General features: G+C 46.5%; 1 protein-coding gene across 2 annotated transcripts; it reads right to left on the bottom strand.

The window, feature by feature from the left end:
* Positions 1 to 43,801: 43,801 nt before the first annotated feature.
* On the bottom strand, positions 43,802 to 50,257 carry LOC119323741 (alkaline phosphatase D-like). Of its 2 annotated transcripts, XM_037597446.1 has the most exons (9): positions 50,038 to 50,250; positions 49,708 to 49,935; positions 48,996 to 49,117; positions 48,705 to 48,765; positions 47,949 to 48,089; positions 45,207 to 45,314; positions 44,692 to 44,920; positions 44,268 to 44,516; positions 43,802 to 44,157 (listed from the first exon to the last, which is right to left on the bottom strand). In XM_037597446.1, exons 1-9 carry the CDS (start codon positions 50,167 to 50,169, stop codon positions 44,075 to 44,077), a joined length of 1,353 nt encoding a protein of 450 aa, XP_037453343.1. In that variant the 5' UTR covers positions 50,170 to 50,250; the 3' UTR covers positions 43,802 to 44,074. The 2 variants fall into 2 exon arrangements, with proteins under 2 accessions (XP_037453343.1, XP_037453344.1); XM_037597447.1 differs by lacking the exons at positions 43,802 to 44,157; positions 44,268 to 44,516 and having other exon boundaries at positions 44,761 to 44,920; positions 45,212 to 45,314; positions 50,038 to 50,257.
* Between the last annotated feature and the right edge of the window lie 21,832 nt (positions 50,258 to 72,089).

Below are 72,089 nucleotides of genomic sequence, written 5' to 3'. Positions count from 1 at the left end.
AGAACAAAAATATTTTGAGTAAATAAAGGTGGCGCAAGACTAACGTGCCGTTGGACATAACAACTGTCAGGAGAAGCACCAGATCGAACAAGTACGATGGCTTCAAGATCAACCAGGCCACAGACATCAAACAAGCCAAATCTAAGGTGAGAGCTCGTGTTGTGCCTTCTGTTATGGCAGTCTCTACTACTGCTGCTCCTGCTCAGGTCTCCTCTACAAGCCCACCTTCGACTTCAATTGAAGAAATCCAACTGGTGGGTAGCCGCTGTGGAATTGCTCCTGAGGATCTTTCTGTGGAGAAACTGCTCGATGGACAGCAGCTGGCGCCTTCTTCTGAAGACTGAGATCCCCCTGTCGCCATGAATAAATCCTGGAATGTGTTGTCTTGGAATGTCAGAGGAATAAACTCTGACAGTAAACTTTTGGCTCTTCGTAATGCGATAGACTCTAGTGGCTGTTCGGTGTTATGCATTTAGGAAACTAAGCGTGAATCTTTTGATCTTGATTTTATTAAAACTTTCTGTCCTAAAAGATTTGATAAGTTTGTGTTTGCCCCCTCGGTGGGTGCTTCGGGTGGTATTCTTACAGTGTGGAATAGCTCCCTCTTTGTGGGCTCACCATGGTTGGTTGAGTCATATGATGTGGGTATCTCCTTTGTTTCCTCACAATCGAATGAGACCTGGAATTTAGTTAATGTTTATGGTCCCTGTTCTGGTTAGCGCCGGGTGGATTTCAGCTCATGGTTATTTGATCTCAATATACCTAGTAATGAAAATTGGTTGATTCTGGGGGACTTTAACTTCATTCGCTCACCGGCTAATAGAAATAAACCGGGTGGAGATGCTGCTGATATGCTCCTGTGTAATGAAATTATCCGTGCACAATCTCTTATGGAGTTACCTGTTAAGGGTCGATCGTTTACTTGGAGTAATATGCAAGATGATCCCTTGCTTGAGCAGCTTGATTGGTTTTTCTCGTCGTCAAACTGGACCACTGTTTTCCCTAACACGATGGTGTTGCCACTTGGTAAACCAGTCTTTGATCACGTCCCGTGTGTTGTAGCCATTGAGTCAAAAATCCCCAAGTACAAATTATTTCGGTTTGAAAACTATTGGGTCCAACATGAGGGTTTCTATGATGTGGTCGCTCGCTCCTGGTCCAAACCTTGTCACGCTCCAAATGCGGCTGCTCTTATCTGCAAAAAACTGAAAAACCTCCGTTATGAGCTTAAGAGATGGAGCCGTGGTATCTCCAAACTCAAACTCATGATCCAGAACAGTAATGAAGCTCTTGTGCATCTGGACAGTATAGAAGATAAAAGAGTTCTTTTCATCCAGGAAAAAAATTTCAGATGCATACTGAAATCACATCTTAACAGGTTTTTGAAGTATCAGAATGAATATTGGAGGAAACGATGCACGGTACGATATTTCAGGTTTGCTGATGAAAACACTAAACTTTTCCAATCCCTGGCAACTGAGAGGTTTAGGCATAACTCTATCGCTAACCTACGGGATGGAGATGTTGTGGTTAGTGATCATGTTGGCAAAGAGGAAATTTTGTACAAAACCTACAAGAAGCGTCTGGGATCCTCCAAGCCTACTACCATGCGTTTCAATCTACCCCGGATAATCAAACGAATCCCTGGCCTGGATGTGCTGTCACAGCCTTTCTCTAAAGAGGAGATTGACGCAGTAGTGAAAGATATGCCAACCAACTGTGCCCCAGGCCCTGATGGCTTTAATGGGTGTTTCATCAAGAGCTGCTGGCCGATCATTAAAGAGGATTTTTATAAAATGTGCCAGGATTTCCATGAAGGCAACCTGGATATTGGCAGCATCAATGAAGGATGTATTACATTGATTCCTAAATCTTCTTCTCCTGAAACTGCCAATGACTATAGACCAATAACTTTGCTGAACTGTTGTCTCAAAATTATCATCAAGATCATGGCTAACCGTCTGCAGAAAGTCATTTTGAAGATCGTCCATAGAAACCAATATGGCTTCATTAAGGGGAGGACCATACAAGACTGCCTTGCTTGGTCGTTTGAATATATCCACCAGTGTCAGAGATCGTCGCGTGAGATAATACTGCTCAAATTGGACTTTGCCAAAGCTTTTGACACCATCGAACATGCCCCGATGATGGAGATCATGAAACATATGGGTTTTGATGACAAGTGGCTGGGGTGGATGAACTCTATCTTTGGTTCTGGTGTGTCTCCAGTCTTGCTCAATGGGGTTCCGGGCAGAAAATTTCAATGCAATTGCGGGGTGCGCCAGGGCGACCCCCTCTCTCCGCTGATTTTTGTTCTTGCTACAGACCTTCTCCAGGCTGTTGTCAATGACGCTTTTGCTCAGGGTTTGATCGATCTACCCATCCCATGCAGTCGGGATGGTGACTATCCGGTGGTACAATACGCACATGACACCATCCTGGTGATGCATGCGTGCCCTGTCCAAGCAACCCGTATGAAATCAATTTTGGAAGATTATGCAGCTTCTGTGGGTCTGAAAATTAACTTTCATAAGTCCACGCTTATACCCATTAACCTTGATCAGCAACAGGCGGTTGACTTGGCTCACATCTTCGGCTGCTCCGTTGGATCTATGCCCTTTACTTACCTTGGCCTCCCCATGGGCACAACAAGGCCCACGCTGCTTGATCTCATGCCGTTGGTGCATGGGGTGGAAAGGAAAATGTCAACGGCCCTTGCGTTGATGTCCTCGGGGGCCAAGCTAACCCTGGTCAACTCTGCAGTCACCTCCATGCTGATCTACGCCATGTGTATGCTCAAACTGCACCCAAAGGTTATTGAACACCTTGATAAGCTGTGCAGGTACTGCCTTTGGGCGAAAAATTCTGATGACGGTGTCAAAAACAATTCCCTCGTTGCTTGGGAGTTGGTCTGTTGACCCAAAAATAAAGGGGGGCTCAGTGTCATTGATATCAAAACCCAGAATGCCGCCCTCCTCCTTAAACATCTGTTTAAATTCTATAACCACCATGATGTTCCCTGGGTGACGTTGTCTGGGACTCGTACTATTCTGATAGGGTTCCGCATGCTGTGGAACAACTGGGCTCTTTTTGGTGGCGTGACGTTATGCAGTTCAGTGATGTGTTTCACGGGATCACCAAGGTTGTTCTGGGAAATGGATCATCCTCCCTGTTCTGGAAAGATGCATGGTTCGACGATCGTGACACATCTCTCATGGAGCTCTACCCTAGAGCCTTCTCTTTCTGCCTGAACGAAGATGAGCCCATTGTTAAAATTCTGACTGCCTCTGATCCCAGCCTGATCTTCCACCTACCTCTCTCCACGCAAGCAAGACAGGAAATCAGAGATATTCAGCAGGGATCCATGCATGTTGTGCTTGACAGGGCCTGCAATGATTCTTCGGTTTGCAACCTTGGCGGGTCTTTCTCCTCCAAGAGATACTATGATCACTGTTTCAGAGACACGGTTGCTGACGAGGCCTTCGGGTGGTTATGGAAAGCCAAGAGTCCAATCAAATTCAAAATGTTTGGCTGGCTGTTGATGGTTGATCGACTGAACACTAGAAACATGCTGAAGCGTCACCATTTTACTGTGGCTGGGAACATATACACGTGCATGCTCTGTCCAAGCCCTCCTGAGGAGACTGTTGAGCATCTCTTCTTCAACTGCCCGTTCAGTCGATGTTGTTGGGACAAAGCTGGCATGCTCTGGCCAAGCTCTGGTAATAGACTAACACTGATACATGCTGGCAAAGAGAGTTGCCGCCGGCCGCTGTTCATGGACATTTTCTTGCTGGCGGCTTGGAGCTTATGGAAGGAGTGAAATAACCTCCATTTCAGGGGGATCCCGCATTCTTTTTCATTCGTGGCTTGCTAGGTTTAAAGAGCTCTTGGCTTTGTTAGTTCACAACTGTAAGGAGGCCCTACGTCCCTCCCTGGAAACCTACATACAAAGCTTGTAACTGCTGCCTAGGTAGAATCCTAACTCATGGCTGGGGGGCCTCACACCCCACTTGTAACAATGTTGTAATTGATCCCTTGTGAGTAATACAAAAGTTAGTGGGGGCCTCTCCCACTGTCGTGTTGTTTCAAAAAAAAAGGTGGCGCGATCTCTGATTATTAGTAAACAGGCCAGCTATATCATCTAACTTACGAAGATGTGCCACAATAGTTTCAGATTCATAGCCATAAAAAGGATCAGATTCAACCAAAGTAATTATATCTGGATCGACAGAAAAATCATAATAATCCTGATCAGGAACACGGATAGGTGAAGTAGCAAAAGCAGGGTCGGGTCTCATCCTACCTCTAAAAGATTCTTTACTCCACTTAATTAGCAACCTCTTACGTTCAAGACTATCCTGGCAAGCAAGAACAGTTTCAATAGATTCAACATTAAAAAGATAACCCTCGGGAATAGCAGGCATAGGTTCATCATCACTCACATCATCGTGTTCAGATTCAATAATTTCTCTTTCTCTAGACCTAGCAATTTTCTCATCAAGATATTCACCAAGTGGCACAGTAGTATCAAGCATAGAAGTAGTTTCATCATAAGTATCATGCATAGCAGAAGTGGCATCATCAATAACATGCGACATATCATAATCAATAGCAGTAGTAGGTTTAGGTGTCGCAAACTTACTCATAACAGAAGGAGAATCTAGTGCAAGGCTAGATGGCAATCCCTTACCTCCCCTCGTAGTTGAGGGCAAAATAGTAGTTCGGTCATCTTTCAAATTCTTCATAGTGTCCAGCAGATATAAATCCCAAGTGACTCAAAGAATAGAGCTATGCTCCCTGGCAACAGCGCTAGAAAAAGGTCTTGATAACCCACAAGTATAGGGGATCGCAACAGTTTTCGAGGGTAGAGTATTCAACCCAAATTTGTTGATTCGACACAAGGGGATCCAAAGAATATTCTCAAGTATTAGCAGCTGAGTTGTTAATTCAACCACACCTGGAAACTTAATATCTGCAGCAAGGTGTTTAGTAGCAAAGTAATATGATAGTGGTGGTAATGGTAACAAAGGTAAAGCCAGCAAAAGTAATGTTTTTGGTATTTTTGTAGTGATTGTAACAGTAGCAACAGAAAAGTAAATAAGCGTAAACCAGTATATGGAAAACTCGTAGGCACCGGATTAGCGATGGATAATTATGCCGGATGTGGTTCATCATGTAACAGTCATAACATAGGGTGACATAGAACTAGCTCCAGTTCATCAATGTAATGTAGGCATGTATTCCGTATATAGTCATACGTGCCTATGGAAAAGAACTTGCATGACATCTTTTGTCCTACCCTCCCGTGGCAGCGGGGTCCTAATGGAAACTAAGGGATATTAAGGCCTCCTTTTAATAGAGAACTGGAACAAAGCATTAGCACATAGTGAATACATGAACTCCTCAAACTATGGTCATCACCGGGAGTGGTCCCGATTATTGTCACTTCGGGGTTGCCGGATCATAACACATAGTAGGTGACTATAGACTTGCAAGATAGGATCTAGAACACACATATATTCATGAAAACATAATAGGTTCATATCTGAAATCATGGCACTCAGGCCCTAGTGACAAGCATTAAGCATAGCAAAGTCATAGCAACATTAATCTCAGAACATAATGGATACTAGGGATCAAACCCTAACAAAACTAACTCAATTACATGATAAATCTCATCCAACCCATCACCGTCCAGCCAGCCTACGATGCAATTACTCGCGCACAGCGGTGAGCATCAAGAAATTGGTGATGGAGGATGGTTGATGATGACGACGGCGACAAATCCCCCTCTCCAGAGCCCCGAACAGACTCCACATCAGCCCTCCCGAGAGAGATTAGGGCTTGGCGGCGGCTCCGTATCGTAAAACGCGATGAAACTTTCTCTCTGATTTTTTTCTCCCCGAAAGCCAATATATGGAGTTGGAGTGGTCATCGGAGGGCCACCAGGGGGCGCGAGGTAGGGGGCGCGCCCAGGGGGGAGGGGCGTGCCCCCCACCCTCGTGGAAAGGGTGTGGGCCCCCTGGTGTTCATCTTTGGCGAGGATTTTTTATTATTTATTCTAAGATATTCCGTGGATTTTCAGGTCATTCCGAGAACTTTTGTTTTCTGCACATAAAACAACACCATGGCAATTCTGCTGAAAACAGCGTCAGTCCGGGTTAGTTCCATTCAAATCATACAAGTAAGAGTCCAAAACAAGGGCAAAAGTGTTTGGAAAAGTAGATACGACGGAGATGTATCAATGGGCTATCGAGCTCCTTCCGTTTGACATAATATACAAACCACGGCGGGCCATCAAGTCGCAAGTACTGGCTGACTTTGTCGCCGAATGGACAGAAGCCGAACTCCCTAAAGAGTACGGCGCGTACTCCAACTGGATCATGCACTTCGACGGCTCTAAAATGCTGGCCGGATTGGGAGCAGGTGTAGTCCTGACGTCTCCCACCGGAGACACGGTCCAGTACGTCCTCCAAATATTATACACAGACTCCAACAATGCAGCCGAATATGAGGCTCTGTTGCACGGTCTTTGGATGGCAGTCTCTATGGGCATCCAACGCCTAGAAGTGCGCGGGGATTCGAACCTCGCAATATCACAAATAAACAAAGACTTTGATGCCAAGGATCCGAAAATGGCGGCCTACCGTAATGCCGTCCTCAAAATGTCAGCTCGGTTCGAGGGGCTCGAATTCCACCATGTGGCTCGAGAAAACAATCAAGCGGCGGACGTCCTCACCCGCATCGGCGCTAAACGCAACCCTGTCCCACCTAACATATTCCTGGAAAGGTTGTTCAAGCCATCCGTAGTATGGGAAGGGGAGTCCGGCAATACTAGCACGGATCTGAACACACCCCCAGATTCCGAACCATCAGACATAATCGGAGGCTCTGCCACCGAAATAACATCTTCGGCCCACGAAATCATGGCTGTAATCGCCCCGTGGACCGAGCCTTTCTTGGCCTACCTAAATAGGCAGGAGCTCCTCGAAGACCAAATGAAGCACGCTGCATCGTCCGGCATTCTAAAGCTTACAAAGTCCATGAAGGGGAACTCTATAAGAAAAGCGCGACCGGAGTGCTCCAAAGGTGCATCACCGAACAGGAAGGGCGGCAACTCTTGGCTGAAATCCATGCCGGACTGGGCGGGCACCATGTCGCGGCTCGAGCACTAGTCAGTAAGGCCTTCCGTACAGGCTTCTATTGGCCGACGGCCCGAGCAGACACACATGACCTTGTCCAACATTGCGTCGGTTGCCAGCTCTTCGCTAATCAGAGTTATATGCCCCTACCGCTCTCCAAACAACCCCCATAACTTGGCCCTTCGCGGTCTGGGGGGTGGATATGGTCGGACCTCTTAAAGGGGGAAGCCATAAGAAAAAATACTTATTGGTCATGGTGGACAAGTTCACCAAATGGATAGAAGCCAAACCAGTCAAAACGGCCGAATCCGGACCAGTAATAGACTTCATATCCGGGGTCGTACACCGATACAGCGGCCCCCACAGCATCATCACTGATAATGGCTCCAATTTCACAGCCGATGAAGTGAAAACTTGGTGCGGCAAAATGGGCATTAAGCTCGACTACTCTTCCGTCTACCATCCCCAAACAAACGACCAGGTCGAACGGGCAAACGGTCTCATCATGAGCGGCATCAAACCCAGGCTAGTGCGATCCTTGATAGAGTCGGACACGCACTGGGTCGAAGAGCTCGACTCCGTACTCTGGGGGCTGTGGACCACGCCGAATCGTACCACCGGATACACACCATTTTTATGGTGTACGGCGCGGAAGCAGTACTACCCTGCGACATAATACATGATTCGCCACGCGTACGCATGTACGAAGAGAAGGAATCCAAGTTAGATCGGCAGGATAACTTGGGTGCCCTGGAGGAGGAGCGCGACGTCGCAAAAGCCCGCTCCACATTCTATCAGCAGCAGGCCTGACGATACCAAAGCAGAGAAGTGCGGGCCAAAACCTATAATATTGGCGAGCTTGTTCTACGCCTACCGGAGAAGAAGAAGGACAAGCTCAAACCCAAGTGGGAAGGCCCCTTCGTCATTGACAAAGTTCTCACCAGAGGAGTGTACCGCTTACGTAATGCATCCGATAACAGACTCGAGCCGAACCCATGGAACATGGCCAGACTCCGGAGATTCTATGCCTAACACCGAACTCAGTGTTCGTCTCCTTACCCCTCCTTTTTAATTATGCTCCACCCCTTTTCCTTTCTCGACCTTTTTCTTCTTCACACAAAGTATTTAATACAGTGCTGACTCCCGGATCACTCCGGCCACACTATGTGTGTAAGCAATACCTGGGGGCTTCCTATACGGAAGCTAAAAATAATTACTCAAATGGCTTTTTGCCCATCACATATGCGTTTCCTTTTTCATATGTGCCTTTTCTTCACCATTATATGCATCGATATGACTTAAGATGTGGCCAAGCTGGGTTGCCTGGCTCTTGTGTTTATGCCCTACGTTCCCGTTAATTCGGCTAGGGCATAAGGGGAGCACCTCTGCGATTGTTACTGCCGGTTCAGCCGGATGTGTACCTCAGACTGGGTGAAGCCGAAAGGTAGCTTCCTTAAGAGAATATTCGGTGGGTGAACAAAAGATGTATTCGTTTATTACAACGTAAATCCCCAGAAGTCTTGTATCCTGCGCCATCATTCGCAGTCCGGACATGTGCATTGTCGCATGCGTACCCAGGGAAAGGAACCCCTAATGGAACTATTCTCCCTGGAAGATGTTTCTTACTATCCATGTAATATAACATAACTAGTTGGGTACTTGTCTGTTCAAGCACTTATGACCCCTACGCCTGGTTTCCACGCATACCCCGGTTTTGTATAACTGAGTGGGTATTCGGACACACCCCGGACTGTAGGATCCAGGGGCTGAAGCGAAAAGGTCCGCCATGACAAATGATTTTAATCCGGCTAGGGACTAATTATGTCCATTGAATTACACAGTCACTTGGACTAACTATATTCCTCCTCTATACCATCCAACAGGCTATCTAGCTTACAATCCTGTTGAGAATACTTGGCGGCTAACGCTACCTGATCATATACCAGACTCACGAGAATTTCTTGCTAATCGGGCCCCGCCGGTCCTACTTCGGCCATATGGTTCGGGTCCAGCTTGGTGTAGCGTGTCTTCACCATAGCCCAGGCTTCTCTTGCACCTTGCCGGCAAGCTGACATCTTCCACAATCGGAAGCGCCGCCGTGCTCCTTGAAGCATATTCACAAGCTCCCCCATGCCATTCGGTAGTAAGCTTGATGGCTACAAGGCCTGAGCAACACCCTGCATCACTTGCCGAGCTCGCTCGTGCAGTTGCGAGAGGTCTTGCAGTAAATCACTTGCAGATGAGGGCATCTCCTCCTCAGGGCGACCCGTTAACATTCCTGCAAGCAAAATTCTTTCAATATACTTCCTCACCGAACTATCATACAGATCGTCTAGGCACTCACCATAAATGCCGCGTCGAAGCCTTTTGTTCTCCTTCACGGAGTCCGCCAGCTGGGCGCGGACGTCTTTTAATTCTATGTCCAGCCGGACATTGGCATCTTGAAGATTGTTCTTCTCTTGCCTAACTTGTGTAAGAATGCGCTGGCCAGCCTTTAGCTGCCTTTTGAGATGCGAGTCATCATCTCTTACGCCCTCTGGATTCACCCCGGGATTGTCTGCAAAATTCTCTGTTAGACTTGTTATACCAACCATTTACTAACTGGTGCATCTTCGTACAATCGAGACAAATGTTACCAGATGAGGCCTTCTGGGATTCCTCTAACTTGGCAACCATGTCCCTCAGCTGGGCCTTGCATTCCTCCAGCTCCCGAGCCAATTGTTCATTCTAATCTACAAGGACCTATGCATAAATTGATCCTTAAAACAGTTGTTCCAACCATTTCAAGTCTCAGGGGCTACTGCTATACATGCTTACCAAAATTTCTTACCCGTATATCTTTGGTATACTGGTCCATCGCTCGGGCAAGCCCGCCTTGAGCAGCTCGGATGTATGCGTCTCCCAAATTGAAGGCATTAAATGCCTCTTCGGAAAAGATGTTGTTCCGAAGCACGGCCCATCGGCGCCGGTGATTCATGGCGCTCTCTCCTTCGGAGTTCATGACCGAGAGCATATCCGCGTCCTCTATCGGAGAACTATGTGGCATCGGCCCCGTGTCCGCCTCCGCTCTCAAAGCCGGTTCTGGAATCCGGCTAGTGGAGGCGCGATTGGCGGGATCCCCGGATATAGTCCGGCTACTCCTCTTCCTGCCAGGACACAAAGGGCGCTGTTATACTTCAAATACCATAATCGCAAGACAGGTTTTTGCCTTACCTCTGCAGCGGCGTGTCAACCCTTACCGCCTTCCTCTTGAGCCTGCCCAATCCGGACGCCCGTGGTCGACGAGTCCCTAGGGGCTCGGCCCCGCGCTCCGACCGTCGTCTCTGCAAAAAACACGACACTTCAAGGGTAAGGCATGACATCTGAAGGGAGTCCTCTTCGGAGGATAGGGTTTTTTAGTTTGTCCTACACACGATGTAGGTAGCAGTCCGGGATAGTCAGCAATAATGGCCACTGAGGCGTCATCACGGCTCGCTTGATAAAATATCCCGTTGACAAGCTCCACGATAATATCCGGATCTTCTTCGAGTCCTAGACCGAGGGCCCTTCCGGAGTCCTCTGGCTGCGGGGAGGGGCTGGAGATTCCTTCTACGGCCCTCCTCAGTTCCTGCTCAGAAATATTGAAGTAGATAATCTTAGCAAAGAACGCCATGATAGGTGAAGCAGGGAAAGGAATAATGACTTACCCAGTTTGGGGGGTTGTACATGGAGAATCCATCCCGCGGTTTAATGTGAAGGAATTCTTGCTCTTCTCCTTTGTATAAATCAGAAAATATCCTTGCCAGAGTAGTGGCGGAGTCCGGACCCTTACGGCCACAGCGGGTGGCATCATCTTCCCCGTTGAAGTGCCACATGGGCTTCCCCCGATATTGAAGCGGTTGCACCCCCCGTATTATGCATATTGCCATAACCTCGACTATCGTCAGTCCGGACTTGGCCAGGAACTTTATCCTGCTCATCAAGAAGTGTATTTCCCTGGTATCCTCCTCTTGGGGGCTTCGGGGGTGCCAGCTTAGACGTGCCCTCGGTGGGGCGTCACTGAACTTGGGGACCTGTCCGGACTAGATCTGGAAGGGGAACGTCATCAATGTAAAACCACTCCGAAGGCCAGTTCTCTGGTGCCTTCTTGGGAGTGCCGGATAGGTATCCGGTCTCGGCAATGTGCCATACTTCGGCCCCGCCCACTTGACATAGGGATTCCCCCTGGTTGCGGGGGACAAGGAAGAACAGCTTCTTCCATAACCCGAAGTGAGGCTCGCAGCCTAGAAATAGCTCGCAAAGGGCAACGTACCCTGCTATGTGTAGTACGGAGGCAGGGGTAAGGTTGTGCAACTGGAAACCATAGAACTCCATGAGCCCGTGAAGGAATGGGTGGATGGGAAACCCGACGCCCCTTAGCAGATGCGGGATGAGGCATATTCGCTCCTCTAGAGATGGATTAGGAGATCCCTCCGCTTGTTCCCCTCCGTTATAAGTGGCTATTCCGGCTCGGACGGGGACCATGAACGCCGGTGGGAGAAACCCTTAGGTTTGTAACTCTTTCAAACGGCTATGAGGAACTGAACACTCTTCCCAATCCCCCGTATTAGAGCGAGGAGAGCGAGCAGAAGAGCTACGACGACCGGCCATGCTGGAATGGTTTTCTCCAGAGCGCTCTGTTGGATGCTTGCTCGAGGGGGAGAGTGAGGTTTGGATCTGAGAATCCCCGTCTCTTCAAATAGGCGGTTAGCCCGAAGGATTGAGGGTGGCAAGTGCAAAAATGCCTCGGCTCCTCACATTCGCTCGACACGTGGAGATGGTCATTATTGAGGCACTGAAGCCGAGGAGTACAACATTAATGGGAAGCCGCACAGTATTCATCATAACAGGTACTTTGGAGTATTCGGAGATGGAACCCGCCCTGCAATGCCAAAGACAAGACTCCGCGCCGGACTCATCGTCATTGAAGCCTGGTTCAGGGGCTACTGAGGAAGTCCTGGATTAGGGGGTATCCGGACAGCCAGACTATATACATCGTCCGGACTATTGAAGCGTGACGATACAAGACTCAAGACTCCATCCCGTGTCCGGATGGGACTCTCCTTTGCGTGGAAGACAAGCTTGGCGATCCGGATATTGTGTTTCCTTCCTTGTAACCGACTCCATGTAAACCCTATCCCTCTCCGGTGTCTATATAAACCAGAGAGGTTGGTCCTTAGAAGGCCGATCACAATTACAATCATAATCATCATAGGCTAGCTTCTAGAGTTTAGCCTCTACGATCTCGTGGTAGATCTACTCTTGTACTACTCATATCGTCAACATTAATCAAGCAAGAAGTAGGGTTTTACCTCCATCGAGAGGGCCCGAACCTGGGTAAACATTGTGTCCCTTGCTTCCTGTTACCATCAGCCTAAGATGCACAGATCGGGACCCCCTACCAGAGATCCGCCGGTTTTGACACCGACACCTGGTCTTGAGTTTCGGGGTGAAATCCTAGGTCTGACACATGTTGGTGGTCCTGGCAATGATGATGTTCTTATGTTGTTACCTTGTTGAAGGCATTGCTCGGATATGCTCAGACCGGTTCTTTAGGGTGAAAATCTAGATTATGGCCATGGGTGGTTAGATCCGGTGACGACGATGCTTGAGCGTCACTCCCTTCCTGAAGGCGTTGTTGTTGAAGAACCTCGTTGTCTGTGTGGTGTCATGAGATGATTGATGTGGATATGGTCATTGTTACAGTTTGTCGATCGCTGATATGTTTACTTTGGATTTTTCTTTTATCGCCTACATTTAGCTTTGGTCTTACATGACTTCGCTATTAGTCGGCGTGTTTTGTGTGTGTGAGTTAGTGTTGGTTGTGTGCATCCTAGATATGCAGAGGCTGGATGTGTACTCATTATGTTTGTATTCTTTTGATGCTTTATTTTGAGTCAATAAAATCCACCCTTTATCGAAAAATGAGAATGGGGAAGATGGAAGCAGCTCATCTACCAAATCATCATCAGTTTCTCAAAAAAAGACATCATCAGAATCAACCATGACAAAACGGTAATACTATTTAGCTGATGTTCGCGGGAGAGAATGGCAAATCAAATGTTTCTTATGACAATTTGTATTGCTGCGAGGTTGGCAATTTTAGTTTGTAAGCACGGTAAATCCTGGCAAAAAAATGAACCAAGATGAATTTATCATGCTTGCCAACTAAACTTGTCATCCTCAGCCAACGTAAATTGCCGTGCATCGTTCGCAATTGCCGTCCTTCCCAGCTGACATTTGTTGGTCAAGAGGGTCCTAACAAAACAAGATCTCAGCCTTGTGAGGACAGAAGACTGCGCTGGAAGCATTTGGTGAGGCGCCGGGAATACGGGTTAATTACCGCAAGTCTGCGGCGACCCTCATCAGAGGAGACACAGAGGATAGGACAAGGGTGGCAACGATGCAGCATGTGACATCTCGGAGTTCCCGTGCAAATACTTGGGATTGCAACTGGCCATCACAAGCTCAATAAGGGTGGAATGGCAGCCCATCTTGAACCAAGTCAAGCATTTTGTTCCGACGTGGCAGAGAGGCCTAATCCAGCAGCCCGGAAGACTCGTCCTCGTTCAGTTGGTAATTTCTCAAAGCCAGTCCATCACTTTATGGTTTCAGATGCCCTTGTACAACATGCATCACTTTATGGCTAAGAGGCCTAATCCAGCGGATGTTTCACATGGCTGTGCTTGGCAACGGGGCTATATTCTGCTAGTTTGGTGTACAACAGGTTATGCTAGTTTGGTGTACAACAAGTTGTTAGGGAAATATGCAACTTCATATTATTATGAGGCCAAATCCATCATATATATACATGTACAAGAGAATGCCAAGAGGCTAGAAAACAAAAGGCCAAAGGCCATCATCAATATAACTCTAACACCCCCCTCAAACTCATGGTAGATCCACAACACTGAGTTTGGAGAGGTGAAATCCATGCTGCGCTCTAGTCTGGGCCCTCGTGAAGAAGTCTACTAGCTGTAACTCGGAAGGCACATGATGAAGACCAATAACATGATCCTGCACAACAGCGCACACAAAGAAAGCATCAACATGAACATGCTTGGTAAGCTCATCCTTCACCGGGTCCTGCGTAATACTGATAGCACCTATACTGTCTGACAAGAGGGTGGTAGGTGTAGTAACAGAAATGCCAAAATCCTCTAGTAACCATCATAAACAAATCACCTCTGTCGTCAGAAGAGCCATAGCTCGCACTCGGCCTCTGCACTCGAACGAGAAACCACAGTCTGTTTCTTCGTCTTCCAGGCAATGAGAGAACCACAAAGAAAAACACAGTAAGCAAAAAGTGAACGGCGATCTAAAGGATCACTAGCCCATGTAGTATCTGAATAGGCCCGAAGCTATAACGAGCTGGAATGAGGGAAAAAGAGACGACGAGAGATTGTGCCATGAAGATATCGTAGAACACGAAGAAGGTGACTATAGTGAACTAAAGTGGGACCAGAAACAAACTAATCAGAATATGGACAGGATAGGAGATATCCGGACGTGTGACAGCAAGATAGACAAGACTCCCAAAAAGATGACGATAACATGTCGGATCAGACAAGGGCTCACCATTAGAAGCACGAAGGTGAAGATTTGAAAGTGCGTTACGTCGACTAGAGGGGGGTGAATAGGCGATTTTTATGAATTCTTCACTGAGGAATTTCAGGGTGAGAAAATTCCTAAGCAAAGAACTACTTGCAACGGAATAAGTACTTAGGTATAAGGATAACAGAGCAACAGCATAGTCATCATGATGAAATGAAAGACAAACACAGAGTACAGAAAGCGTAAACACAGGATAAGCAGGATGAATACAAGTTGACCGAAGAAATAGGACTGAGGAAATAGAGTAAGTCTTCAGTCAAAGTCTTCAAACAGTAATGATCAGGTACATCAACACATAACTGAGGAAATGAAAGGGTTGAGGAAATAGAACCAGTAGGTTTGGTGAAGACAATGATTTGGTAGACCAGTTCCATCTGCTGTGACAGTTGTACGTCTGGTTGGAGCGGCTGAGTATTTAAACTCGAGGACACACAATCCAGGACACACAGTCCTCACTGTATTCTCCTTGAGCTAAGATCACACAGACCTTGCCCAACAGTAGTGGTAAGTCTTCACAGGTGACTTCCAAACCTTCACAGACTTGGTCACTCGGCAATCCACAATTCCTCTTGGATGCTCAGACCATGACGCCTAACCGTCTAGAGGATACACATTCCTCAAAGGTAACAAGCGTCGGTTCCACACAGGAACAATCTCTTCAGTGATGCTCAATCACTTTGGAGTTTGTAGGTTTGGGTTTGGGATTTGGGTTTTCCTCACTTGATGATTTTCGCTCAAAGTCGTCGAAGGATGGGATGCTCTCAAATGACAAGTGTTAGTTTCTCTCGGAGCAGCCAAGCAACTAGTGGTTGTAGGGGGTGGATATTTATAGCCTAGGGAGTAGCCCGACATGATAAGACATAAATGCCCTTGGCTGATATCACCGTTAGGTGGTAGGATATTTTGGGACAGCTGGCGTGCGGCACAGCAACGGTCAGATTTGAGGTTCGAATTCCTCAGGGCTATCATGTTCCTCATTGTGTAGGAAATTCGCAGTGGCGAATTCCTAACTCCTCAGTCAGAACAAATTCCTCAGAGACCAGAAGATTTTTGTCTCTGTCACTGAAGAAATTGACTGAACTGGTATGAGATTTCCAATGGCTTCACTCGAAGGATTGGGTAGGTGTAGGATTTTGAGATGAGCATCACTTGGAAATCAGTTTCCTTAGTATTACCTCGACCCCCTTTAACAGTACGGTGTTTCCTACGACTCAAGAAAGAGAAAATGAAACTACGAAAACAAAAGTCTTCATGCTTCAGATTCCTTGCATGAATATCCAAGTCTTTAAGGTCACACCAATTTCTTCACTTTCGAAGTCTTCAGGAGAACCAAAGTCTTCAGTCGAAGACATTCATTTTTAGGGGTCGACTTTCACTGTAAATATCAAACTCCTCATTGACTGATAGAGCCTATGTACACTCACAAACACATTAGTCCCTTAACATATAAGTCTTCAATACACCAAAATCACTAAGGGGCACTAGATGCACTTACAATCTCCCCCTTCTTGGTGATGATGACAATATAGGTTAAGTTTTTAACAGGGATAAACATATGAATTGAAAGTGCTCAATATTAAGGAATTTGATTGCAAGATATAGAAGAACTCCCTCTGAGGATGTGCATAGTGAGGAAATTGCTTTTGAAGCAATGCACATTTGAAGAGTAGAATCATGGAGAACTCCCCCTATATCTTGTAATTCATACACGCATTTAACATATGGAATGAAGAATTTGAAATGCATGATGATATGGTGACCGATGTAATTCAGCATGCGTGCATAGCATATATGACGAAATAGCATGCAGAAAAGAAACAGAGCAAAAGTATCAGGTCACCATCGGACTTAAGTTTACAACTCAGTTAACAAACACTTCAGAAGAGTGAGAGTTGCAACTTAACAGAAAAACACCCATATAGATAGACCCGCCTGAAGACTAACTCAAATTTCTCCCCCTTTTTCATCAAATGACCAAAAGGGACGAAAAATAAGGACTAACGCCCCTGAAGAATATCATCACGAGGTTGATGGAGGAGCGCCAGCATTGTTGGGGTTGGTTGTTGGAGTAGGGCCTGCCGCAGTGTCGTCCAAGTCTTCATTTTCATCAGTCTCACGGGATGAGGAATATGAGCTGGGCACCAAAGGAGGAACTTCGACCTTCTTGAATTTCTTCGGAGGAGGCTTAGACCAGCCGAAGTCCTACTTGAAGCCCATCTACTTGAGATCTTCATCACCGTAGAGATGAGTCAGGACAGCCCAGGTGCGATCAAAAACTTCATTGAGGTAGTAGTGGTTCTTCTTCACTGAATTATATGTGGCAGTCATGTTGCGAAGAATTGAACCAAACTGACGTTTGACCCATTTATGATTGTGATCCACCTTCTGATGAAGACTGAGGAGAAGCTCATGATTAGTCATCACCCTTGGAGCTGTGGCCTTAGGACTTTGCTTTGAGGCATTGGCGGCAGAGTCATGAGAAGCAGAGTCACACTGGTGGAATATGAGGTAGCTTTGCGGAACTGTCCATCCAATGGTCGACTGCCCTCATCAATAATTGCACTGGCCTTGCCCTTTTCATCAGCTGAGGAAAATGTTCGCTTGAGGACTTCGATTGGGGGCAAGTAACTGCCATGGTTGAGTGTATCAGCTTTGTAGTTGAGTGAAGACATTGATCTGAGGAATCTCATAATCCAAGGAGCATAAGGCTTCAACTCAAAAGGAGACATCGCAACATTTGCCAAAGTCCTCATGAAGAATTCATGGTAGTTCACTGGAATACCATGCATGATATTGAAAAGCAGATTCTTCATGATGCCAACAACTTCTTCATTATTCGAGTCGTGACCTTTGATAGGACTCAGAGTCTTGGTCAGAATGTGGTATACTGTCCTTGGCACATATTTCAATTCCTTCACAAGGAACTTTGTCCTAGAGGCTTGACCGGGCTTCAATGGCTTCATCAGAACTTGCATAAAATGATCAGATGGTTCAGTTTCAGAATAGATGAGACCCGCACCTTCTAGGGGAGGACTGACAGGCATGGTACGAAGAAATTCAGTTGCCGGTGCCTTATAGTGAGTACTTTCTGTCATCCAGTCCAACACCAATGAGTTCACATCTTCTGCATTGCCAGTGATGTGCAGTGTCGCATATAACTGAAGAATGAGTTCTTCATTCCAATCACAAATGTCCGTGCAGAAGTTAAGCAGTCCAGCATCATGAATAGCAGCAAGGACTGGTGTGAAGCAAGGCAGTGATTCCATATCAACATGAGGAATATGCTCATGGTCAAAGACTTTGTCTTTGTTGAAGAGTACTGAGGAATAGAAGTTGGCTTGGCTGGCAGTCCAGAAACGCTTCCTTCTCAGACGAGCAGAGTCATATGAATTATTGTCAGTGAAGAACACATGCTCATTGAAGAAAGCATCAGCCTTGAATTTTGGACTCTTGGAGAAGGGATTCTTCGGCTTTGGCTGAGGAGTATCAGTCAGTTGAAGAATAACCTCAGGAATCTCAATCTCCGGAGCCGCAGGCTGAGGAATATCAGCTTCTGCTTCAGTAGCAGCCTGGGCCTCCATTTCTTCATCAGCTTGGTCATCAGCACTAGTGGCTGGAATCTTGTGAGTGCCGAGGATGGCTCTTCCGTAGGAAGACGGAGGTGGATCCTCGGTAGTGTATTGAAGTGGTGAGTAGTGGACTCGTGTGCGCAAAACCATCTCAAGTTGGAGTCTCGTAGGATAGCCTAGCCAAGAGTCAAAGCTGGCTTGCTGCAATAACCCCACCAACCCTTCTTGATAATGTGCATGTATGTAGGATCTAATGTAAGTCTTGCTGAGTACCTTTGTACTCATGTTGCTATAATTTACATTTTTACAGAAGACGCTGCAACCCCTTCTGATGGGTTCTTCGTAGACGTTGACATCAATGAGTAGGCTAAGGCCCAGGTGGTGATCCTGAGCTTGTGAAGGACCACGTAGTATAGCTAGGCTTTCCAAGCCTCTTTTATTTTACTAGTTGTCTGTACTCAGACAAGTTACTTCCGCTGTTGGTTTGTATGACTATATGACTTGAATGCTGGGTCGTGTGATCCGTACTTATGTGTATGTTATGTATGGCTCTCTGAGCCTTAAATAAAGTACTTGTGTCGTAGAGTCATGTTGTGATGCCTTGTTGTATTTGCACATATCGAGCATATTGTGTGTATGATTGAAATGCTTGGTATGTGTGGGATCTGACTATCTAGTTGTTTATCTTTAGTAGCCTCTCTTACCGGGAAATGTCTCCTAGTGTTACCACTGAGCCATGGTAGCTTGCTACTGCTCCGGAACACTTAGGCTGGCCGGCATGTGTCCTTCTTCGTTCCTGTGTCTGTCCCTTCGGGGAAATGTCACGCATTGAGTACCGGAGTCCTGCTAGCCCGCTACAGCCCGGTTTACCGGAGTCCTGCTAGCCCAGTGCTACAGCCCGGACCCACTTGCTGATGACCGACACGTTCGTTGCTGGGTCATGGATGCCTGTCCCTGTAAGTCTGTGCCACTTTGGGTTTACGACTAGCCATGTCAGCCCGGGCTCCTTATCATATGGATGCTAGCGACACTATCATATACGTGTGCCAAAAGGCGCAAACGGTCCCGGGCAAAAGTAAGATGACACCCGTGGGAATACCGTGCGTGAGGCCGCAAAGTGATATGAGGTGTTACATGCTAGATCTATGTGGCATCGAGTCGGGGTCCTGACAGCGTTGGCATCAGAGCCGGACTGCCTGTAGGTTCTCCAAGCCAAACTGGTCGATGTTGAGTCTAGAAATTCTTTAGTTATATGTAGGGGAATTGTTTGTGGGTTGGAATGTAAGGCTCTTTTTACTCCTTATCTTATGACATTCTGATCTGAGTCAGTCTATTCTTCCACCGGGGGTTAAGGAATTAGGATCTTCTCTCTCTATCAGGTTCACGTGTTACTAATCAGTAGTACCTTATAGGTTTGATGGATACAAGCCTAGTTCAGTTCTACTACCACATTATGTTGCTAGGATGGACTCAGAACTTTGATATGATGTTGTTGAGTGTGTATGGAATCCTTTGTCAAATGTCTCAAAATCCTTTTTGAGCATTTACAGTTGTTATGCTGTCGAAATTTTGCTAGAAATTCTAATGCCTTTGCATTATGGTTGTGCTTTCAAATGGCCACTCGCGACCTCAATCAAGTGGTTCGCCTGACTCGATGCCTAGATGTACCCGGCCATACTGCCATGTTGGTCAGGGTAATGACTGAGGCTGGATACCGTTGGTATCCTGAGTACACGGTCGAAGAGCAATTTCGAGACTTTAATCAAAGCCAGTATCTTTGCACTGTCAGGATATTTCCATCTTATCCTGGATCCACCGAGCCCCTTCACTGCTCTTATGGACTCGGGGTTACTATCGAGATGGCTGTGCAGGATGCCGCCTACTCTATGATGACCATCATGCGAGTCAGGACTGGCCTATTTCGGGACTCTGATTTCCGGTATATGCCAGCATCACTTCCGGGAGCACAAGGGTATCTCCAGGCTATCTATGCTGACCCCACTCAGGAGGATTCACGGACTTGCACCACTGCTGAGATGCTCGAGGATAAGGACCGTGAAAATCGGGCCTTGAGGCTAGAGCTTTTCAATACCCGTGCTGACCATTGGGCCATGTTGACTCGGTTTGCACCGGCTGTGCAAGCTGGATATTCGGATATGCGCGATCTCTATCCTGTGAGATCTGCTCTGCCAGACGTGATGGGTTGGCGTGATGTAGGAGGCATCACCCCACCTCGTGGTCCCCGCAGGCCACCGTCTGTTGGTCCAAGACCTCATCCTAGCCCCTATGGTCCACAAGCTCCGCGAGATCGTCTGTTCCCGGATGATCATGTTGAGCTTCCAGGCTATGGAGGTGACTTCTACGAGGACTACTACGGATCAGTCTGAGTTAGTGGTAGTATCACTAGTTTGTACTAGCTGTGTCGTCTATCGTCCTGCGTGACTCGTGGGATATGACCTAGTTTGTACCGCCTTCCGGAGGTGTAGAAAAATAATGTATAGGAGCTTGGGATGCCTCCGATGAAATGTAATCCTCTTTCACCGTAATAGTACCTTGTTTGGTCTTGTACTAAACCTTGTATGGTGTGTATGACGATGGAATAAAAGAAGCAGTTTATGTATCTACCATGTCATACGGATGATCATCTTGCATTCCGAGTTATTCCTTACATTCTGTATTCTATGTCGGAATCTTATCATTCTGACTAAATCATTGTCTTGTTTACCTAGGATGGTCAACACGCGCAATAACCCTGCTTCCCAAGAGCAGGCCGAAGGCAGTGAAGTCGGGAATGCAAACCTGCCTCACCCTCCTTCCCTAGCCGAAGTTATGCTGGAAGCCGAGAGAAACAAGCGGGAGACCAACCGTTTGTTGGAGCGTATTGAACAGAACACAGCACACCATCAGAGAAATAACTTGGTGTCACTCAGTGATTTCATCAAGCTACATCCACCCACGTTCCACCACTCCGTCGAGCCTCTCGACGCTGATGACTGGCTTTGCAGTATTTCTCACAAACTGCGTTCTGCGCTAGTAGCTGAGGCTGACAAGGTCACCTTTGCTGCATATCATCTTGAAGGCCCCGCCAGTCTCTGGTGGGAGAATTATGGAGCTATGCGCCCAGCGGACCATGTCACTACTTGGGCTGAATTCAGCGAGGCTTTCCGTGAACATCACATTCTGGAGGGTCTCATGGACCGTAAACGTGAGGAATTTTGCAGTTTCACTCAAGGCCGACTCTCTGTGGATGCTTACAGCAGGGAGTTTGGTAACCTCGCACGATATGCAACTGAGGAAGTTTCTACTGATGCCAAGAAGCAAGCAAGGTTCCGTAAGGGACTTAGTCCTGAGCTTCGCCGCGACCTCCGTCTGCATGAGTGCACATCTTTTCAGAAGCTTGTTAACAAGGCCATCAGTGCTGAGACTGGTCAGACTGATTATGACGCAACACGCAAGCATGGCCGTGACGTGGGTTCCTCATCCGGTGCTGGTCCTCAGAAGCGCCGTGTGTGGGTGCCTAACACTGCCCTGCCACCCAGGTTCACACCGAGGCCATCCTTCCAGGCGCCTCGCCCCGTTCAACAGTTTGCACCAGCCAAGCCCTATGGTGGTCCAACCAACAATGCTCCTCCACGCACCAGTTCCGTGACTTGTTTCAAGTGTGGGGAATCGGGCCATTATATGCGCGAGTGCCCCCAAACCAACCCCAACCAATCTGCTAAAGCTGTTGGCCGTGGCAAGCTGACAGGGAAAGTGTTCTACGCCAAGACGGCCACCGCTGCACGTGGCCATGTCAACTGTATCTCTGCCGAAGAAGCTCAAGAGGATCCCAACGTCATTCTCGGTACGCTCCTTGTTAATTGCCACCCGGCATCTGTTCTTTTCGATACAGGAGCATCTCATTCATTTATATCCGAGAGTTATGCTCGTCTGCATAACACCACATTCTGTGAGATGCCCACCTCTATGGTAATTCAAACTCCGGGATCCAAATGGCAAACTTCTAGAGTAAGCCATGGAAATGAAATTCAAGTCGACAGACTTGTTTTTCTCGCATCTTTGATAGCCCTCAAATCTTCGGATATTAATATCATCTTGGGTATGGACTGGATGTCAGCCCATCATGCCAAAATTGATTGCTTCTCTAGAACTGTTCAACTCACCCATCCTTTGGGGAAGATAGTCAGTGTCTTGACCCGAATAGCCAAGCGACAGTTATATTCTCTTAACGTCAGCCCTTTGCCAGACCTTGAGGACGTTCCGGTAGTCCGTGACTTTCCGGATGTCTTCCCAGAGGAATTGCCAGGTGTTCCACCTGACAGGGATGTTGAGTTCGTAATAGATCTCATTCCAGGAACCGTCCTGATTGCTAGAAGACCCTATAAGATGGCACCACTAGAACTAGCCGAGCTTAAGAAACAACTCGATGAGTCCTTGAAAAAGGGTTTCATCCGACCTAGTTCATCTCCGTGGGCTTGCCCCGTCCTCTTCATCAAGAAGAAGGATGGTACGGACCGGATGGTTGTAGATTATCGACCTGTCAATTTGGTCACAATCAAGAACAAATATCCGCTCCCCAGGATCAACGACCTGTATGATCAGCTCGCGGGATCCTCAATCTTCTCCAAAATGGATTTGAGGTTGGGCTACCATCAAATCAAAATCAGGAACGGGGACATTCCTAAAACGGCCTTTGTTACTCGTTATGGCCAATACGAGTACACCGTCATGTCCTTCGGTTTAACCAACGCTCCAGCCACCTTTTCTTGGTTAATGAACTCAATCTTCATGGAGTATTTGGATAAATTCGTCGTGGTTTACCTCGATGATATACTCATCTACTCCAAGAACGAGGAAGAACATGCCGAACATCTAAGGCTAGTGTTGAAGAAACTTCGAGAGCATCGTCTTTATGCCAAATTTTCTAAATGTGAATTTTGGTTGTCAGAAGTGACCTATCTGGGTCATGTAATATCTGGTAAAGGTATTGCTGTTAACCCTGAGCGAGTTCAAGCCGTCCTTAATTGGACTCCACCTGAATCGGTCAAGCAAGTTCGGAGTTTTCTGGGCTTAGCGAGCTATTGTCGTCGCTTTGTCGAGAACTTCTCCAAAGTTGCTAAACCTCTAACCGAACTCCTCAAGAAAGATAAAAAGTTCGAATGGACTCCACAATGTGAGCACAGCTTTCAGGAACTGAAAAGACGCCTGACATCTGTTCCCGTATTGGTACCGCCAGATTTCTCTAAGGACTTTGTTATCTACTGCGACGCCTCGCGACAAGGGCTAGGTTGCATTCTCATGCAAGATCGACACGTAATTGCTTACGCTTCACGGCAATTGCACCCACATGAGGAGAATTATCCTACTCATGATCTAGAGCTTGCAGCTGTAGTCTATGCACTTAAAACCTGGCGACATTACCTCCTCGGTAATCGTTGCGAGATATTCACTGATCATCAAAGTCTGAAGTACATCTTCACCCAACCGGATTTGAATCTCAGGCAAAGACATTGGGTCGAGTTGATCACAGATTTCGACTTAGGAATAACTTACACCCCAGGGAAAGCCAACGTCATGGCTGATGCGCTAAGTCGTAAATCTTATTGTAACAACCTGATGTTACAACAAAGTCAACCGCTTCTCCATGAGGAATTTCGGAAGCTTAACCTTCACATTGTTCCTCAAGGATTTCTTTCCACCTTGGTGGCGAAACCTACCCTTATGGATCAAATCATCAAAGCACAGAGGGTAGATCCGGGAATTTCCCGCATCAAGAGAAACATCAAGAAAGGAGTTGCGAATTGTTTCTCCATTGATGATCAAGGGGTCGTATACTTCGGGAATCGGCTAGTGGTTCCCAAGGTGCGAAACCTGAGGCGATTGATCCTTAAGGAAGCTCATGAATCTCCTCTCACTATTCATCCCGGTAGCACTAAGATGTATCAGGACCTACGCCAGAGGTTCTGGTGGACTAGGATGAAGAGAGAAATTGCTCAGTATATTGCTAATTGCGACGTCTGACATCGTGTAAAAGCAGAGCATCAACGGCCTGCTGGCACCCTTCAACCCCTAGCTATTCCTGAATGGAAATGGGATAAAATTGGTATGGATTTCATTACCGGTTTTCCCAGGACCAAGAGAGGGAATAATGCTATCTTCGTCGTTGTCGATCGTCTTTCCAAAGTGGCCCATTTCTTACCTGTTCATGAGAGTATAACTGCTAGTCAGTTAGCAGACTTGTACATCTCCCGAATAGTGTCTCTCCATGGTGTTCCTTTGGAAATTAACTCGGATCGAGGAAGTCTTTTCACCTCTCGATTTTGGGAAAGTTTCCAAAATGCTATGGGAACCCGCCTTTCCTTTAGCACCGCTTTTCACCCTCAATCAAGTGGTCAAGTAGAACGCGTCAACCAGATTCTAGAAGACATGCTTCGAGCTTCTGTTATCTCATTCGGAATGGAGTGGGAGAAATGCCTTCCATTTGCCGAATTTGCTTACAACAACAGCTATCAATCTAGCTTGGGTAAAGCCCCTTTTGAAGTTCTCTATGGACGACGGTGTCGAACACCCCTTAATTGGTCAGAAACCGGGGAAAGACAATTCTTTGGCCCGGATATGATCCAGGAAGCAGAAGAGCAAGTTCGCATCGTTCGTGAAAAGTTGAAAACAGCCCAATCTCGTCAAAAGAGTCAATATGACCGAAAACATAAGGCTATGACTTTCGAGGTTGACGAGAAGGCTTACCTTCGGGTTACTCCTCTGAAGGGAACCCATCGTTTCGGTATCAAAGGCAAATTGGCTCCCCGTTACATTGGACCTTTTCGTATTCTCGCTAAACGAGGAGAAGTTGCCTACCAGTTGGAACGACCTCCGCATCTCTCTAGAGTCCACGATGTCTTCCACGTTTCTCAACTCAGGCTTTGCTTCTCGGATCCTATCCGTGGAGTGGACCACGAAACGCTTGATCTCCAAGATAATCTCACGTATCGAGAGTACCCCATTCATATCCTCGATCAGGTCGAGCGTACCACTCGACGTCATAATATCAAGTTTCTCAAAGTTCAATGGTCGCACCATTCTGAGGATGAAGCAACTTGGGAAAGGGAGGATCGTCTTCGACTCGAGTATCCCGCCCTCTTTCCGGAGGAACCCAAATCTCGGGACGAGATTCTTTTGAGTGGGGGTGAGTTGTCACACCCTAGCTAGTTCATGCATTAGAGTGTTGCATCATGTCTATTCTTTCATCAGAAACCTGAAATGGGGATGACAGAACCCCCAGCCCCCTCTGAAACCAACTAGGGTTTACTAAAAACTTTTTCAATGAACCTGAAATGCCCTTCTAAAATGCCCATCATTTTTGTCTTGGTTCATAACCTCTGCCAGAAGTGATGCACATTTTCCTAGGTCATCTTAGGGTCTTTGAATTAAATCATAGATATTTGAGTTTGGGCATTTAAAATTATATAAAATATTTCAAATGCTCAAATATCTCCAAACTAAAATGTTTCATGTTGGAAATAATCCAACTATGGACCAGAAGTAGTTTGGTGATTTTAGGAGTTGCCTAAGTATTTTTAATAATTCAACAAAGTTGCAGAGGAATTAAAAAAACAGAAAACAGGGAATAACAGAAAACTTACCTGGCGCCCAGCACCCGGCCCACCTGCCGGCCCAGCCCAGCGCCGCGCCAGCGAGCTGCTTGCCGGCCAGGCAGGCAGGCAGGTGCCCGACGGCGGCCGTAGCGTGCGCCACGCAGCTGGCCGTCGCCTTGCTTCACCTCCTCACCTCGTTGCTAGATGGATGAACTCCACGTCGAGCCGTGAACCCCCAGGACACCTCCATTCTCCCCCAACTCCTCTCTCTCGCGTTCCCCCGCCATGGCCGACGCCATCGCCGCCACCCCCTCGCCGTAGCCACGCCCTTCGTCAATCCCACGCCGTGCCGCCGTGTCCAGGAGCTCCGCCACCCTCCTCTCCTTCGAGCAAGCCGAGCCCCGAGCGCTCGCAAGGCCCGAGTCCACCGCATCGACCTCGACTGAACCGCCGTCGCCGGAGATCCCCTTCAACACCGTCGTCGCTCCGGCCCGTCCCCGGCCGCACCAAGTGTTTCATCGAACTCCCTGTGAGCTTAACCATCTTCCCCTCCCTTCTTTTCTTGCCCCGAGCTATGTAGTGACCTCCGGGAGCTCAACCGCACCCACCGCCGCGGAGCTCGTCGCCGACGTGCTCCCGGTCACCCTCCGGCCACCACTTGGTGTCCATCGTGCTCACCACGTCACGTAGCACCTAACCAACTACTCCCCGCACCTCACCGACCCCTCTAGCATCAAGTTCGCCTTCGGCTGAACTCCAGTGGCCGCCAAAGTCGTCGCCGGCGCCGATTCCGGCCGCCCCGACCCCAACGGACTCCACCAAGAGCTGCGGCTCGTCCTCAGCTCCACTCCGATGGCCTCCGCGACTCGTTTGGTTGCCGGAACGGCCAAAACCACTTCCGCCGCCGCGCCGGGCTCGCCGGCGGCTAAACGCCGGTGCAGCCGACCTGGCTTTGACCGCGGGTGGGCCCTGGTTGACCCCGATGAGTCAATGACAGGTGGGGCCCAGCCCTGTTAACTAAATAGATTTAGTTTTAATTAAACTTTAACTAAACTAATTACCCTGACACCCTGGACCCATAGTCAGGTTTGACCTGGACGTCTCCGTTGACCCTGACGTCATTCTGACGCATGGCTGATGCAATAAATTAATTTCTGGATTTATTCTAATATAGGAAATTCCAGAATATAGTTTAAACTTCAAAAATTCATAACTTTTAATCTGTAACTCCAAATCAAACAAGTTATATATGAAAAATGATCAGAAAAATCCAATTTATCCATCTGTACTATTTTCATGCATGATTAAACAAGTTAACTTGATGTTTAATGCAGAACAAGATAAAACACTTTAAAGGGCCATGTATGAGTTTGAAATTTGAATCTTTGGTTCAAATTAGTTCAAACCCTTCTGGTCTTAGTTGCATTAGCCCAACACACTCATATTGCCATGTTTCATGCATGCATCATATTGTCGCACATTGTTTGGTGATGGTTGTGTATCGGTGTTCTTTGCGGCAGGTTCTGCCTCCGAGGAGTACCGTGATTACCCTAGCGAAGAACCATATCAGTGCATCGAACCATCAGGCAAGCAACCAACCATTTGATCATATCGATACAATCCCATGTTCTCGCTCTTGCTCTCTTTTACTGCATTAAGACAACGCGTTTCAAACTGCTGTGTGCTGCGGTAGCTGAACCCATTTCCTCTGCATGACCTGTCATTGCCACAGTAACTAGATGAAACCCACTAGCATGTGTAGGAGTTGATTGAGCCATATGTATGTGTTGTTCCTACCTTGCTATGCCTGCTATGCTTAGAGTCCTGTTAGGTCTAGTTCATCTGGGTGATGGGCTAGAGTGAAATGATTATGTCGGTAATGAGAGTGGTGTGGTGAACACGATTTGGTAAAGGTATTGATGAGAGGCCATGTAGGCGTACATGGTGGGTTGTTTCATTGAAGCCGACCTTAAGCACTGAGATCTGTATGTGTGATTTAAGAATCAGCTACTACCATACATTGGGCCCGAAACCAATGGACCCTCTCTACTTCTTATTCACCCTAGTTCTCTGTCCAGGAGTTGCAAGTAGTTTCTGGTGTTTGTAGCCTACTGGAGGCCGTGGACAGCGCTGACCGTAGGGGTGGGCTGTGATGCGGTAGGTACGTGGCACGGTGTATCGAATACCCGTTAGGTATCTCGGGAACCCTATACACATCGTTCGGGGCCGTATGGGAAACCTTGGCCGGACTCCCTACGGATGGAACCTGGATAGGCGATAAACCTGGATTAGAGACTTAGGTGATTAGGTAGGTCGTGGCCGACACCCACGTTGGGCTTCCGCTTGAAGGTTGCCGAGTACATGTCGTGTAAACGACGGTAAGTGGTGAGAGCGTGTATGAAGAAGTACACCCCTGCAGGGTTATCATGATCTATTCGAATAGCCGCGTCCGCGGTAAAGGACTACTTGGTTGCCTATACAGTTCATAGACAAGTAAATGGAAACTACTAAAAGCCTCAAGATAAGTGTGAGTGCCGAGGATGGCTCTTCCGTAGGAAGACGGAGGTGGATCCTCGGTAGTGTATTGAAGTGGTGAGTAGTGGACTCGTGTGCGCAAAACCATTTCAAGTTGGAGTCTCATAGGATAGCCTAGCCAAGAGTCAAAACTGGCTTGCTGCAATAACCCCACCAACCCTTCTTGATAATGTGCATGTATGTAGGATCTAATGTAAGTCTTGCTGAGTACCTTTGTACGCATGTTGCTATAATTTACATTTTTACAGAAGACGCTGCAACCCCTTCTGATGGGTTCTTCGTAGACGTTGACATCAATGAGTAGGCTAAGGCCCAGGTGGTGATCCTGAGCTTGTGAAGGACCACGTAGTATAGCTAGGCTTTCCAAGCCTCTTTTATTTTACTAGTTGTCTGTACTCAGACAAGTTACTTCCGCTGTTGGTTTGTATGACTATATGACTTGAATGATGGGTCGTGTGACCCGTACTTATGTGTATGTTATGTATGGCTCTCTGAGCCTTAAATAAAGTACTTGTGTCGTAGAGTCATGTTGTGATGCCTTGTTGTATTTGCACATATCGAGCATATTGTGTGTATGATTGAAATGCTTGGTATGTGTGGGATCTGACTATCTAGTTGTTTATCTTTAGTAGCCTCTCTTACCGGGAAATGTCTCCTAGTGTTACCACTGAGCCATGGTAGCTTGCTACTGCTCCGGAACACTTAGGCTGGCCGGCATGTGTCCTTCTTCGTTCCTGTGTCTGTCCCTTCGAGGAAATGTCACGCATTGAGTACCGGAGTCCTGCTAGCCCGCTACAGCCCGGTTTACCGGAGTCCTACTAGCCCAGTGCTACAGCCCGGACCCACTTGCTGATGACCGACACGTTCGTTGCTGGGTCATGGATGCCTGTCCCTGTAAGTCTGTGCCACTTTGGGTTTACGACTAGCCATGTCAGCCCGGGCTCCTTATCATATGGATGCTAGCGACACTATCATATACGTGTGCCAAAAGGCGCAAACGATCCCGGGCAAAAGTAAGACGACACCCGTGGGAATACCGTGCGTGAGGCCGCAAAGTGATATGAGGTGTTACATGCTAGATCTATGTGGCATCGAGTCGGGGTCCTGACAAATCTCTTCATGAATGGAAGGGGTAGTATGAATTTCTTCAGAGCCCATTAGAACTTCAGTTGGTGCTGGGGACTGGGGAATTTGTTGGAGTGGTGTGAACAGAGGAGAGTTGGGTGCTTACTATCCCAAAAATCATCGTTCATCACAGGTGTGGTGCTCCCAATGTCTACATCCTCATCCTCTTCCATTTCTTCAATGCCGGCCTCTTCAGCTGTGAACTGAAGCGTTGGCGATGATACCTGGGGAGTTGAAGTGATAGCATCCACTTCAATTTCTTCATCCATCTGCTCTGTGGAAGCAACAGGGGGATCTTCTTCAGCAGATTCATCAGGAATCTCATAATCTTCACCAAAAGGAACAAGTTCCTTTGATGGCATGCTTGAGAGAGGAACAACATCGATAGGGTTCTCAATAGAGCTCGTCAAAAACTTCGCCTTCTTGGGTACTGAAGATTCTGAGAAAATAGATGCTTTCCTTTTCTTCAGAGCGGCTCTCTCCGCAGCTTTTGTTTTCTTCACTTCCAGAGCAGAAGGAAGAATTGGGCTTGGTGTTGGTGCAGGCGGAGCAGAGGGAATTGGATCAATTTCTTCAGGCACAACTGATGTAGTTGGCCTATCTTGTGCAGTTTCTTCATGCACAGCTTCAGATTCTTCAGCCGTCCTGACTTGTTCTTCAGGCGCAACACTAGTGGTTGCCCTGGCAGTTTCTTCAGCGACTGGTATTTCTTCAGCCCTAGTGCTAGCATCAGCAGCGTGATTTTCATCAGCGGTGCTGGCATGTCCTTCAGTCGGCTAGGCAGATGCTTCAGTCGGAGTGACTTCAATGTGTGCAGGATCAGCAACATTTGAAGTGAATTTCTTCACCATTTTGACGAATCTGACCTTGGCTCTCAGCCATTCAGCCTTATAGGCATCAAATTCATCACTGAGCTCTTTGATGTCAGATTGCATAGCAATGAGTTGCTCAGGCGATAACCTCAGAATGTTATCCTTCAGATAGCACTGCTTCTTGTACTGGCCTTTCTTGGCAGCTCTGGCTTGATCAAATTTCCACTTTTCTTCAGTAATGAATGTCGTCAACATGTGACTTTGTCCAGGTGTGAGGTTTAGCTCTGGCAGAGGAGTATTTGGATCTTTGTGCCAGAGGTTAATGAAATCCAGGATCTTCTTTGGATCCAATAGAAGAGGAACAATACTTCCTTTGGCTCTAGCGGCCCTTTGCATTCTATCTTGGACGATATCAGCCAATTCATCATCATCAGCCTCATCATCATCAGAAGGCACTTGAAAAGCAACTTGTTTCTTGTGAGGACTTGGTCTAGTGCCTCGTCCTAAAGTGGCCTTAGTCTTCAGCAGAGTTGGGCTCTTTGAAGATAGATGAGGAACTGAAGAACTTGCTAAAGCTGCTGAGGCAATTGAGATGCTTGTGGTCCTTTGGCATGAGGCGAGATGCACAGGTGCTGAGGACTTTGTCGAAGGAGCTGAGGGTTTTGAAACCCGAGGAACTGGTGCAGCCTAAGGAACTGGGGCAGCCTGAGGAATTTTCCTTGATGGCACAAAAGAGCCTGGCCGTGAGGGCATTGCTGAGGAAGTCGGTTTTCGAGCAGGCTTTTTGGGCATGGCCTTCTTGCTCGTGGTGGCCTCAGCAGCGGCAGCGGCAGAGTCTTCGTTGAATTTCTTCACTGCTTCTTTGACCTGCTTGGCCAACTTAGCTTGCCGCCTAGCCCATTCGTCAGCATAATCCTCACCATGTTTAAGGCTTGTTGGATCAGCTCTTTAGCCAGGTGCCAAAGGAGGTCTTGAGCATGGAGGGTGAACAGCGAATTTCTTCATATATTTAGGAGTGACATATCTGTACTCCCTCCATTCTCGTAACCATCTTCTTTCAATCCTCTGTATGCGCACTTTGCGCTCATTCTTGGTTTCTTTGTCGTAAGTTGCCTCATCAGGCGTGCAGTACCCTGAGTAAATGTCATCAGGGATCTCAAACGCAGTGTTGACTTCCAATTTCTTTCCTCCTTTCTGAGGCCTTTTACCATCTACCATTTTCTTCAGCTGAGGAATTTGAACAATAGAGTTCTCTGAGGAAGTATGCAGCTTTTCTTCGAGGAACGCTGCAAATGAATTAAGTTGATGAGAACCTAGTGATTCAGCAGCTGACATGTGTACCTGTGAATAGAGTATAGGTGCGAAGAATTTGGAGATGTCATATGTGCTCTCAGAAATTTTTGCAAAACAGAACAAGTTTGAGGAAATTGACCAGTTGTGTCTTGAAGAATTTCACTAAGCGTTCTATGTCTTAGGTTCCAGAGTTGTGCGGATTGTGAGATTCACACAACTGAGGAATCATGAAGAAAAACGTCACTTAGAGAAACATATCAAGAGCAGAAGATTTGTGCTAGGTGTTTAGAGTGTGGAAGTTGAGGAATAAACACCTTTTGAAGATTTGATGAAAATCATCAGTAGTAATAAAGGCAGTAAAAGTAACTTTTAATTACCCTTGACGAAGAACATGACGAACTGGAAGTGTAGATTGAGAAGTTTGTCAGCTCAGATCTTCCACGCCCTAACTTGGCGGCGGAAGACGTCTACGGCAGCGGCGGAGAGAAGATATCCGCGGCCGGTGCGAGTACGACGCGACGAGGTTGAGGCAGTGAAGCTCTTCCTCACCGGCGACGACGGAAGTAGCGGCGGCGCTAGGTTTTGAGAGCTCGAGCGAGGGAGTGAGGTAGAGCGGAGTAAAAACGAAGTAAGGAGGGGAGGGGGTATTTATAGCTGAGGTGAAAACCCGCTCGTCTGAGGAAATTGGACGAACATGCCCCTGACCCTTCTCATTCGCGTGACATGTGTCACCCACGTACTGAGAGGTGGCGATCGTGAGATCGTGGGTGAATAGATAAGTTTATCATGGGATGTGTAACGGTTTGAGCGGCAAAAGCCGAAAATTCAGATAAGAATATTTTGAAGTTTCATTCGCAGTTTCTTCTGCTGACAAGGACACAGTGAAGAATTTGAACAAGTTTCAAATAGAACACACATGAAGAATTTGTGAACAGACTGGATTGAGTTTAGCATAGAGGGGGAAAGGGTCCGATCACATTCACTTAGCAGAAAAGTCAACTTGAAGAATTAGCAATAAGTGAATGATGTATAGGACATAAAAACTCAAGAATATATATAGTCAATGAAGAACAACGACGGAAGAAGTGAAGACAACGTAAAGTTGAAAATTTTAAAAACTGAGGAATTTCAAAAATGAAGAAAAACTCAAATTGAAGATTTTCAGCTTTGGTTGGTGGCGTAACCCACCGTATAAGAATGATAATTTCAGACACCGCGTACAATTGTCGTAGGGTTCTGAGAATCAATTTCTTCATTAATTTCTTCACACTTAGAGGGTTAATCTTCATTGATTGAAGAAAAACGTTACTTTGTGTGTTGCACATCTAAGTCATCAAGTCAGCATAAGTGTTAGGATGTGTGTCCCATTCAAAGAACATTCGAAGATTCTAGGATATTTAGCTCACACCGCAACTTGCTAAATCTCTTCTCATCCAAGGGCTTTGTGAAGATATCGGCCAGCTGGTCTTCAGTATTTGTGTGGTTGATGGAGATGTCGCCCTTCAACACATGGTCACGAAGAAAACGATGATGAATCTGGATGTGCTTTTTCTTCGAGTGCTGAACTGGGTTGTGAGCAATCTTGATAGCACTCTCATTGTCGCAGTAGAGTGGCACATTCTTCACATTGATGCCATAGTCCTTGAGGGTTTGCTTCATCCATAGCAATTGAGCACAGCAAGATCCAGCAGCAATGTACTCAGCTTCTTCAATGGAGAGTGATACGCAGTTCTGCTTCTTCGAGGACCAACATACCAAGGATCGTCCGAGGAAATGACATGTGCCTGACGTTGACTTGTGGTCCACCCGATCACCAGCATAGTCAGAGTCTGAATATCCAATGAGATCAAAGGAAGAGCCCTTGGGATACCATAATCCAAGTGTTGGTGTGTGAGCTAGATATCGAAGAATATGCTTCACAGCCTTATGGTGTGATTCCTTCGGTGTAGCTTGAAATCGGGCACACATGCAAACACTAAGCATAATATCTGGCCTAGATGCACATAGGTACAATAAAGAGCCAATCAGGGAGCGGTATACCTTTTGATCGAAGTCTTTACCATTTTCATCAGTTCATAGATGGCCATTTGTGGGCATAGGGATTTTGACGCCTTTGCAATCTTGCATGCCAAATTTCCTCAAAACATCCTTGAGGTATTTCTCCTGAGATATGAATATGCCATTGTATTGTTGACGAATCTGAACCTAAGAAGAATTTCAATTCTCCCATCATAGACATTTGATATTCTTCACTCATCATATAGGCAAATTCATCACTATAACGTTGGTTAGTACAACCAAAGATAATATCATCAACATATATTTGGCACACGAATAATTCATCATCATATGTTTTGGTGAAAAGAGTTGGGTCAAGTGAACCGGGTTTGAAGCCTTTCTTCATGAGGAATTCCTTCAGTGTGTCATACCACGCCCGAGGTGCTTGCTTGAGGCCATAGAGGGCCTTGATGAGTCTGTAGGCATGATCTGGAAATTTTGGATCCTCAAAACCTGGTGGTTGAGCAACATATACTTCTTCCTCAAGCTTACCATTGAGGAATGCACTTTTCACATCCATTTGATGTAAGATGATATTATGATGGTTAGCGTAAGCAAGCAATATGCGAATAGCCTCAACTCTAGCAACAGGTGCAAAAGTTTCATCGAAATCAATTCCTTCAACCTATGTGTAGCCTTGAGCTACAAGACGAGCCTTATTCCTCACCACAAGGCCATTTTCATCTTGTTTGTTGCGGTAGATCCATTTGGTACCGATGATGTTGTGCTTACGTGGGTCTGGTCGCTTGACAAGCTCCCACACATTGTTGAGCTCGAATTGATGTAATTCATCTTGCATGGCTTGAATCCACTCAGATTCCATGAATGCTTCATCAACTTTAGTGGGATCAGTGATAGAGACAAATGCAAAATGCCCACAAAAGTTAGATAAATGTGAAGCTTTTGAGCGCGTGAGAGGACCTAGTGCGTTGATGTCATCGATGATCTTCTCGATCTGCACTCCGTTTGCAACGCGAGGATGTGCGGGTTGACGACTTTGCTTAGGCCCAACAGTTTCTTCAGGACCAGTTTCTTCAGCAACACCAGCGGGATTTTCTTCATGATCTGGAATGACTTCTTCAGCAGATTCTTTTGGTAGGGATGATGTCCTCAGTAGCTTTGAACTTGATGGATTCCTCCGGTGACATTTCATCTAGCACAGGAGGTAGGTGCTCTCTTTGCGAGCCATTAGTTTCATCGAACCGCACATCTACAGTTTCAACAATCTTTTGATGATTGATGTTGAAGACTCTGTAGGTGTGCGAGTCCTTTCCGTAACTAAGCATAAAACCCTCATGTGCTTTCGATGCAAATTTCGAGTGATGGTGAGGATCTCTAATCCAGCATTTAGCACCGAAGACTTTGAAATAACTTACATTGGGTTTCTTGTCAGTGAGGAGTTCATATGAGGTCTTTTTGAAGAATTTGTGAAGATATACCCTGTGATGATGTGGCACGCAATATCAATTGCTTCAGGCCAGAAGCGCTGAGGTGTCTTATATTCATCAAGCATGGTGCAAGCCATCTCAACAAGTGTTCTGTTCTTGCGCTTCATGACACCATTCTGCTGAGGAGTATAAGGAGCAGATAATTCATGAGTAATACCAAGCATATCAAGATATTCATCGGGGCCAGTGTTCTTGAACTCGGTTCCATTATCACTCCTGATATGCTTGATCTTCACACCGAGGTTAGTGAAAGCCCTTGAGGAAAATCTTCTGAAGACTTCCTGCACTTCATTTTTGTAAGTGATGATATGCACCCATGTGTAACGAGAATAGTCATCAACTATGACAAAGCCATATAATGATGCAAAACTAGAGAATGTGGCATAATGAGTAGGGCCAACGAGATCCATATGAAGTAATTCAAAGGGACGAGAAGTGGTCATGATAGTCTTTGAGGGATGCTTGGCTCTAGTGATCTTTCTAGCCTCACATGCCCCACAAAGATGATCTTTGAGGAATTTGACACCCTCGATGCCAATGACATGCTTCTTCTTCGTGAGTGTATGCAAGTTCCTCATCCCAGCATGACCAAGTCGTCGATGCCATAGCCAACATTCTGAAGCTTTTGCAAGTAGACATGTGGCAGGTTGTGGTCCTCCAGAGAAATCAACAATATATCAGTCTCCTTTCCTAAAGCCTTCGAAGACTTTGGAGTTGTCAGATTCCATTAGCACAAGGCAACAATATTTGCAAAAGACAACAACCATATCAAGATCACAAAGCATTGAGACAGACATGAGGTTGAATCCTAAGGACTTGACAAGCATGACTTTGTCCATGTGTCTATCCTTTGAGATTGCAACCTTACCCAGACCCAATACCTTGCTTTTGCCTTTGTCAGCGTAGGTGATATGCTTCAGATGAGATGGTGACAAATCAGTGTCCATCAACAAGTTCCTGTCACCAGTCATGTGATTTGTAGATCCACTATCGAGGACCCACTCAGTAGCTTTAGGTTGTTCATCCTGCAGATGAATTAGTGCAACTTACGAACCCATATACTTCATCAGTGAAGAATATGATATCAATTTCATCAACAGTAACACATATAGCAGCATGAGGACGTGAGAAATGAATGATTCATTTCTTCATGATTAGCTTGCGTCCTTTCAAGCACATTCAGGTCTCCAGCAAATTCTTCAGACGATCAAGTTCGTGTGGAGACCCAACCCTACATAAGATATTAGTTCTTTTTCTTCACCACCCACATCTGAAGGGGTGGCAAAGAGTTCATCATTCTGCGAGCTCCATAAGAAAAAGATGGCATAGAAGCGAGTGCACTTCGTTTCACAGAAGAGTGGTTAGGATAAGCATATGAATAAGCAGAGAAATTCTTCGAGGACTTATGAACATAATGGTTTGAAGAATAATGCACATATTCATGGCCCTTAGACTTTCCCTGCGAAACAGAAGTGTTAGCATGATGATGTTCATATGAGGATTTTGATCCATGTGAGGACTTGGATCCATATGAAGATTTTGATCCATATGAGAAATTTGATCTGGGGTTCCTATTCTTCACTGGTGGTGTCATGATGACATTCACCTGAAGATTTTCAAGGAACCTTTTAGGAACCCAGATTTTCTTCATAGGGGACCGTTCCTGCAGTTAGTTCCAACATATTGAGCAAATATTTCACCATTCTGATTCTTGAACAGTTTATAGTTGGAGTCAAATGACTCATCAGAGGAATATGAAGAATCAGAGGTAAAGCCAGATAAAGTGCATGGATCTACAGGAGGTCCTTTCACAGCAACCCATGAGGTTTTGGGATATTGCTCAGGTTTCCAGTAGGTCCCATCAGCATTGAGTTTCCTCTCAAAGGCAATACCCTCTTTCCTAGGGTTCCTGTTCAAGATCTGCTTTTTGAGCACATCACATAGAGTCTGATGCCCTTTGAGGCTTTTGTAAATGCCTATCACATACAATTCCTTCAGCCCTGCATTATCGTCAGTGATACATGTGGTATCCTCAGATGAGGAATTTATGACCACAGAGACAGTTGAAGAATTTGCAGCAATAGAAGCATTTGAACATTCAGGTGATGAATTAGCAGATTCACGCTCAATGCATTTCAGGCATGGTGGAATAAATTCTTCCTGAGCGGAACTGATCTATTGAGCAAGCAATGAATCGTTCTCCTTCTGAAGATCTTCATAACTCGCTTTTAACTTCTCAAGATCTTGCTTTCTCTGAATAAATTCATAAGAAAGCTTCTCATGATCAGTTAAGAGAGTGTTATGATGATTTTGAAGGTTGTCAAACTTTGTTTGAAGTCTTTGAAGATTATCTGTCAGAGTCTTGGTTCGATTCAATTCCTCACCCAACAGGTCATCGCTTCTGTCTACTTGATTTTGAATCTTTTCTAAAGCCTTCTGTTGTTTAACAGCAATTTTAGCAAGTTTCGAGTAGCTAGGCTTGAGATTGTCATCAGATTCATCCTCACTAGAGTTAGAGGGGGACTGTTTGAGCACCTTGGAATCTTTTGCCGTAAAGCAGTAGGTGGAAGCATAGTCATCGGTGCTCTTGTCAGCAGAATTGGGGAGGTCATTTTCTTCAGTGTTGAAGATGGACTTGCTGACGTAAGCAATAGCGAGAGCTAGGCTAGCCACACCCGAGTCTGATTCCTCAGATTCCTCCTCTTCCACATTATCCTCAGATTCCGCTTCAGAGTCCATTTCCTTGCCAATGAATGCCCGGGCCTTCTTGGAATTGCTCTTCTTGTGAGATGAAGACTTTGAAGATTTTGATGATGAAGACTTTGAAGATTTCTTCTTCTTCTTTGAGTCATCAGAATCGTCATCTTTGTACTTCTTATTCTTTGATTCCTGTTCCCACAGAGGACAATCAGACATATAGTGACCAGGTTTCTTGCATTTGTGGCAAGTTCTCTTTTTGTAGTCATGAGACGAGGAATCATCATTTCTTGAAGACTTTCCAAAACGACCGCGGCGAGAGAACCTCTGGAATTTCCTCACGAGCATTGCTAGCTCCTAGCTCAATTCTTCAGGATCACCAAGGCTGCTACCAGAATCTTCAGCTTCAGACTCAGATACTACCTTGGCCTTCAGTGCACATGATCTTCCGTAGCTCGGTCCATAGAGATCTCTCTTCTCAGCAAGCTGGAACTCATGAGTATTTAGCCTCTCGAGGATATCAGCGGGAGCAAGTGACTTATAATCAGCTTGCTCTTGAATCATCAGTGCAAGGGTGTCAAATGAAGAATCAAGTGATCTCAGCAATTTTTTCACCACCTCGTGGTCGGTGATGTCAGTGGCACCAAGTGCTTGAAGCTCATTTGAGATGTCAGTGAGGCGATCGAAGGTTTGATGAACATTTTTGTGTCGAGTCTTTTGAAGCGGTTGAAGAGATTGCGAAGAACATCAACTCGGGAGTCACATTGAGTTGAGACTCCTTCGTTGACCTTTGACAGCCTGTCCCAAATTAGCTTGGCAGTTTTCAGGGCACTCACTCTGTTGTACTGTCCTTTGCTCAGATGGCCACATATGATATTCTTCGCTTGAGAATTGAGTTGCTTGAATCTCTTCACATCAGCAGCATTCACAGACGGAGTGACTAAGGGAACACCATATTCCACAACGTACAGAGATCGTTATCAATTGCCTCAAGATGCATATGCATCTTGTTCTTCCAGTAGGGGTAATCCGTCCCATCAAAGGTAGGACACCCAGCCGAGACCTTGATCATACCTGCAGTCGACATAACTAAAACTCTAGGCGGTTAAACAAAAATCACACAGAACAAGGGAGTACCTTGCTCTGATACCAATTGAAAGTGCATTACGTCAACTAGAGGGGGGGTTAATAGGCGATTTTTATGAATTCTTCACTGAGGAATTTCAGGGTGAGAAAATTCCTAAGCGAAGAACTACTTGCAGCAGAATAAGTACTCAGGTATAAGGATAACAGAGCAACATCATAGTCATCATGATGAAATGAAAGACAAACACAGAGTACAGAAAGCGTAAACACAGGATAAGCAGGATGAATACAAGTTGACCGAAGAAATAGGACTGAGGAAATAGAGAAAGTCTTCAGTCAAAGTCTTCAAACAGTAATGATCAGGTACATCAACACATAACTGAGGAAATGAAAGGGTTGAGGAAATAGAACCAGTAGGCTTGGTGAAGAAAATGATTTGGTAGACCAGTTCCAACTGTTGTGGCAGTTGTACGTCTGGTTGGAGTGGCTGAGTATTTAAACTCGAGGACACACAGTCCTAGACACACAGTCCTCACCGTATTCTCCTTGAGCTAAGATCACACAGACCTCGCCCAACAGTAGTGGTAAGTCTTCACAGGTGACTTCCAAACCTTCACAGACTTGGTCACTCGGCAATCCACAATTCCTCTTGGATGCTCAGACCATGACGCCTAACCGTCTGGAGGATACACAGTCCTCAAAGGTAACAAGCGTCGGTTCCACACAGGAACAATCTCTTCAGTGATGCTCAATCACTTTAGGGTTTGTAGGTTTGGGTTTGGGATTTGGGTTTTCCTCACTTGATGATTTTCGCTCAAAGTCCTCGGAGGATGGGATGCTCTCAAATGACAAGTGTCAGTTTCTCTCGGAGCAGCCAACCAGCTAGTGGTTGTAGGGGGCGGCTATTTATAGCCTAGGGAGCAGCCCGACATGATAAGACATAAATGCCCTTGGCTGATATGACCGTTAGGTGGTAGGATATTTTGGGACAGCTGGCGCGCGGCATAGCAACGGTCGAATTTGAGGTTCGAATTCCTCAGGGCTATCATGTTCTTCATTGTGTAGGCAATTCGCACTGGCGAATTTCTAACTCCTCAGTCAGAACAAATTCCTCATAGACCAGAAGATCTTCGTCTCTGTCACTGAAGAAATTGACTGAATTGATCTGAGATTTCCAATGGCTTCACTCGAAGGATTGGGTAGGTGTAGGATTTTGAGATGAGCATCACTTGGAAATCGGTTTCCTTAGTATTCCCTCGACCCCCTTTAACAGTACGGTGTTTCCTATGACTTAAGAAAGAGTAAATGAAACTACGAAAACAAAAGTCTTCACGCTTCAAATTCCTCACATGAATATCTAAGTCTTCAAGGTCACACCAATTTCTTCACTTTCAAAGTCTTTAGGAGAACCAAAGTCTTCAGTCGAAGACATTCATTTTTAGGGGTCAATTTTCACTGTAAATATCAAACTCCTCATTGACTTATAGAGCCTGTGTACACTCACAAACACATTAGTCCCTTAACCTATAAGTCTTCAATACACCAAAATCACTAAGGGGCACTAGATGCACTTACAAGATTGAGCTCCATAGGAGTATCAACGGTGCGCTCATCACTAAGAGCAGCACAAGTAAGAAGTCCTGGATATACTTTTCTTGGGAAATAAAGAAGGCATCAGAGGTGGATGAAACCTCAATCCCAAGAAAGTAACGAAGAGGACCAAGATCAGACATAAGGAACTGCTCACTGAGGTGGGCCTTGATAAAGGCAATGTACTCAGAATCATCGTCGGTGATGATCATGCCATCAACATATAGAAGAAGAAGAGTCCTACCACGAGCAGAAAGGTGGACAAACAACGTTGAATCATGAGCACTGGGCATAAAACCAGCTGCAGTCACCACAGAGGTGAAGCGCTCAAACCAGGCACGGGGGCTTGCTTAAGGCCATAAAGAGAGCGATGAAGACGACAAACCATGCCATCGGGAACAGAATACCTAGGTGGTGGCTGCATATAAACCTCCTCACATAACTCACCATTTAGAAAGGCATTCTTCACATCAAGCTGAGACACAGACCAATGGTGAATAGAGGCCAGGGCGAGAAGTGTACTGACAGTGGTCATATGGGCCATGGGAGCAAAAGTCTCATCGTAATCATGACCATGCTCTTGTTGAAAGCCATGAGCCACAAGACGAGCTTTATAACGCTCAAGAGAACCATCAGAGCGAGTTTTTATCTTATAGACCCACTCACAAGTGATGGGATGAACACCGGGAGGAAGAGAAACCAGATCCCACGTGCCGGTGCGCTTAAGGGTGGCAATCCCCTCAGCCATTGCAAACTGCCATTCAGGATGCACAATAGCATCTTGATAAGAAGTCGGCTCAAGAACGGTCGAAAGACCATAGTGAGATGGAGAATATCAGTCAGGGGGCGGACAAGACCGAGAACGAAGACCATAAGTTGGCTGAGAGGAGGAAGACGACACATTAGAAGTAGAGGGCACATCAGTAGACTCATCCACAATGTGTGGACGACGAGTATAATGAAAAGGAAAGGAGGGAAGTGGTGGAATCATTGGAGACGAAGACGGGGAATGTATCGACAAAGGTGGAGAAGGCGAAGTATTGGTGATGAAGATAGAGAAGATGAAGGTATCCATGATGAAGGTGGAGAGTCATGTGATGAGGGAGAAGAAGAAACCGTAAGAGAGGACGGCGTCGAATCTGCAACAGCGGGACGAGGAGTAGGAATACTGGGCATAGAGGGAGGTGTATCATGTTAGGGAAATATGCAACTTCATATTATTAGGAGGCCAAAGCCATCATATATACATGTATAAGAGAACACTAAGAGAGATCAACATCAAAGCTACTGCCAGCACAGATTAGCCCCCGCGTCGTCTTCTTGGCGGTTCAGGGGAGAGAAAAAACTTGTCGTCGTGACTCCTCCCCCTCCCCTCCTAGTCTCGCCGCCACCGGAGGGGTCTCCCTGGCAAAGGTCGGGCGGCCCTGAGGAAGGTGGCGGCGGGGCAACGATTCCCTTGTGGTGGCGCGGCCATGCCAGAGCTCCGCGCGTGGCAGAGGAGTTGCGGACGGCGACGGCCACCGCCGCGGGACGGGCAAAGCACGACGATCCGATTGGCCTGGCGCAGCGGGCACACTGTGCGTGGCGACGGTGTGGCCTACGATCTCCTACTTGGCGGCTTGGATCTGGGGCTTCTGGTCTGGGTTGGGCATCCAGGTTAGGGCTTTGCATGGTGTCACACGGCGACGGCCGCTCTGTTGCGTGCTGGGCTGTTGGTGGTGGCCGGCCAGGAGGCGGTGGTGGATCTGGCTTTAGATCTGTCCGGTGGCGAGTTTGGAGCGGCAAGACTTCCGGTGAAAACCGAGCCTCGACTACGGTCATGATGGACGATGGCGTCATCTTTTGGCGTCGTTACCTTGTCGAAAGTGTCGTCGTAGCAAGCCGCGTCACTCCTTTCGGCCTGCTCTGGGGAAAACCCTAGATCTGTTTTCATGGATCGGACGATGGCGACGTTAGGCGTCGCGCTCCTTGCTGGAGGCATCGTTTAGGAGCAGGTACCGACTTGGGTGGACAAGTGATGGAGCGGCGTGGTATCTATCGCGTCATCGACGACTGGTCTCGGCGGCGTCGCGCAGCGGGTTTTTGCCGACAGATGTGTGACGATGGACGCGCGCAGGGAGGTGGCGTTGTCTGGCGTCATGGTGGCTTCGACGGCGGTTAGACCGGGCACGGTAGATGCATCAGTACAACACTGAAGATGAATTGGTGGCAGGTGGCTGCGGCGGCCTCATACCCGGCAGGCGTCCTGGTTGAGGAGTGCGCCAGACTGGTGGGTGCCCCATACCCGGCATGTGTTCTGGTTGGGACCTCAGGTCTTAAATGTTAGGTTTGGCTGCAAGGCTTGTTTGGTATTAGGCTCAAACCATGAGCATCCCTTCATCAACTGGATAGGAGTAGCGATAGAAGTTGCCTAGACGATGGCTTTAGTCTTATTATTGTATGACTTTGTAAGGACTTATGTGAATAATTAATAAAATGACTGCATGAATCGTCCAGATGCAGAGGCTGTCGGTCCTCCTTTTCTAAAGAAAAAAGAAAGGCTAGAATACAAAAGGTCAAAGGTCATCATCAGTATAACTATAATACGGGTTATGCAGTGGGCTTGTCAGGTCGTCAATGGCAGCCTGCATATGAAGAAGTTGGGTGCCCCCTAAGTGGTTTTTTTTTTTTTTGCATGGTTAGCGCTGCAACATCGGTTGTGGATGTCAGATCGAAGAGCTAGGCACGGCTTGCAGGATGACTCATCGGCATATTACACGTATCTCCAGCAAGAAGATAATGTTGAGCATATCCTAACCCGATGCACTTATGGTAGGGAGGTTTGGTGTGGAGTTTGGGATCAGCTCTAGATCAATGTAAGCGGTCCTCTGCCTGCTGACTCGACACTGTATTGGTGGTTAATGGAAAGGAGGAACTTTCGGAAGAACGACAAGAGGGTTTGACACCCTGTTACGGTTGCTTGGCCTCTCTACAATGCACGGGTGTTCAACCGGGTGCAACAGCAGCGGCAGACGGAGGAGCTCATTGATAAGGTGTGTTACATAGGTTTGTGAGGAGTTAGGCTTCTTTGTACTAAGTGTGGGTGGTGAAGTGGGTCTCTTGTCTACCAAATGTGTGCATTCGTCGCGGATTCTTGTAAATATTCTCTATCTTCTATAAAAGTATAGTACGCCATTGGCGTACTCTTGAAAAAAAAAAGGCTCCTAACAAAAATGCATAGAAAACAAACAGATAAACCTGTATATCCATTCATTCATATTGTCAACCAAAGGGATTTCCATGACATCATTTCTCCACCATGCTATACGGAGACTCATCACAGCCTCGTTACACTTTGTCCAGTATATGCTCACAGCGTGCCATATTCACAATCAAGTGTCGTGTTGATCCTTGGCCAATCAACATCCATGCTCACCTGGTCAGTGTCCAATTCAGTTCTTCCAACTCTAGTCAGATCGAAACGTCTCTGCTCTCGTCCTCTGTCATGTGTGGCTATGCCATCTTGCACTTCCTAGTGAACAGTTTAGTAGCTGAGCAGCAGGCGATTACGAGAAGCACCACAGCAATGACAAAAACTGCAGGTAGCATATGAAGTCCATCAAGACATACAACTAGATAAGTGCTGCAATGTGAGGAAAGCGACAAATCATGGTTTGAAACGTTGAGATCGATGTTAGTAGCATACCGGCAATGGTGCCAAAGAACAGCAGCGCAAGGCGGTGTCGTACAAGCCATGGAAGCTCTGTTTCAAGACTACAATGTGCTTCAAAAGAATGCCCTCCTTTTTTGTTTGCATGTGCATTTGATGGCTTCAGCTCAGATATAGGGAACTCCACGCCATCAACAGAATTTCCCTGTAAATCTCTTAGTTCAATTTTAACCCGTGGAGTTACTGCATTCCAATCTATTTCGATTGCTCCAAAATTTGGCTGACCTGATACATACAACAACAAAAGGACCAACCGATGAAGGACTACAAGAACAATTCAAACCACAGCAGAGAATAAATTAAATATGGGCTGAAAATTCGTAATGATGTTCACAGTTTCATGGTCATAGCATTAAACTGCAGCTTTTAGAAGAAAAAAACTTGTGAAATGAAAGCTTACCATATGAGCATGATTTGTGACGGCAGTTAGGGCTGAAGACTCGCATGGGGGTTGGTGTCAGCCAAGCCAGAAGTCTCATAACAGATTGGAATACTGCTGGTACAGAATTCTCGACAGACTGGGTAAGACCACTTGAGGTAATATCATACAATGGATATTGAGCACCACAGTCAAAACGAGCGATTTCTCCAAAATGAACATCGCCACTAATAAATAAGACCCCATTTCTCTGCATATAGTCAGCGCATATTCCGTGAAAATAATAAACAGGTAAGACAAATAGTCATTTTAGATGACACCTGTGGAATATTGCGAAAAATCCAACACTGCTGTAATGAGTAAATCTAAAGCTTTACAGCATGCCAATAGGGGACACATCATCAAACTGGGCTACATTTTTTCTAATATGAGAATAAATGGGTCATAAACAAAGTAAAACTGTGAAATATGACAGCTACTTAATTAATGAATATGCCGAAGAAGAACTGCCTTTTAGTAAAGTAATAGTAAGCAACCTTACTAGTATCGATCAGTTTAAATAGCCGTTCTCTCTCCCTCGGAAAGCGTGCCCAGGACTCCACATAGAACAAAGGTCTAGTGGTGGCAGAAAGATTGGACACTACCTGCATAAACACATTGGAAAATGTTGTGTTACTCTATGCTACTCCAATGAAAATCAAATAGAAATAATAATAAAAAATAACGGAAGTGCCAAAAGAAAGGTCAAAAAGATGGCGGTCAGTGACTAGGATCTTCTTCTGCACTCATTCAGCAGTTGTTAAAACTTAAAACACATGGAAGATAGTATTATTCAAATTATCTCATCAAAATCAATCATAGATGACACTTATGTTGCCGAATCTTTTTATCTATGTATGTGTTAGAGTACGTAATGGGCCTAATGGGCCCATTAGTCTTAGGGTTAATTAGAGATAAGGGTCGTTTGCTTAGGGGTCAAGTAAGTCTTGCTTGAGAGTCAAGTAAACCTCTCTATATAAAGAGAGGAGATGTATCAATCTAATCAAGCAAGAATTAAGAAGGAAATCCCTTCCCTCTTGCCTGGCCGTGGGCAAAAAGGCCCCCGGCCGGCCTTCTCGCGCCCTCCTTCTAGCAGCGCCATAACAATTTGGTATCAGCTAGCTCCGGTTCGATCATGTCTTCACCGCCGCCAAGCCCGTCTCTTCCGCTGCCGGTCACCTTGTCGCCTCCGGCGACCACCACGACCGTCGCCCCGCTCCTGCCCGCGCCGGGATCCTCTGTCGCGCCCGCCCCCGCCATCCTCACCTGGGAGGAGGTGTCCGGGGTGCTGCGGGACCTAACCCAGGCGGTCCAGGAGATCCACTTGTTCTTGGCCAGGTCCTACAGGCCGCACCCGGTTGTGCCGCCCATCGCCGCCGCCGCGCCACCGTGGCTGCCGTGGCAGCCGCCGCACCAGGCGGCCTTCGTCGCGCTCGCCAGGCCGCTGCAGCTGCCATGTATCGCCACCATCGCCCAGCCCTGGCTGCAGTGGCAGCCTGGCGGCGGCCGCCGCGCCCGGCGCTCCGACGCAGCAGCCGTTGCCGCTGCCCGGCGTGACAGCGCAGCAGCCGCTGCAGCTGCAGCAGCCACCGCCGGTCAGCTCCGCCGCCCAGTATGGGATGCCCTACGACGGGAGTGCGACGACCTCGTTCCCATCAGCGCCGCCGCCATCCCAAGGCGTCCACATCCAGCAGATCAAGTCCCTGCCGTCGCCGTCACTGCTTCCGTCTTGGATCGCTACCCGCCATGTGTCGGCGGCGGTGAGGCTGCAGGCTGCTGCGCGAGGCCTCCTAGCGCGTCGGCGTGTGCGGGAGATGCGTGGTCTGCAGCTGCCGCTCCTCCAAGTTGCCCTTCGCTGCGCAAAGGACCTCGATCTCGTCCGCTGCGTCGGGGATCTGGGCATGTGGTTTCCCCCACGGGCGGCCGGCATGCTGTTTTCCCCGCGGGCAGCGACCTCAAAGTCTGCGACATCGGCGGTTGGGGGGGCGCACCCCTCGTCATTCTCCATCACAAGCCCTCCACTCTTCCCTGTGCGGTGCAGACCAACAGCCATACACATGCACTCCTTTTGTCCAGGTGGTGTCCATGGGATCCAGGTGGCTGTACATGTGCACATCCAAAATAAAGCGTCCTAGTCTATTTCAGGTTGAGAATAATAAAACAAGCCGAGATGTAAAAGGCTTGTTTTTAGGTGTTAGGTTTGTGTTGCGTCGAGTCATGGTTATAAGTTGGTTAGGCTGCAGCTCGAGGACAAGCTGCATGTCCAGGTGGGGTGTAGTGTTAGAGTACGTAATGGGCCTAATGGGCCCATTAGTCTTAGGGTTAATTAGAGATAAGGGTCGTTTGCTTAGGGGTCAAGTAAGTCTTGCTTGAGAGTCAAGTAAACCTCTCTATATAAAGAGAGGAGATGTATCAATCTAATCAAGCAAGAATTAAGAAGGAAATCCCTTCCCTCTTGCCTGGCCGTGGGCAAAAAGGCCCCCGGCCGGCCTTCTCGCGCCCTCCTTCTAGCAGCGCCATAACAGTATGAAATGATAAGAGAACCTTTGATTCAATACTATCATCTGCCACAAAATTGTGGTGACGAACTGAAGACCTACTGGGAGTCCCATTCCCACTTGAGATTATCATCCTTGCTGCATGGGCCAATTCGATCACTAGGAATGGCTTCATTTTTAAGGGCATACCTCCTGGTTTATATAAATGCTGGAAGACATTCAAAGAGGAACTCAACTGGGTTGTACACAGAGCAAACAGGAAGGAGTATGTGAACTTCAAGGAGTGGGTTCAAGCCTTTAGATGATACCATTCAGTTCAGTTAGCTGCCCTGTTTTCAAGGCACTCATGTATTTGTGCCTACTCTTTTCTCTGTTTTTTGGACGTCTGGTTCTCCAGATCCTGTATAGCCTTTGTTTTGTTTTCTCTTCGCTTTTAATTCTTTTATACAGACTATCTTTGTATCTTATTTTGAAAATCAATAAAAATACGCAGCAGAGCCTGCTGTTTCCCTAAAAAAACTGAAGGTGTATACCCAAACTTTGCAAATTCCTTACCACACTAAGTTTCTGCATGTTCCAATGCTTTTATGAAAATTTTAAGTTTGCAACAAGACCAGTCATAATCCTAGGACAGATCCATACTTTGCAGTATCCTATATCCACTTCTATTGGAAGAACACATAAACAGCCACCAGAGTTTACCCTGTGTCTATTTTAGGACTAGTGAGAGAGTATACTTACCTGAATTGAAGATCCAATGATGGTCATCTCTGACTGAGGACCACGTAGCTCCCTCTCCAGCCACTGCCACTGAGGATCTCCAAGTATAGTTCCATCACTTAAGAGTGGGTCTCTGTGATATCTGGTGTCCAACATTATTACCTGCAATAATGTATGAATATTTGTAGTGCATGTAAAATTAATAGTGAAATGGAATCTTCAACGAAATTTGCAAACACACTGGTTCACTTTTGTGTTTTTGACTGATAAATCACCATTTTAGAGCATGTAGAAGTTGTCACCAACTCAAAACTTATGCCGGTGCTCATTATATCTGCCAGGGTGCTATTTTATACTGGTTATAAACAATGAGTGTATTGTGTTTAACCATGCTGGACTAAACAAATATGGAGTAGCATACAAACTATATATGCAAAAGCAACATCAACTGAAAAGACAAGCACAAATCAGCATACACCAAGTACCAGGTTGTTACAAAACTAACTTGTGATGGGGGTTTCTATGTAAGGAATATAAATAATGAAGCAAAAGATGCTGAAGGGATAACTAGAAGAGCTCAAATATTTATTCTAGAAACCTATGAAATGGTACTTGGTTGCAAATTATATAAGGATAAAAGGGGAACATTGTGCACACTGGAAGAATCGCAAACATGTTTATTTATGCCTATGGAGACATCCTATTTGAACAAGATTTTGACAAATATAAAACTTCAAGTTTTACAGCAAAAGTTGCACATGGTATTATAGACTCTACCTTTACACGTTTTCCTTCAGGGCCAAACATGTATGAGGCATAAACACCTGCTTGCTTCCTCCTAAATAAACAAGAGAGAAAGTACTGTGAGGTTTCTGATGGCCTGCAACTGCAGGTGTGAAGATCTGAAATATTCAAAAAAGATTCGAATATTCTGCGGAAAAACAGATTTGCAAGAAACATCATAAAGCAAAACAAAGGAATTCTGGAGTACCATCATTTACAAGGCAGTGACCGCATACAAAAGAAGATCAAGAACTCATAATTAATTCAGTGGTCATGCGTATATACCGTGGACTGTCTTCATCTTCATCCAGGAAATCTAATAGAAGCCTTTGGGAGAACACTTTTCCACTATATTCCTTTCCTGCATCATTCACTCCATAATCATGGTCATCCCATGTTCCAATGACCTGCACATTATAGTGAACAACAGTGATGCCAAGTACTTAATTAAGTGGAAATTTTGAAATAAGAAACGATAATAAAGTTGCACGAATCTTCATGTGCTCAACGGATACGAAAACTGTCCCGATTCGCAAACATAGCACTGAGCAATAAAATGAACAAATAAAATTTTGTGGCGGCCTACTGCTCACTGCTCAGTTGTAGATTAACATCATGAAATTGACTCCTTAACTGGTGTGGAATAATCAGTGCCATCAACATAGTATCTGCATTTCATGATACTGAATTTTGTAATAAAGACAAACGCAACCCCAGAACCACAAGAAACCTCCCCCACCCAGCTCCAACAAACCATGTTTTGGACTTGCAGACACAGAGACCAGACAAAACAGTGGACTATTTAACCCTGTAATAAAGAAGCAAAATCTCACAAGACAGTGAAGTCGCTAGCAACAACAGTGGGTGCCATCAAGAAAAGGAACTTGTCCTGGTCGACCTTAAAGAAACAAAATCTAACGACCGACTACCGAATACACAGGCAATGGCAATTGACTACAGCTAGCAATTTCAAGAGAGCAAACGACGGGGAGCTCACCCTAGCCCTCTCCCTCAGCTTGGCGTACCCCGGGTTGGCCTTGGCCAGCTCGTACTTCCCGCGCAGCTCCTCCTCGGTCGCCGGGTAGAACCGCGGCACGTTCCTCCAGGGCCCCACCGTCCGCTCCCTCCCGAACACCCGGAACGGGCGCTTGTTGTCCCCGTAGACGTTGTCCCCGAGCCAGATGAAGACCTGCGGGTCGAACCCCACGATGGCCTCCCACACGGGCTGCAAGGAAACAACAGCAAACAGACCCCCGTCACCTCCATCCACTCAAGCAAGGGCAAGGAAGTCGAGACCAGGCGGTGCAGCGGGCGTTCCGTCGAGCACCTGGGGCGCGCTCTGGTTGGCGCAGGAGCCAAATGCGATCCTGGACACCACGGCGGTGGTGTTGGGGGCGGCGCGGAGGGAGGGGACGAAGAGGATGAGAAGGAAGAGATGGACGAGCCGGGAGCCGGCCATTGGTGCGAGCGAGCTTGAGAGCAGAGAGGAGAAATGGTGGGGGGTTCCGCGGAGAAGTGGGGATATTCCAGTTCCCACGTTTTCCTTTTTCTTCGAGAATTGCATCGATGGATCCTGGTGATACGTGTGATGTGGTAAACGAAGCAGGTGGGTGAAAACCGGGCAATGAACAGCTTGATGAGCCTGTTTTTTTTTTCCTTTTCTAGTATATACTCCCTCCCTAAAGAAATATGAGAATGTTTAGATCACTAAAAGCAAGTATTACAATAATATGACACGGGCGGGCCGTAAGCCATTAGATATTATATTTTCGATGAGTTGAAGAAGAGAGAGGAAGAGAGAGAAAGGAAGCGGACTACTAATTAACAGCTCGTTGCAGCACGCGTTCCTAGACTTGTTATGAGAGAGTGAGTGGGCCATATATTAAAAAAATACTCCATCTTAAAATATAGGACGTTTTTTAACATTACACTATACAACTATTGTACTTGCCGGTTATAAACTTGACTACACTATATAAGATGTGCAAAATTATATAGCCAGTAACTGGCTATACTATTAACCATGCTCTAAAGAGGGAGTACATGTGATGATGTCCCCTACATTGCTGCCGCCGGAACTTTGCGACAAAAAAAATCTAAAACTAACAGAAGTAAAAATAACTTATGACTAACATACATGAATTGTTGATATGATGCGCTCCATCTATATCTATACTATTTATAAAAGAGCGAATATTTTCTTTGTTAAAGCCACCCAACAAATGCACACAGACATATTGCAATCACCAGATTAGTCTCATTTAATTAAATCTAATTGTCAAAATTAATCTGATCCAATATCTAATGTGGACTTAGCAATTATCAGGGAGTGGGCCACTCCACGGGCAGAGCAATCGGTTCGCACGAAGGCTGGCCTTTGATTCCCTGTAGGCCCGCTCAGAAGAGTCATACGCAGCGGAGGCACTCCTGAAGCCCGCGCAACATGCATTCCAAGAGGTTGGGTCCCCCAACAAAGCATTTTTTTTAAGATTGAGCTCTATAGAGAAAAACTTAGCCTATGTTGTCTCAACATAGTGGGTCCCAAGCCCGGGTAAAAAAGGAAGGTTGTGATAGGCTTGGCGAGCCAACGTAAAAACTCAGCCACTCTTATGGAGATGAAATCCAAAAGATTTTCGTTGGGGTGTAACCCTCTCAGTGACACGCCACATCGGAACCTTCGGGAGGTGATACCTGGAGAGGGTGTTGTCCCTTAGCATAAGCTGGTGGTTGCCGACTTCTGCTTTCGGATTCATGTACAACGGGATAAGCATGCCAAAGTCGCTAGAACAAAGTGGTGGAAGCTCAGGGAGAAGGTAGCTTAGGCGTTCAAGGACAGGGTCATTAAGGAGGGCTCTCGGGAGGAAAAAGGGGATGCGGACAATGTGTGGATGAAGATGGCGACTTGCATTCGTATAGTGGCTTCGGAGGAGTTTGGAGTGTCCAGGGAAAGTAGAGGTAGAAGCGAAGTTAAGGATACCTGGTGGAATGATGATGTCCAAGGCTATTAAGGAGAAGAGATATTGTTTCAGACGCCTATACCTGGATAGGAGTGTAGACAACATAGAGAAGCACAAGATGACGAAGAAGGCCGCGAAGCAAAGCTATCAGTGAAGCAAGGGGTTGGGCGTATGAAGACCTCTATCAGCGGTTAGGCACAAAGGAAGGCGAAAGGGACATCTATAAGATGGCCAAGATCCGAAAGAGGAAGACGAGGGATGTTAACCAAGTCAAATGCATCAAGAACGGAGCAGACCAACTCTTGGTGAAGGACGAGGAGATTAAGCATAGATGGCGGGAGAATTTCGACAAGCTATTCAATGGGGAGAATGAGAGTCTACCATTGAACTAGACGACTCCTTTGATGATACAAGCACGCGTTTTGCGCGGCGAATCCAGGAGTCTGAGGTCAATGAAGCTTTAAAATGATCAAAGAAGGCAAGGCGATAGGCCTTGATTTTATCTCCATTGAAGTGTGGAAAGGCCTCGGGGGCACAACGATAATATGGCTAACTGTAACACCCCTGATGATAAGCCACAATAACTTCACCCTAATGATGCCATGTCACCATGATTACTAAGCTTGATTGCCCCTTGATTAAAACTCAATTCAAATTCAAATTTAAAATAAAGTCAAAGTTAATATTTCTTCAAACAGTAAAACTAAAATATTTGCATTATTCTAAAAATTATCATGATCATTGTCATGTTGAAAACCAACTTCATTTGACTCACAAATAAATTCCTAGGAAATTAATAATGGTCCAACATCAACTAAAATGGCCTTTTCAAAATAAAAAAATATATTTATTTAACTCCAATTGCCTTCAAACTTTGTGTGCAATCTCAAAATAGTACCTAGTATTTGTGTGCTAAGTATCATGTGTAGCAAAATTCATTTGTTAGCTGAAGTAAATAGAAAATAATAGAGAAAAAAAGAAAAAGAAAACTAAAAAAGGTAAGGCCCATGTGGTCTGGGAAAGGCCCAGCCCTTTCCCCTCACTCGCCCCCCCTCTATCGTGGTAATCTCACATCAGATGCCAGGGGGTGGCTTATCGTGGGTGGAGCCATGAGGACGTCGTCGGGTTCCAGAAGCGAGAGTGAGCACGAGTTCGAAGGCACACGAGACGTACCCAGGTTCGGGGCTCTCCGGAGAGATAACGCCTCTACTCCTGCTATGATGACTATGATCAAATGACTACAAGGTTTCTCCTTCAGCTGTGTTGCTAGAGGAGGAAGAAGGGTCGGGCTAGCTCTCTTCTCCTAGCTATGGTGTGTGGTGGAATGAGGGCTGGACCCTTTCCATGGGTGAGCCCTGAGGGGTTTTATAGTCCAACCCCCCAGGGGTACATTGGTAATACGGCCGGGTGTAGGACCCGGACGTCAGTGTCTAAGGTCGCTAGGTTCTCCACCAGCAGTTGGGGCCTGCCGCTGGAGGGCCCCACCGGCTGTCAAGAATCCGAATGATAGGTAGGGCTCGTCGCTTGCGGGCCACGCTGATTGCCTTTTGCTGTAGCCCTGTCCTTGATGACGGAGGCCGCATCAGGAGTTGTATGGCTATAGTCCCGCGTACGACGGGTTGGTGGCCGCTTGGTCAGCGCACACTGTGGCCACGCTCCGTCTCGTCGAAGCAGGTGAGTGCGGACTCCGAGGGAAGGGAAGGGCGGCTGCTGGATATCGGCCCGCCCCCAAAGCAGCCTTCTAGGGGGACGCCGTCTTCTGGGAGCGCGCGTACTGGTAGGGCCTGCCACCTACGGGCCATACTGGTTACCCTTTGTGGCAGCATGGCCCTTGCTGACGAGGGTCATGTCATGAGTCGCATGGCTACAGTTCCACGCCTGGCAGGTAGGTAGCCGCTTGGTCAGCTCATACTGTAGCCACGCTCCTCCGGGATTTGGGGGAGTAGGTGGCTTGTACCACGCCCTGTCTTGTCGTAGTGGGTGAGTGCAAACTCCGAGGGGGAGGACGGGCTGGCTGCTGGAGGCGGGCCCACTCCCCACACCGTCTTTTGGGGTGCGCTGTCTTCTGGAAGCCGGTCGCGAGGTCTTGTCCGCCTTCTAAGGGGACGTCGTCTTCGGGAAGGCGGCCACCTGGTCGATAGGCTTGAGGGGCAGTGCAAGCTCCAATGTTTTGAAATGCTAAGGGGTGCTGATGAGGCTACCTGGGGTCTATCCCCCCGACAGTAGTACCGAAGCTGGTGAGGCGCCACGGCCCGATGCCGGAGTGCCTCAGTAGTTTCCTCCTCCAAGAGATCCAGGGTCATTGCTTTGTCCGGCTTGAAGAAGCCGTCTGCCAGGAGTCGGCCGAGGTAGAGCCGGCCGCTTGGTGGATTTGAATCGCCATAGCAGGCGCCAGGCTGACGGCGCCGGGTGGCGCGCTTGCCGCCCGTTGCACGCTTGCCACGCGTCGCCAGCAGGCCAGGCCGACCTGCCAGCCCACGCGCGTGACAGAATGTTGCTGCAGGCTCGGGCCCACCACTACAGGGCCTCAGCACGCGCGCGGATCCGCTGCGGTCGAGGTGGATGATAACCCACAAGTATAGGGGATCGCAACAGTTTTCAAGGGTAGAGTATTCAACCCAAATTTATAGATTCAACACAAGGGGAGCCAAAAAATATTTGAAGGTATTAGCAGCTAAGTTGCAATTCAACCACACCTTGAGATTAATTATCTACAGCAAAGTGATTAGTAGCATAGTAATATGATAGTTTTTATGATAGCAGCAGTAGCAACAATAACGGTAACAGTGATAGATGGCTCTCCTCTCCACCACCGCCACCCTCCCCCTCCCTCTCCTCCACCGCACCAACCATGGCGTTCTCTAGCTCCTCCACCCATGGAGGGCTTACTGCATTAGGATTTTTCATCGGGCATTGCCCTTGCTGATCAGGTGAGGCGAAGGTTTGGATTCACTGTTCATTTCTCGCCCTCTAGAGACGCCAAGGAGTTCTTTTTGGTGGTCTCTTTTTCCTCGGCTTCCTTCCCCTCTCGGTGGATTCTGTTGGAATCGCTCTGCAGTGTTGTACTGGTGGTCTTTGCTTGGATTTCAATGTGGTGCAAATCAATTCTCGTTCCTTTCGATTTTCTATGGCAAACAACAAGCTGGGGCATTTCATCTATAAGCTCAAAGACCGCATTTGGCCAGATTTTGTTTGCCACTTCCACTTGGTTAACGGGAGATTTTCCAAAGCCCCAATACTTGCCACTAGTTGGCATGCAGACACGGAATTGACTGATATTGCTGCTCGTAAACCCTTGGCTATCAAATCTGACTTGATGTTCTTACATTCCAACAAGTATGCGTTACAAGGTTCATATACAGACTGCAACATGAGTAGTTTGACACCAATTTCCTCTATGGTTTTCTCGGATAACAATGCTCATGAGGCTTCTTCTTCCGCCCTACCAACGAAGATGATCATACCTAATTCTTCCAAGGATATTCAAATTAAGTTTGGATCTTTTTCTTCATTCGCAAAAGTTTCCACCACTCATGATCCCCCTAATTCTTCCCCCGACAGCATTGATCATATTGCTTTGATGGAGCTATTTATGTCTGAGGAAAAGCTAGAGGAGCAACAATTGCCCAGTCACATTAATTTGGGGGGATTTCAATGCCTGTTAAATGTGCCTTATCCACCTCTTTCGTGGAATTATTTGAATTCGGCCTTCCGTTATGCTCCCCTCATACGTCTTGGTCGCCTATGCTCACAGCTTGTCGCAAAGCGGACTTGGCCCAGGCCCACTATTCTCTTGATGAGATTATGTCATTACCAGCCCACTGGGCCACTCTTTGCCCACGATGCTTACAATGGGGCCATAACAAATTTGCTTGTCAAGCTCGCATAATTTGTCTTAAATGTTCGGGACCAGATCACAAGGCAACAAATTGTACAAGTTTTGGAAATTACCAGCCTATTCCTAAAGATAATCAGCCGAATCACAATCAAAATAACTTGTCCGGATCTTCTGCTCCTTCCGTTCGCCAAGGCCACAGACGGAGGAAGACCAGGTCACCGTCTGATGCACCATCTGTGCCTTCTATGGGCACGTGGCACGATCTTGCCACAAGAGACAATATGCGCAAAAATGGAAGTGGATTCCCAAGGCATCTAGTCTTTCGTTTCCTACCCCTCATGCTCCGTCTCCCGCTCCATTTCCCCAAACGACGCCGCCCAGTCCAGTCTCATAACCATTACAGCTCTCTGAGCAAACCCCACCTCCACCGAGCTCTGTCGCCATGGCGAACTATCCGCTAAACCCGGTGCCGATGTTTGGTGCGCAGCGGCATGGTGGTTGGCCCAATCCTGCCGCTCAACCATTTCTTCCTGGCCATCACGGAGACAAGCGAGTATGTTCCTCTTCACCGTCGAGCTGCTATCCCCAACACGATCATAGGTCTCACTGGTACGCATTGTTGCTATACAAACGGTTTTAAACCCCTTTCCGCGACATCATTTGGAACCGTCACCTAGTGAGTGTGAGCGATTAGGGGGTCCTTCCCACACGATCCATAAACCGTCGGGGATAGGCCCTCCTGGGACACCAAATGAGTTCGTGTATGATCGGGTGACCCATGGAAACCCAATCATTTCTGTAGGTATGTACATCCCAGACGGTGAATCCCAGAAAACATTTCCGTAGGTATGTACATCCCACATGGTGAATCCTAGAAAAAACATTTCTGTAGGTATGTACATCCCACACAGTCAATCCAGGGAAAACGTTTCCGTTCGTATGTACATCCCACACAGGTTTATGTATAGGCTCGTGTGTGATATGTGTAACCATCACACACGCTCTGCCTTGGTTAACCATTTTCTTTTATCAACTACATCACACACCATTTGATGAAAAAAACTGTGTGGCATTGGGCTATCCATCACAAGCGTTTTTACTGCTAGAACTGTTTGCAAAGTTCCATGACCCATTTAGCAGGTTTATTAGTTTACAATTAATAATTTCAGTATTACGCAAATTCACATTTCATATCGAACAGCTGTTTGCCAACTTCATATCAGGCACATAGATATATTTTAACATCACAGTACGATAGCTACCAGAAAACAGCAAAGTACAACATATAGATAGTTCAACTTCATAATAACAATATTAGAACAATATATTCATTTCCCTAATCGAGATCATCCAGGCTCGCCTTATCCACCTCTGCTTTCAGTTCAATAAGAACCTATTTTGCACTGGCCAACTGGGGAAGTGCCTCCTCGTTCGCCAACAACATCTTAGCAAAGTCTGATTTAAAAAAACTAAGCTCCTTCTCCACCTTCCTCTTTTTATCCCGCATCTTCAAATATTCTTCAGCGTTGACAACACTATCTCTAAGCCTACCTCTATTCTCTTCTTAATACATGCTCCAGAGCTTTGCTAGGCACATCTTCAAAGACTGTGGCCACTCTTGATCAACCCACTCCAAGTAAGAACACTTCCGTTCATCCTATAATATTTAAAACTAGATCAATAACAATTGTAGAGAAAATGGGTTTATAGCAACATAGAAAATCACCAATACTTATTTTGAAAAACTGAAGAAACAGGTTAATTATGACATCTCTTCTCAAAAAGATCAATGTGCAAATGAATTTATTGCTAGTGACACAACAACCAAATTCTGAAACATCAGAAGCTATAATTAGCTACAACAATGCTACAAGTTCTTACTCATGTACTATAAATAACAAATTGAACATTTTAAGAGGAAGGTAAATATAACTGCAACAGCATAGCGACAGTGTTTGGATGACAGCAAATTGATACTAATAGGTGTGTCCATGAACAAATTTAGTAACATAGAACTAATAGCACTAAGGCGTCCACTATGTATACCAAAACCAGTGTAAAGACAACTGTTGCTACATCTCGCAATGGTGCCCTGCACTGGCGAGCCGATGCAGGGGGAAAAATCAGGGACCCGAACTCCGGAGCACCTAGTTGCTCCGACGCCCAGTTCCTTCGTAGCATAAAGATTTAGTATTTTACTACTCGGATGTGTGGACAAGTTGGCTCCACAAACTACTGAACCGGTGCCAAATAATTTTCTAATGGCACCGCTGATGAGATGGCAACATTTTTAGATACTAGGTACAAAATGTGACACTTTCTTAGGAGGCATTTGGTTGAAGGTGTGGTATGAATGGGTTGGGACCGTGACAGTGTCTGAATCACATCTAACAAATGATTTGTAACAACGAAAGAGGATCTCTCCTTCTCTACACATGCAGAAACTTCCTCCCACTGTCCACAGATTCAAACGCAACTAGCTTCACGCATGGAGATTGATGGTGACAACGAGCAGGCAGATCTTCAGCCACCCCGCTCCATTCGTGGCAACTGAAGGTCCTAGGGAACTACAAGAGGAAGAAATGACTCAAATCGACTGCTGGGTAAAAATCCTTCATTCAAAGTCATAGCCCAAGAGAGAGAAGAGAGGCATACCCGGGTGGTGGAGTCATCGTCGGAGGAGGAACCGCTAGAGAGGTCTTTGAAGATGACCATGGCGACCCCGATGGTAGGATGCAAGACGGCGAGAGCGAGGAAGCAAGCGAGGAAGCGTCTATAGCTTAGGAAGGAAGGAAGGGGGAAACATGGGAAATGTGACTTGTGGTCGGGGAGAAAAGGGGATGGGGAGGGGAGGGTAGATATTTTGGCGGTAGGCCAAAAATTTCAAAATGTGGAGGGAAGCTTTGCGCGCGGTGCCGCCGGATAGCATTCACTTTGAACGATAGTGTGCATCGCAAACGATTCACTTTGAACGATAGTTTGAAAATTGAAATTTTGGTGGAAATTTCCCCGCGTACGTCATTGCATAATTTAACATCGCTTGCTAATTTGGGCACACAAAAGAGCGTACAACACACAAACCAGACTTACTGAATCGAGCAATTTTAGTAATTAAACAGAGACAGTTCACCTAAAGATTGCTCTAACAAAATACCAACATTAAAAACAAAGCCTAAGTACGAATAATTTTAACAAATCCGCCGCCGCGCCGGCCTATGCATCGCCAGTGTGAGATGAGATTTCGATGACTTGTCCTGGCGACATTCCGCCTTTGGTGGACTCCGCGTCCCCCTACTGAAGTCGACTGTGTCCTCGTCCTTGTCCTCGGCGCCGCCCTCAAGGTTGTAGTACTCGTATAAGGGCTGCGCCAGAGCTCGCGTTGGTACTCCACCGCCGATTCCTCGACGGACAGACTCTTCTCTACCTCAACCTGGGCCACGCACAGCTCCTCCTCCCGGCGCTACTCGATCTCCGCCGCCTCCTACATCTCCAGCTCCCGCTTAACGACGTCATGAGGATGCAGGTGCTCCATGGCCACCATCGCCTTTTCGGACGTGGGTTGCATGCTGGATTCTGAGGTGGCCTGGAATATCTTGGCGTGGATGGCCTCGACCTGGGCCAGGGCGACATCGGCGGCACGGACGGCAGCTCGAGCGCTCTCGGCGTTTGCAGCTGCCGTCGCAGCAGCTGCTGCAGCCGTCTCGGGTGCTGCAGCTGCCCTGTCGGCTGCTGCAGACGCCCTCTCGGCGGAAGCGGCCGCGCTCAATGCGGATGCGGCAAGACTCTCGGTGTAGGCGGCCGTGCTCTCGGCGCAGGCGGCGGCGCTCGGGGAGGACGCGACCATCGTACAACCTTCACGAAGCGTTTCCACGGCATCATCTTTGCAAGAAGGGGGTGCGGGAATGGGGATCGGGATTTGTGGATTCGGGAGTTGCCGGCACTGGAGCAGACGAGCCGGCGAAGCTTAAGAAGGAAGACTTAAATAGACCCAGATTTTTTCATTGCAAATGATTCCTACAAAACAACTGTGTGTGATGTTGTAGATATTTTTTATTAGCTGTGAAAGACAAATTTGGAGTAAAGTTGCAACGGATGGTGTTTTAAATGTATGAGAAAATTTGTAGCACTAATACAACTGTCATGTCAAATTTTGGATAATTTCAGGGGTCATTTGACCTTTTAAGACATTTAAGTGATTTTCTAGCCATTTAATGACCATAATTTAAAATTTGAACTACATGTACATGCAGCAGCTAACCAAAACGGTTTGAAAAGTCATATTTTGTGTACTTGTGTGCGATTTAATTACACGTGCAGTAAATTGGAAGGAATTTTCAAACATATTGGTCTAACGGCTATGACACAATTAAGCATGGAGTGCCATGTCATTTGAATTCCAAAAAAATTAAAACATGAAACCTTGCTTGAGGTAATGTCATACCACCAAGATGATGTGGTACAAAAATTTGCCTGTTTGACGAAAGTTTGGACACACACCCCTCACAAACCGGAGCAACTCACTAGAAGGCTCGTGGTTCCGAGAGGGAACAATGCATGTTTGCTGACGAACAGCAGATAGCTTCCTCTTACGGCCTTCAAAACATTTCTACATGTAATGTGCACTGATACTAACTGTCATGTGAAAATTTATAAAATGTCAGGGGTCATTTGATCTTTTAAAGATATTTAAGTGATTTCCTAGCCATTTAATGACCGCAATTCAAATTTGAACTAGATATACATGCAACGGCTAACCATAACGGTTTGAAAAATCATATTTGTGTACTTGTGTATGAGTTAATACCATGTGTAGTAAATTAGAAGGAATTTTCAAACATATTGGTCTCACGGCATGGACACATGCATGTACATGCATAGAGTGCCATGGCATTGTTATTCCAAAAAAATAAAAAATGATCAGAAAAATATGAAACCTTGCTTGATGTAATGTCATGCCACCAAGATGTTATGGAACAAAAATTGGCTTGCTTGACGAAAGTTTGGACATACACCCCTCACAAACCGGAGCAACTCACTAGAAGGCTCGTGGTTCCAAGAGGGAACAATGCATGTTTGATGACGAACGGCGGATAGCTTCCTCTTACGGCCTTAAAAAAATTTCTACGTGTGATGTGCACTAATACTAACTGTCATGTGAAAATTTGGAAAATTCAGGGGTCATTTGACCTTTTAAAGAGATTTAAGTGATTTCTTAGCTATTTAATGACCGTACGTAATTCAAATTTGAACTAAATGTACATGCAACGGCTAACAATAACGGTTTGAAAAATCATATTTGTGTACTTATGTGCGAGTTAATTCTATGTGTAGTAAATTAGAAGGAATTTTCAAACATATTGGTCTCACGGCATGGACACATGCATGTACATGCATGGAGTGCCATGGCATTGTTATTCCAAAAAATTAAAAAATGATCAGAAAAACATGAAACCTTGCTTGATGTAATATCATGTCACCAAGATGATGTGGTACAAAAATTAGCTTGCTTGAGGAAAGTTTGGACACACACCCCTCACAAACCGGAGCAACTCACTAGAAGGATCGTGGTTCCGAGAGGGAACAATGCATGTTTGATGACGAATGGCAGATAGCTTCCTCTTATGGCCTTCAAAAATTTTCTACATGTAATGTGCACTGATACTAACTGTCATGTGAAAATTTGGAAAATTTCAGGGGTCATTTGACCTTTTAAAGATATTTAAGTGATTTCCTAGCCATTTAATGACCGTAATTCAAATTTGAACTAGATGTACATGCAATGGCTAACCATAACGGTTTGAAAATCATATTTGTGTACTTGTGTGCGAGTTAATTCCATGTGCAGTAAAGTAGAAGGAATTTTCAAACATATTGGTCTCACGGCATGGACACATGTACATGCATAGAGTGCCATGGCATTTTTATTCCAAAAAATAAAAAAAATGATCAAAAAAACATGAAACCTTGCTTGATGTAATGTCATGCCACCAAGATGATGTGGTACAAAAATTAGCTTGCTTGACGAAAGTTTGGACACACACCCCTCACAAACCAGAGCAACTCACTAGAAGGCTCGCGGTTCCGAGAGGGAACAATGCATGACGAACGGCAGATAGCTTCCTCTTACGGCCTTCAAAAATATTCTACATGTAATGTGCACTGATACTAACTGTCATGTGAAAATTTGGAAAAATTTAGGGGTCATTTGACCTTTTGAAGACATTTAAGTGATTTCCTAGCCATTTAATGATTGTAATTCAAATCTGAACTACATCTACATGCAACACCTAACCATAACAGTTTAAAAAAAATCATATTTGTGTACTTGTGTGCGAGTTCAAAAATCATCAGACGATGTAAATATCTGGTGTTCAAAAAAGAAAATCTAAAATCTGGCAAGACAACCGGCCCCACATGATTAGCACTCTATTTCGCGCCTCAAGTTTTGGAAGGTGGGTGGCGGGCTTTATTAAGGCACGGTTCTGCATTGGGAACCGTCAGCTATTATGTTCACACGTGGATTTTGCTGTGGGAATCTTGTGTAATTCACACTAAAGTACTTGTAAATTCCGGCGACCGGCACGTGTACTGTTCTCGATGATCTAGATTCTGGCCGCCAATAAATACTACCTTTCTCACGTCGTCTCGCCTACATTATCATCTAGATCCTCCCCTTGCTCGCCCTCTCTCTATCTCTCTCTCAAATCTCCGCCATGGTGCCGCCAGTCTGCCCACGCGCCGATGAGGATTCGCCACCCCCGAGGAGGCTCACTCGAAGAGCAGCGACGAGGACACCTACACGCCATCGGACGAGGTTACGCCAGACCCCCCAACTTTGGATTGGTTTTGGGGTCAGTATGATCTTTGTCTTTGGAAGTCGCTGCCGCCGGCTGAGAAAGCTAGGCAAGTGGCTTTCAAGAAGGAGATGGTGGAGGAGGATGCCAGGTACTAGGTGGCCTGTGAAGCCCATGATCCCGCCTGGAAAAAGGAGGCGGCAGAGCTTTGGGGGCGGGCGCGTCGTCATGTGGAGGAGGTGTACGAAGACTGGTACTTCCCGAAGGCCAGAGGCGCTAGGCGCCTCGTCGCTGCGTGGAGCTAGGCCGATAAGCTCCAGCGTGCCACCGATGAGGAGCTCCGATGGGTGCCCAATGAAATGGCAAGATCATTCGCGCGCGTCCGCCTGCAAGAGGCAGATCGACACGTCAAGCCCTGCGAGGTGGAGGAGGCGGAGTACTGCCTCCGCTCTGGGAAGACGTTGCGTACCAGGGAGATGCTGGTGAGGGGCTGCTGGAATACTGGACCCAGGAGGGATTATTAGTTTTAGTATTGTTCATTTTCAATTTTATGCATTGTACCTAGTAGTTAAGTATCATCACGTATATGTGATGATATTATATATATTCTGTGATGAACTAATGGACAATTAATATTATATATATTATGAATTCCATTTTCTATCTGTTTTTGTATACTTATTTAAATCTATCTGTTATCATCCACATATACAGAATGGATAGCATATAAACACACATTGAAACAGAACATATAAGAATAGAAAACAGAGTACACACATTGAAACAGAGCAATAAATAGAGCAATAGTATGATTGATGTGAATACATAGCTATCCACGTCGACACGACTCAACAAAATAAAATGCGTCCATGAGATCATGACCAGCAGCCCTAGCCAACGGTAGCTCTTGGCTCAGCCTGAACTCGTGCAGGCGTTCGTCCAAGCGGTCAACACGCTCGCGGTACATCTGGAGCACGATCTCGAGCTCCAAGTTGGCTATTTCATCGGAGATCACCACCTCGAGGACGCGACGGCCATGTTCCTCTACTACCCCCAGGTGGACACCTGGGCCAAGGAGGCGGTCAAGCCTACCGACCAGCGTGTTGGCATCGAGCGGGCCATGGACAAGGCAAACGGCGTGACCCATGCGAACGGTGCGGCAGGCGTCCGGTGCAAGTACGGCGTGGCCAGCCTCTAGAGCAAGGACGATGCAGAGGGCATGTGCCCACTCCTGGTGAGGAATGGGGGTACTGACGGGACGTGTACCCAGCTGCGACACCCTATCGATAGCAGGGAAGCATCGATGGATCCGCTCTTGCTATGCGGCACGCCGCGCCTCTCGCTCTGCAGCGCTCCAATGCTCTCGCCGTGCGGCAAGCCGCAGCCTATCGGCGCAGACACGCCTAGCTTGCTCTGCGGTGCGCCATCGATCATGTTGTGCGGCGAGCTGTAGGCTCTCGGCGCTAACATGCCTATCTTTATCCGCGGCGCTGAAGCGCCATGCGCCAAAGGTCTGCTCAACCCTGGTGATGACGCGCATCACAGCGTCGTCCATCGCGTTACCGAGGAGTGTCGCAGCCTCAACGGGCCGTGGCGCCTTCTAGTTTTCCTTGCCGACGAGGTTGATGGCAGAGGCAGCGCTTTGGTGCGTTGGCATGCTTGGAAAAGGTGGATGTGCTACAAGCTGCGCTTGTTGCCTCCGTGCATCGCGCTGCGCCTAGGTTTATGTGCAATATCGTTGGGTGGCGGGAAACAGGTGAGGAAATGGCGGGAAACGGTGGCGTGTTCATAGAACACCATCAATTAATGGAAACTTACAATATAAAGGAACATCGAGCTAGCACAAGAAGTAGATAATGATGAGATGAACACGGACCACACTAGGGAACCCGTCGGTGATGAATTCATCAATCGCAAACGGTTGTACACTAGCAAGCGTTTGCCCACAACACGCACGACTTATTCCATCACAAACAGGTCGGATGGATCAACTGTATGACACGTATACACATTGTCAAAAAGTAATGCGGTAGACCTTCTTTAACATATGTTAAAAAAACAAGGACCTCAAGACCAAAATGACCCATCTTATCAGTTAATTTAACATCAACATAATTTCCCATCCAGTCACCCATCCCATGGGTGATCCAGCCTGAGCACACTTAACTTGAGAGTTCTCTTAGATGAGCTACTGGTGGATCAACTAGTCCTTGTTGATATAGGATGCCTCTTCGCATCCTTATGGCGTATCCGGATGACCACCCGTCCCCCAATGGCCAATACATGTTGTGTAGACAGAGCATATCACATATGTCTTATTAGAAGCAATCGTCTATGTTATTATTGGTCTTCGCACACATTTCTGATTACAGACCTGTTTGCTACGTATCACACACATCTTGTTATATTGAACCGTTTCTGTTCTCTTGTCTCAACGCAAACAGTTCATTCGAGTGAACCGCATGCTGTATATCGCACACACTTTGATCTGCCTGACCATTTATTTTGTGTTGCCTAATCACAAACAGTTCATCCTAGTGAACCATATGATGTGTATCGCACACGCCTTCATCTGGCTGCCCGTTTCTTTTGTTCCACCTCATCACAAACAGATAATTGAACTGAACCGTATGCCCTGCATCGCATACACAACTAAAATCTGAACCGTGTTTGATGCATCCGTCATCGCAAACGTTTTGGACATTTTTGACAGTTCTCTGACACCACCGTTTGCAATTATTGCGTCACACACAGTTTCTTGAAGTGTCTCTGATCGTAGTGTCGCATTAGCAGCATTCTGCAGTAGTGTTTGCTCCATGAATCTCAGCTCTTTACTACTGAAGTCAACGACCACCCATTTGGCATTTGCATTTTTGGTTTTGTGGACTCATTTATGCAGGACACGACAATAGCCACTCCCATCGAGTTGGAGGATGAAGATCTGCTCATCTCTTTCATTCCCCACAATGAAGCACTGAATATATGCACTATTTCTTAATTTTGGGCCCGAGGTGTGGCTTATGTTTTTTGGATTTTCGTATGACTATCATACGGACTATTACCTCACAAAAGCCCTTGGTGCATTTGGCTCTCTGGTTTCCTGGTACAATCCATGGTAGGACAGGCGCTATATTCTTCTGAAAGCTCCTGTTATTCGCCTCAAGTTGATTCCAAAGATCTTTGTTGTCTGGCAGTTGGGTGGAGCCAGGGACTGCTGGACAGTTCAAATCACAATTCTTAGGAGCAATGATTGGAATGGCCTCCTACCTGAGGTCCTGCCGCCTGGAGAGGAGCCTCCACCTCCGGACGGCAACCCACACCCTCAGTTTGGACTTGATCTCACGGCAGAACAACTCTACCAGCAACAAGTCCACAATTGGCTAGTCCAGAATGTTGTGCCACCTGCTGGTAACAATGGTGACAATGTTGAAGTGGAGGGACATGCTCAAGCTGGCTGGGGTGCATGGCCAGCCCCTCCGGCTCCTCCTCTCCCTGCTTTACCACCACACCTGGTCAATTACCAAGCATGGTTGGCTGCACAAGGATTGACTATTCAGCATGGTCTGGTACCTGAAGATAATCTTACTGACAGTGCCACGCAAGCTTGGAATGACTCAATTACTGTCACTGATGACAGTAGCTCTGAGAACTCTGCAGTGCTCATAGTGCCACCTTTGCCCGTGCAGCAACTGGATCCCCCAATGCCTAATGACTCTATCACAGTCACAGTTGCAGTGCATAATCAAGGTATTCAGTTTGGTCTCTCTACTGATGGCAATGAGCTCTTGTCTCTCCTAGTTTCTGATCCTATCCCCAGGCAGCAACTGAACACGTTCATCTTTGAGGCTCTTAGGCCTATGATCTCCACTATTGGCCCCTGGTCCAATGGCTATGATATGAGGAACAACACTGTTGAGATATCTATCCTTGTGTCTTCTGATAATACTGGCCTCCACTTTGCCCAACAGCCAGCCTCCTCAGTGATCATTGAAGAACTCGAACCTGAGACCGATGCATCTTCAGCTCCATAGCTTGACCTACCTTTGTTGGAGTTATAGCCAAGCCGTCATGCTGCCACTTCTATCACCCTGCCTGATCTCACTGCTGAGGAAACTGTTACTGAACTACACCCTCCTTCTGTCACCACTGATACTTTGCCTATACTGTCTACTCTCCATACACCTGCACGAGGTTCAGAAAACTTGTCGGGCCATGTTGCTGTCCTGTCATAGGAGGGCTTGGGTATTGCTGCAGACTGCAGTTGACACTATCATTGCTCCTGCGGGACCATTGGTGACTCGAGGCTATCGGCCCAAAGCTGCTGCACCCATCACGACTACTGAAGTCAGACGCAATACCAGGACCAACAAGTACAATGGTTTTTGCATAATCAGAACTCTGATAGTCGCATGGTTGCTTTCAAGGTTCTCCCCAGGATTATTCCCTCCATGGGCTCGTCTTCTTCTGGCAACAATCCAGGTACTGATAACAATGCGATCCCTCCGCCTACTCCCATCTGTGTGCTGCAAGCTATTGGCACAAACCAGTGCACTGTCCCCGCATCTAAACTCACTGAAGATGCTCTCCTAACTGCACTGGTTGCACCCTCTACTTCCAACACTCCTTCATCTGATGATGTGCCCCAATATGAGGATACTGGGGATGAAGCTGCTCACCCTTCAGCTTAATTTTCTCGGTTCTTAAATGACACTTTTGCGTAGTTGGAATGTTCTTTCCTGGAACATACGAGGTCTGAACTCTGAACCTAAATAGCTAGCGCTTCATAATGTCGTACTCTCTAGTGGTTGCTCTATTATATGTTTGCAAGAGACCAAAAAGATTGTATTTGATCTTGCATTTATTAAGTCTTGTTATCCTTGACAGTTTGATCGTTTTGCGTTCGTTCCCTCTCGAGGTGCTTCTGGTGGTCTTGTTACTATTTGGAAAAGCTCAATGCTCACTGGCACAGTACTGTTCTCTGACGTTTATGCGCTCGTAGTACACCTTGTCAGTACGCAATCAACCCAATCATGGACTCTAGCTAATATTTATGGACCTTGCGTGGGGGACGATCATGCCACGTACACTAACTGGCTATATGACCTGGAGATCCCGAACACCCAAGACTGGCTGCTTTTGGGCGATTTTAATTACATCAGAGCCCCGGATAATTGTAATAAACCAGGCGGTAGCACTCAATATATGTTCACTTTTAATGATATTATTCGTCAACAAAACCTCATTGAACTACCTATTAAAGGGTGCACCTACACCTGGAGCAACATGCAGCTTGACCCGCTCTTAGAACAATTAGATTGGTTCTTTACATCGATTCACTGGACGAATGCTTACCCCAAAACCCTAGTCAAGCCTCTTGGAAAACCTGTCTCTGACCACATCCCTTGCGTTGTCACGATCGAGACCAAGATTCCTCACAGCAAAATCTTCAGAATTGAATCATACTAGATACAACACCCTGGCTTCATGGACATTGTCAAAAAACACTTGGGACAAACCAGTGAGATCACAAAATGCTACTACGATCCTTTGCTGCAAGTTCAAAGCGCTCCGACATGCACTTAAAACTTGGAGTAAATCTATATCCCGCCTTTGATTGCCATTGAAAACTGCAATAGAGTCCTAGCTGACATGGATGAACTGGAAAATAAGAAAACCTTATCCACTCCTGAATCCAACTTCAGACGCATACTTAAGAAGCACTTGCTCAGGCTTCTTCACTACCCGAAGCAATACTGGAAAAAGCGTTGCACCATCCTCTGGGTTAAATTGGGCGATGAGAATACAAAATTCTTTCAAGCGATTGCTACTGAACGCTACCGTAATAACAATATTGCCTACTTTCAGGATAGTGATGGAACCCAAGTTGATGATCACCCAAGCAAAGAAGCACTATTGTTCCAAACTTATAAGAATCGCCTTGGGACAATCTCACCCGTCGAGATGAAGTTTGATCTGACTGCCATTAGTAAACATGCTGACAACTTGGATTATCTAACAGCGCCCTTCACGCATGAAGAGATCGATGCGATGATGAATGAGATGCCCTCTGACCGAGTGCCTGGTCCTGATGGCTTCAATGGGGAATTTCTTAAAGCTTGTTGGCCCATAATTAGACACGATTTCTATGCACTATGTGATCAATTCCACGTTGGTGATCTGGATCTTACAAGCATCAATGATGGCCTCGTCACGCTCATCCCCAAGATCAACTCACCTGAAACTGTCAATGACTATCGTCCAATCACCCTCCTCAACCACTATCTCAAGCCAATCACCAAGCTCTTGGCTAATAATCTCCAAAAGGTTATACTGCAGCTCATCCACCGCAACCAATACGGCTTTATCAAGGGCTGGACCATCCAAGACTGCATGGCCTGGGCCTTAATATATCCACCAATGCCATGCCTCGCAGAAACAGATTGTTCTTCTGAAGCTTGACTTTGCCAAAGCGTTTGACACAATTGGACACATACCTATGATCAACATAATGAGACAAATGGGCTTCAGTGATAAGTGGATCAAATGGATTGAGTGCATCTTCTCTTCTGGCCGATCCTTAGTTTTGCTCAATGGTGCCCCTAGCCGACAATTTCTTTGTAAGTGTGGGGTCAGGCAAGGCGATCCCCTCTTGCCGCTACTCTTTGTTCTAGCGGCTGACCTGCTACAAGCGGCAATCAACGATGCTTTTAGACGAGGTATGATTGACTTACCGTTCCCTTGCACGGGTCAAACAGATTACCCTGCCATCCAATACGTAGATGACACGATCCTGGCCTTGACACAATCCTGGCCTTGCCGGCATGCCCAAGGCAAGCCATCCTAATCAAGCAGATCCTGTCTGATTATGCATCTTCTGTTGGACTTAAAATCAACTTTCACAAGTCCACCTTGATCCCTATCAACCTTGACTCTGCTTCGACAACTGATCTGGCACACATCTTTGGATGCACCATTGGCATCATGCCCTTCACGTACTTGGGCCTCCCCATGGGCATCTCCAAGCCCATGGTTCAAGATCTCATGCCACTTGTCTGTAGTGCAGAGCGACGCCTCACAGCTACCATCTCCATGATGTCGTATGGAGGTAAACTCTCATGGCTGAATGCAAAAGTTACCTCATGGTGGAGGGATATTTGCAAGTTAATGGATAAGTTCAGGATGGTCTGTGTTGTGCATGTTCATAGGGGTGACACGGTCCTGTTTTGGTCTGATTCTTGGTCTTTGGGGGACTCCAGTGTACCACTTGATCAAAGATTTGCAAGACTATTCTCCTTTGCCATTGACCCTCTTATTTTTGCTGCCGAGGTTTTTGACATGTATGAGCTCACTTCATTATTTCATTTACCCCTCTCTGAGAGAGCTTTTGGTGAGTTCCAGTCTTTGCAATCCTTGCTTGGAAATTCCAATCATAACCACCAGTTGAATGATGTTTGGGTTTGGAAAGAGGATGGAAAGGATTATTCTGCCAAGAAATATTATTCTTTCTTGCATAAGCATATAGTGTCCAACCCAATTCTATCCTGGATTTGGGCTAGTTGTTGCACCTTGAGGATCAAGTTCTTTGCTTGGATGTTGGTCATGGATCGACTGAATACCCAGGATATGCTGGAGAGAAGGCACTGGAATGTTTCTGACTCAATTTTGTGTGTGCTGTGTCCCACACACACCAAGGAGGACAGGGATCATCTTTTCTTTCAATGTAACTTTAGTGGCAGGGTCTGGAATTACCTTCAAATCAGCTGGCCTGCTGGAGATGACATGACTGCCATTGCTTATCAAGCTAGAAGGGATTTTGCAAGGCCTTTCTTCTCTGAAGTTGTTTTTCTAGCTTGCTGGAATATCTGGAATGTTAGAAATGACAGGGTTTTCAGGAATATCAAACCATCTTTTCGTAGGTGGAGATCTTCTTTTATTTTGGACATTTCTCTTTTAGTTCATAGGATTAAACCTAAGTTCAAAGATGATTTGATTAGATGGATCTCTTTTTTGCCTCCTTGAGGTTAGTTTTTTACCTTTGCCTTTTCTCCTTTAGGGTCTCTCTGACCTTGTAATTACTGCACATATGTATTTTTGTTTGGGAGTAATAAAATTGCTGTGGGGCCTAAGCCCTACAGTTTCAGGTCAAAAAAAAGTTACCTCATTGCTCATCTATGCCTTGTGTACACTCAAGATACATCCAAAAATCTTGGAGATGCTGGACAAAATCAGGCGACAATACCTATGGACGAAGAAAACTGAGCAAGGAAACAAATCCAGCTCATTGGAAGCCTGGGATATGGTATGCAGACCAAAAAAGCATCGCGGTCTTGGAGTGCTCAACCTTTTTGTCCAAAATGAAGCTCTGCTCTTAAAGTTCCTGCACAAATTCTATAATAAAAAGGATGTCCCTTGGGTACATCTTCTTTGGAACACTTATTACACTAACAAGATCCCCCATGCATCTAACATGGTGGGGTCCTTCTGGTGGTGTGATGTGCTCAAACTTACTCCCAAGTACAGAGGGGTGAGCCGTGTCCAGGTGGTTGATGGCACGACAACTCTTGCATGGGAAGATTTATGGCTCGATGAAACACTGAAAAATCCCACCCTCGAGCGTTCATGAAGATGCTTCTGTGAAAGATTTCTCGGAAAGCACGTCACTGCATGCAACCTTCCATCTTCCGCTCTCGCCTGAAGCATTCGATGAAGTACGTGACATCCAAACGATCGCAACAGTAGTAACTTAGCAAGAACAATATAAGATAAGTTCGTAGGCATTAGACCGGTGACTCGTTGTATGATATTCATCATGAGATAATTATAACCTAGGGTGATACGACACTAGCTCCAGTTCATAAATATAATGTAGGCATGTATTCCGTAAATAGTCATACGTGCTTATGGAAAGAACTTGCATGACATCTTTTGTCCTACCCTCCCGTGGTAGTGGGTTCCTTTTGGAAACTAAGGGATATTAAGGCCTCCTTAATAAAGAACCAGAACAAAGCATTAGCACATGGTGATTACATGAACTCCTCAAACTACAGTCATCACCGGTAGTGGTCCCGATTGTTGTCACTCCGGGGTTGCTGGATCATAACATGTAGTAGGTGACTATAACTTGCAAGATCGGATCTAGAACATGGATATAATGGTGATAACATAAACGGTTTAGATCTGAAATCATGGCACCCGAGCCCAATGTGACAAGCATTAAGCATGGCAAAGTCATAGCAACATCAATCTCAGAACATAGTGGATACTAGGGATCAAGCCCTAACAAAACTAACTCGATTACATGATGAATCCAACTCCTCATCGACTAGCGAACCTACGAAGGAATTACTCACTCCCGGTGGGGAGCATCATGGAATTGGTGATGGAGATGTGTTGGTGATGACGAAGATCGAAGATCCCCCTCTCCAGAACCCCAAATGGACTCTAGATCTGGCTCCCAATGAAGAACAAGAGACGACGACGGCTCCATCTCGTGAAACGCGATAATTCTTTCTCCCTGATTTTTCTGGAACAATGTGATTTTATAGCTTCGGTTTCTGGGTCAGCGGGGCCACCAGGTGGGGACAACCCACCTGGGCGTGCCTGGGGGGCAGGCGCGCCCTGGTGGGTTGTGCCCACCCAGGTGCCCCCTCAGGTATCTCTTGGCTCCAGAAATTCTCTTCATTGATATAAAAAAAATCCTCGCAAAGTTTTGTTCCATTTCGAGAACTTTATTTTTGCACAAAAACAACACCATGGTAGTTCTGCTGAAAACAACGTCAGTCCGGGGTTA

This window comes from Triticum dicoccoides, chromosome 6B (genome assembly GCF_002162155.2).
Source record: "Triticum dicoccoides isolate Atlit2015 ecotype Zavitan chromosome 6B, WEW_v2.0, whole genome shotgun sequence".
Taxonomy (NCBI): domain Eukaryota; kingdom Viridiplantae; phylum Streptophyta; class Magnoliopsida; order Poales; family Poaceae; genus Triticum; species Triticum dicoccoides.
Note: the sequence above shows the minus strand (reverse complement) of the source record. Positions and strands in the feature narration are given on the sequence as shown.

Coding starts and splice junctions, on each gene's coding strand:
- LOC119323741 (XM_037597446.1), bottom strand. CDS start 50,169: ATGGCCGGCTCCCGGCTCGTCCATCTCTTCCTTCTCATCCTCTTCGTC. Junction 48,090..48,704: donor CTGAAGGAAAACGTGTAAAG/GTAGAGTCTATA, acceptor ACATTATTGCAG/GTAATAATGTTGGACACCAG. Junction 44,921..45,206: donor AACTGATCGATACTAGTAAG/GTTGCTTACTAT, acceptor GACTATATGCAG/AGAAATGGGGTCTTATTTAT.